The sequence below is a fragment of the Nannobrachium achirus genome (genome assembly GCF_963921795.1).
Source record: "Nannobrachium achirus genome assembly, chromosome: 6".
Classification (NCBI taxonomy): domain Eukaryota; kingdom Metazoa; phylum Chordata; class Actinopteri; order Myctophiformes; family Myctophidae; genus Nannobrachium; species Nannobrachium achirus.
Window position 1 is genome coordinate 19,454,776 of NC_137815.1, and position 72,089 is coordinate 19,526,864.

Below are 72,089 nucleotides of genomic sequence, written 5' to 3' on the forward strand. Positions count from 1 at the left end.
AAAATAGTGGAAATAGCAGACCTAAAAACTCACAACGTGGCGTGATGCGACGCGTTGTGACCTTGTAGATTGTGTATTTCCACTGTCAATGATGTTATTTTTTTAAGTATAAAGTTGTCAAATATGTCAGTCATTTCTTGTATATTTAGGTTATGTGTCATATCTGCCATGTGCAACTTCAAAGCCTACAAACCAAACAGAAATGTAATTGTCAACGACAAAAAACACAATTTAAGAAAAAAATTATTATTGAATGCTTTAACCAGTGAAAAATAGCAGATATACAAGCTCACAGCGCGGCACCGAGTGCCGCGCTGCGAGCTTGTAGATCTGCTATTTTTGAAAAAGTAGTGAAAATATCTGCCATGTGCAACTTCAAAGCCTACAAGCCAAACAGAAATGTAATTGTCACTGACAAAAAACACAATTAAAAACTCATACAGTGCCAAACGACTTTTAGAGCAACTTTCTCACTATGGACTTCCCTGCCAAGCGACTTTGGGCGACTTTTACTTAGAAAAAAAAATTTGATTTTTTTTTTTTTTTTTTTTTGGACCCCATTAAATCTAGTAAACATGATTTCAATCGCGATTTTGCATGTTCCACCCCCCATACAACCCCATCTTTCAAACATGGCAGCCATGTTTGTTTACATCTGAGGAAAACATAATGGCAATTTTTCAAGAATGCCTGAACGGATTTCCAATCTGATTTTTTTGTTTGAAAGCTGTGAACAGCCTGCACAAACATGGTGCATGATCTGTGCATGGGCGTGCATGATCTGTGCACTATAAATTACATGGGAGTCTATGGAGATTTTATGGCAATAATGCCACTCGAGGGCATATTTAATTGGCAGTAACTGAGTTAAAGAAAGAAATAATCGCAATTATTTGAGTGACAATTAATTGTCATTTAAAATGTCATAATCGTGACAGCCCTAGTGACACCAGTGGCAACGAAGTACGAATCCAGTTTTAACCTTAACTGTTTTCTTCTTTTCCCTCCAGACCCAGAGCACAATGTTTACACCAGGTTTATGAAGTCTCATCGATGTTATGACCTGGTACCGACCAGCTCCAAACTGGTGGTGTTTGATACATCGCTTCAGGTAAGACCAGACATTGACACCAAGGCTTGCCCAATTGCTCCCGGCAGGTAAATAAAACTTTCGGGCAGGTGGAGTTTGCTTTCAGGTTGCCCGACCGGGCAAGTTCTAGTTTGAAAGGGGACACAACTATCTAAAAACAGCACGAGATATCTGTCTAAACACCTGAACGTGGCCAAAGCGCTCTGTCTTCTGGTCTTTGGAATGTAAAGTAAAAGCACTGTTTACCTATAATGTGCTGTTTTCAAAAAAATATATCATATTCAATCATAACTATTTAGGTATTTGGATAAAATTTGAGGTATGACATTTTTAAAGAGTTAAATTGAACGGTAATTCAAATTTTACTTATCGTTTTATAATGGGCAATTTACTTTTCGGGCAAGTGGGCATGACCTTTGGGCAAGTAGATAATGACCTGTACTTGCCCGACGGGCAAGTGCCTCTTAGACCTTAGTCTCAACACCTGAAGACAATCACCTCGAATGTCGAAACCTCTTTCTCGCTGAACAGGTATGACTTAACTTATTTGTCTTTGAAACAGGTGAAGAAGGCATTTTTTGCACTAGTTTCCAATGGTGTGAGAGCAGCACCTCTGTGGGACAGTAAATCGCAGTGTTTTGTTGGTAAGGAAGTGCTTTTGGATCTGTTCTGCAATTCGTCTAATTTTAGGCCTAGAATTTTTGAATGCTTTAACCAGTGAAAAATAGCAGATATACAAGCTCACAGAGTGCCGCGCTGCGAGCTTCTCTCAAGAACAGACTAACTGAGCTCCAGTTAAGTGAAAAGGACCTTTTCTTTGACGATGGCTGGCCAGATTGCTGCCATAGAAACATATATATATATATATATATTTTTTAATCTTAGAAGGATTCAAAAGACACTTATAGAATCGGGTCAAAATTCTAATTTTCTATTTTTCAATAGTTAAATCATAAAATAATGATACACAATAATGTGTACCCGTTCTAAATAGCTTAAGAAGTAAAAAAATAAATGTATGTATTAACCCTTTCCAAGCCACGGGGAGCCCCTTAACTCTTCCCACGCTTTGAACGTTAACGTTCGCCCCATTTTTTACAGAACCTCGATGCCAATACGGCGCTCGTTCGGTTCGTTCGTCTGATGACTGTAAGCTGATGAGGGGTCGCGCGGCCGTCTACTGTAAACACATTTTCCGCGGTGATGGTGTAAAAAATCCATTATGCGTTAGATCAACGGAGAACAATTCACTTCCTTGTTGATTTCCTCCGGCTGTAAGGCTCTGTGGCCAGTGACTGGTCTTCTTCTTCTTCAACACATAACAGGCAAATTCACATTCATTCTCGCATGACGCCGCCCTCTGCTGCCTGGCAGACCAAAGTGCACTATTGCACAACCAAAAAAAAAAAAAATAAATAAATAAATGTCTGTCTGTCTATCTACTATAACGTCGCCAAGGTAAGCCGCTTTTTGATGGCGCCAGACCCAATAAATAAATAAATAATCTGGCAGTAGGAGAGTTAATATTAAAACCGGAATATACCGTACATCTGAGCAAGGAGTATCAGCCGCGCCGTCTTTTTCCGGACTAGGTCATTAAAACTGAAATAAATTATTTTTATCCGAAAATCGGCGATCGTCTAACCTTCCCTAGTCACCGCTCGTCCATCGATAGCTCATGGCTGCTCTGAGATGAAGCAGAAGTGACGTCAGCTCCATTCCTTCTTCAGCCTTCCTTGCTGTCGTCCACTTGCTGTTACTTTAGACGATTACATTAGCATAGCAGGAATACTAAAGGCTAAGCTAGCCAAAATGCTCACATCGACCGTTCAGTCATACTTGGACCATATGCTGGGATTATATGCACACGGATCGCGCACGCGATACGCACGGGGAGCAGATGCCTTGGCCAAAACCTCCACTTTATGTCAATGGAGATCCAGACATTCATGGTGAGCAAACGACCGGGGGATTGGAAAAAAAAAAAAAAAGACAACGCTGCGGCCCAAAAAGGAGGGGTGGCGGGCTCATGTTTATAAACATAATATTATGTCTCAGATCATAATACAATAACAGAAATGTCACGGCTAATCTACCAACAACCATTCTATTTTGGCTGGGAAACTGTTAATGTGATTTCACTTAAACGACTATTCTGCAGGTATGCTGACTATCACTGACTTCATCAATATACTGCATCGCTACTACAAGTCTCCTTTGGTAAGAAAAAACATCCACATGAGATAAATCACAAATTTGAGGCACTAGTAATCTTGTAACAACTAGTAAAAATCAGTACTTTGCAAGAATAACTAAAGGCCCATTCCCACTGGGCCAGATAACAGATAAAAAAATCTCTTTCTCCAGATATTTTTCCATTCAAAGTGGATGGTAGATACAGATAAAAAAAAATATCTGCCACAGATAAAATAAATATCTGTGGCAGATATTGTTTTTATCTGTATCTACCATCCACTTTGAATGGAAAAATATCTGGAGAAAGAGATTTTTTTATATGATATCTGGGCCGGTGGGAATGGGCCTACTCTTATTGCTCTCGTTGGCTCTTGTTGTCCTAGTGGTCATGCTCTCCTATTTTTGATATTTTCAGGTCCAGATATACGAGTTGGAAGAACACAAAATAGAGACGTGGAGAGGTAAGGATATCAATCTAAATGTTAATGCCTGTTTGATCATCTACTCTACTCTGGTTCACTTGAACCACAACAACATCTTCTCCTTATTACAGAAGTATACCTTCAAGACTCCTTCAAACCGCTGGTCAGCATATGTCCAAATGCAAGGTAGATTTTGGTTTGTTTTCTCCCAGTTTGTATTTGATTAGACCTCTAGTCCAGGGGTTCCCAAACTTTTTTGTCTCAGGGCACCCCATGAATATTTGTTGTTGTCGGTTGGAAACCTTGTATGTCCAAAACCGTTTGGTATTTATCATCTATAAAATGTAGTAAACTAGTGAAAACAGCAGATCTACAAGCACATGCGAGGCGTTGTGTGCTTGTAGATCGGCTGTTTTCACTAGTTTTGTGCGACGGTCTTGTATGATGAAGCAGGGCTTTGCTTTACCAAAAAGACTGCACATTTGAAACTTGGAGATATGAGGTTTCTGCCCGACAGTGACGATATTTTAGTGATTATGTTGCGAGGAAAACGTTGAGATAATAGCCATTCTGGTTAGAACTGACTGAAAATAACTTTGTACTTCAAGTTTAAAATGATACTAAATATTGTTTTAAGTGTCCAAATAAATTCCAAATATGAATCAAATTATCTCGCGGCACCCCTGGACTGCCGTCACGGCACCCCAGGGTGCCCCGTCACCCACTTTGAAAACCCCTGCTCTAGTCCCTCAATGTTAAAGCTGCTTTACTGCCCAAGCTAGTGTTTATCTCTCTCTGTTCCAGCTTGTATGATGCAGTATCATCCCTGTTGAAAAACAAGATCCACAGACTTCCTGTGATCGACCCGTTGACAGGGAACACGCTCTATATTCTCACACACAAGAGGATCCTCAAGTTCCTTAAGCTTTTTGTGAGTGTTTAGCTTTGTTATTATTAGTAATCTTTAACCCATTTAGGCCTAGAATTATTGAATGCTTTAACCAGTGAAAAATAGCAGATATACAAGCTCACAGCACGGCACTGCTGTGAGCTGCTATTTTTGAAAAAGTAGTGAAAATGTGTGCAAATCTTTGACTATTATGTATTTTCAAAGCCAACGTTTGTAACTGAAATTTTGCTTCTGGGTGGTCCCAGGAACTAAATATTTTGAGATGCAGGTCCGTGGCCAAATAAATATAATTTTGGGGGTCCTTCACATGAAAAGGTTTTGAGAACCACTGACACAGTAGTCTCTCAAGAACAGGCTAACTGAGCTCCTAAGTGAAAAGGACCTTTTCTTTGACGATGGCTGGCCAGATAGCTGACAGAGAAACATAACATAGGTTTTTCAAAAAACCTTAGAAGGATTCAAAAGACACTTATAGAATCGGGTCAAAATTCCAATGTTCACGATTTTTCAAAAATAGCAGCTCTACAAGCTCACAGCGCCGCTGTGAGCTTGTAGAACTGCTATTTTTCAATAGTTAAAGCATAAAATAATGATGCACAATAATGTGTACCCGTTCTGAATGGATTAAAGCCCCCTAGTTTTATTACTTGATATTTCTGTTTATTGTACATCTCACATCTCAATATTTCGAAAGTAACACAAGCGCTGGTCCATTAGCCATAGTTAATATAACAGGCCTGTCTTTGTTTATTGTCTTATACTGACATCTATATCCAATGTGATTTTAAAGCGTGCGTGATCTCTGTTATTGTTTTCAGATATCGGAGATGCCAAAACCTGCTTTCTTAGGTCGCACCCTAGAAGAATTGAGTATTGGAACATTCCAAAACATAGCGGTGGTGCGTGCAGACACACCGCTCTACACGGCACTGGGCATTTTTGTTGAACAGAGAGTGTCGGCCCTTCCTGTCGTGGATGACAATGGTACGTGTTAGCAGAGTACTGTAGATCATTTATCAATGAATGACCAGGGCAGCTTTTGTGATCATTTATATTGATGCACTTTATCTCTTGCAGGTCGATGTGTGGACATTTACTCCAAATTTGATGTCATAGTGAGTATTCTTTTATTGTGCACAATCATTTTTGGCTCCTGAGCAGATCGTGTGTCACATACTGAATGTTTCGTTTAGGTGTACCACTTGACAGTACTATATATAGCAGGGTTCCCCAATTAGTTTTCCCCAAGGGCCGAATTATGTCTAGGGTACCAAGCCGAGGGCAACAACATTGCAGGGGGCGACGGCGGCGTTCCCGCTACTCCAGCGACAGTTCAGATATCGTCTTTGTCGAGTGAAAATCTTGTATGTCCAAAACCATTTGTTTTAGTGATTTAACTAGTGAAAACAGCCGATCTACAAGCACACAACGCCTCGCACCGCGAGGCGTTGTGTGCTTGTAGAAGTGCTGTTTTCACTACTTTTGTGTGACGGCCTTGTATGATTTGCGAAAGAACGTACAAATTTGGAGATACGAGAGGCCTGTCACGATTTACTAAACCCACGATTCGATTCGAATCACGAATCAAGGTTGACGATTCACGATGTCACGATTTTTTCACGATTTTTTCAACAAATTTATTTTCCAGAGAAATTACCCCAAAAAATCCACAATTCTTACAATTCCATTTTTTTTTTTGCTTTTAACAATACTGTTTTCTCTTATGCTCTTTTCAATACAGTAGAACTATCAAATGACAAAAAACAACAATAACATTTCAGTTCACTTTTCTTCTCTTACAAGGAATCCTGTATGTTTTTGATGTTCTCTTATCCTCTATACAGTAGCAAATAGCAAATGACAGATAGTGTAAACTTATCAATTCTTAAATGTCAAATCCTGTTCTTTTTTTAAACAACACTCTTACACTTTTTTCAATACTGTATCAAAGAATGCATTTTTTTTGTGGTACATATCAAGCCAACTGTACTGTAAGCCAGGCACAAACTAAGGCATAATAACAACTCTTACCCTCTTTTCAAAATCAATAATTCATCAAAGTCAAAACCTAGTGTCTCATTGTGGATAGACTGTTCAAAGTCCCTGACTTTCTAACACACCATTCCACCAGCTTATATATTGAATGTGTCAATTCTTGTTTACCATTCCACCGGCTTATATATTGACTGTGTCAATTCTTGTTTTCACTAGAAACGTTGTTTCCACATTGTAACCATTGGCAGAGACATGCATCTGTACGTAGCATTGTTGTTGTTAGCCCTTAGCACTGATCAGTGCTATGCTCTGTAGCAGCAAAGTAATGACACAGCACTCAACTGCTCTCTTTGTCAATCGAAATCGCGGAGCTCTTCTCTGCAGCCCAATGGAGGCACGCTGGCAGCTGTGAGTGGATGAGCCTTCCTACTGTAGCTGCCGCTGCCTGTGTCTGCCTGACGTCAGAGACGTTGAAGACAGAATGGAGATTAAGTCGAGGGCGACCTCTGGTGGTCGAATCGCGATTCGTTTTTAAAAAAATCGATTTTCACCGTCCCCCAATAAAATCGATTTAAATCGATTTTTTCGTAAATCGTGACAGGCCTAATTATTACTGGGGTTGGTGGTGGCCAGACAGTAGCCCCCCACAGGCCGCAAATGGCCCGCGGGCCGCCTATTGGGGAACCCTGATATATAGGCTCTGTGCATAACTTGTTATGTTATATTAATTTCCCAATTGCTTTGTTTGATTGGCTCAGCACTCAGCAGGTTTGAATGGGAAATGTGTTTTCCGGTTCTAACCTGCTTCTGAGCCAATCAAATGAAGCTATGGGAAACGGGCACAGGAAACGGGTATGCCACCTTCTGGAAAGTGGAAACCCTGGACTAGTTATGCACTGTGGGGCCTTTTCCACCAAAAGAACCGTGGTTCCAGAACCAGTGCCGGTTCAACTTTCTTGGAAACTTGGTTCGTTCTTGTGAACCGACTTGCATTTCCACCAGATTGAACCAGAGCCATTGTCCCCCAGTTCAGATGGTGGTTCACTGGAAAAACCAGGGATTTTGTGGTTCCGCTTCCGAACCAACTTTTACGGTTCGGAACCAACTCCGGTTCTCGGTGGAAAAGCACACCTTTGGTTCATCCCATAGGTGGGAGAAAGAACCAGAACCAGTTATTTGCCGGTGGAAAAGGCCCCATTGATTATTGTTGTCAGTGCTGCTCTTTGGCCCATCCAAACTGACTCAGTCATTATCTGCAGCTACCGGTATCTTTACCCTGCTATGACATGTGTGTGTGAAAAAGGGCCATTCCTCTGCTCAGGGACACCATTTATAAAAGGTCCTCTATGTTCCTTTTTGATGAATGCTTGACTTTGCTCCTGTGGGGAGCATAAGGCCATTTACAAATGTCTGTCACTTCACTTTGTTGTTGGCGGTTCTTTTGAGGGCTCCCCAGTTAAGCCCACTCCCAGACATGTCTGCCTGGACACATCTCATCTCCAGCGGTTCCTGAGATGTCCTTTCGTTGTTGTTCGTTGTGGGTTCCATTTCATTTCATTTCTAATATGTCTCCGATCCATACAACATGACCTGTTTCACATAGGAGTTAAATATGCATATCGTCGTTGTCGGGTGAAAACCTTGTATGTCCAAAACCGTTCCTTTTGCATTTATCATTTAAAAAAAGAACGAAACTAGTGAAAACAGCCTGCGAGGCGTTGTGTGCTTGTAGATCAGCTGTTTTCACTACTTTTGTGTGACGGCCTTGTACGATGAAGCAGGGCTTTACTTTGCGAAAGAACGTACACATTTGAAACTTGGAGATACGAGGTTTCCACCCGACAACGACGATAGTTTGGTATTGATTGAGATGTATTTTCTACATTTCCTCCTGAGCATGTTAAATACCACCCTAGCCCCAAGGGCAATATTCTTGTCTGTCTCCTATATTTATATTGGTGTGTGGAAAAGGAGAACTGTTGTCCGGAAAGTTGGAAAAGGTCACACATTTTCCAATGAACCCCATTTCTTTTCCCTTCAGTTGTTTCCCCCCATGAATGATCCAGTCAATTGCCAAGAGGAGCAGGAATGGTGAAAATAGCCTGCTTGATGCCCGTCTTGACATTAAAGCTCGGGGATAGCTGACATGCATGCATGACTTTGCACGACGTCATACAGTATGAGTTCTTAATCGAGTTTAGGATTTTGTCGGGAATTCCACAGTGGTCCATTATATAGGCACCATGGTGTGGTAGTCCACTTGCCAGAATCTGAACCCTGGCATATTGAGTACAATAAGGTTTTATGTTAGAAATGTTGAGTATGGGGTCCCAGCATTTAGAAACTGCCGGATGCTAACTTGCATATGTTGAGCAATTTTCACAATTTGCATAATTCGATTTATTTAGCATAATCCCCCATAATAATGGATAATATGTCAAAAACTGATTGGCTGATTTGAACAATATTGGAGTGGTTTTGGGGGTTATTGAGAATGCTGAATCCATTTCTGACATTTTCTAAATTCAAAATCGCCGTTTTAAACCGGAAATGGCCATATACAACATAAAAAAGTATCAAAATCACCCCACTTTAAGTTGGTATAAGGCCATTTCCGGTTTAAAACGGCCATTTTGAATTTAGAAAATGGATTCAGCATCCTCAATAACCCCCAAAACCACTCCAATATTGTTCAAATCGGCCAATCAGTTTTTGACACATTATCCATTATTGTTTGCCTGTGTCCATTTATGCCCATATATGGAGATATCTGTTATCTGTCTGTCTGTCAGCGTCCATTTTATGTCCATATATGGAGATCACTGCAGATATAGTTCTGGGTCCATTTTATGCCCATATATGCCCATATATGGAGATATCTGTCTATTTGCGTCCATTTCACGCCCATATATGGAGATCTCTGAATCTGTCTGTCTGTGTCCCTTTATGCCCGTATATGGAGATCTTTGTGATTCTGCGTAAATTTTATGCCCATATATGCCATTTGCGTCCATTTTATGCCCATTTATGGAGATCTCTGTATCCGTCTGTCTGTGTGTCTGTCTGTGTCCCTTTATGCCGTATGAGATCTCTGAATCTGTCTGTCTGTGTCCCTTTATCCATTTTATGCCCATATATGGGGGCATTCATTTTATGCCCATATATGGAGAACGCGCGTGCCCGTGGGACGAACGGTTCTCATATGGGGGCATTCATTTTATGCCCATATATGGAGAACGCGCGTGCCCGTGGGACGAACGGTTCTCGAGATACGCGGATTACCTACATACATACACACAGAGATTTTTTGTTGACTCATGTGGCGTACGTCTGCCCATATATGCCCATATATGGAGATATCTGTCTATTTGCGTCCATTTCACGCCCATATATGGAGATCTCTGAATCTGTCTGTCTGTGTCCCTTTATCCATTTTATGCCCATATATGGGGGCATTCATTTTATGCCCATATATGGAGAACGCGCGTGCCCGTGGGACGGAACGCGCGTGCCCGTGGGACGAACGGTTCTCGGAGATCTCTGAATCTGTCTGTCTGTGTCCCTTTATCCATTTTATGCCCATATATGGGGGCATTCATTTTATGCCCATATATGGAGAACGCGCGTGTCCGTGGGACGGAACGCGCGTGCCCGTGGGACGAACGGTTCTCATATGGGGGCATTCATTTTATGCCCATATGGAGAACGCGCGTGCCCGTGGGACGAACGGTTCTCGAGATACGTGGATTACCTACATACATACACACTCACAGAGATTTTTTGTTGACTCATGTGGCGTACGTGATGTCAGAGCCTTTTATGAAGTGATGTCACAATGAGTCAGAGCTTTCGCCAATTTCCTCAGAAACAGCCTGATGTCAACAATCAACCCCGCATAAGGAGATTCCGAACGTTTCGCGCCGGTTTGGGAAAACCGCGCGTCGGGTCGGGTCGAGACCCGGCACTGCACTCCGTGCCGTGGCCATATATGGGGGCATTCATTTTATGCCCATATATGGAGAACGCGCGTGCCCGTGGGACGGAACGCGCGTGCCCGTGGGACGAACGGTTCTCGGAGATCTCTGAATCTGTCTGTCTGTGTCCCTTTATCCATTTTATGCCCATATATGGGGGCATTCATTTTATGCCCATATATGGAGAACGCGCGTGCCCGTGGGACGGAACGCGCGTGCCCGTGGGACGAACGGTTCTCATATGGGGGCATTCATTTTATGCCCATATGGAGAACGCGCGTGCCCGTGGGACGAACGGTTCTCGAGATACGTGGATTACCTACATACATACACACTCACAGAGATTTTTTGTTGACTCATGTGGCGTACGTGATGTCAGAGCCTTTTATGAAGTGATGTCACAATGAGTCAGAGCTTTCGCCGATTTCCTCAGAAACAGCCTGATGTCAACAATCAACCCCGCATAAGGAGATTCCGAACGTTTCGCGCCGGTTTGGGAAAACCGCGCGTCGGGTCGGGTCGGGTCGAGACCCGGCACTGCACTCCGTGCCGCGGCGGGGAACGCGCGTGCCGAATCTGAAGCCGGTGGGACGAACGGTTCTCGAGATACGCGGATTACAAACACACACACACACACACGCAACGCGCGTGCCCGTGGGACGGAACGCGCGTGCCCGTGGGACGAACGGTTCTCGGAGATCTCTGAATCTGTCTGTCTGTGTCCCTTTATCCATTTTATGCCCATATATGGGGGCATTCATTTTATGCCCATATATGGAGAACGCGCGTGCCCGTGGGACGGAACGCGCGTGCCCGTGGGACGAACGGTTCTCATATGGGGGCATTCATTTTATGCCCATATGGAGAACGCGCGTGCCCGTGGGACGAACGGTTCTCGAGATACGTGGATTACCTACATACATACACACTCACAGAGATTTTTTGTTGACTCATGTGGCGTACGTGATGTCAGAGCCTTTTATGAAGTGATGTCACAATGAGTCAGAGCTTTCGCCGATTTCCTCAGAAACAGCCTGATGTCAACAATCAACCCCGCATAAGGAGATTCCGAACGTTTCGCGCCGGTTTGGGAAAACCGCGCGTCGGGTCGGGTCGAGACCCGGCACTGCACTCCGTGCCGCGGCGGGGAACGCGCGTGCCGAATCTGAAGCCGGTGGGACGAACGGTTCTCGAGATACGCGGATTACAAACACACACACACGCAGAGACTTCTCGCATTTATAGATAGATTATGCCAATTAACGCTAATTATGCAAATTATGCAAATTGCTCAACATATACAAGTTAGCATCCGGCAGTTTCTACATGCTGGGGACCCTTACTCAACATTTATAACATAAAACCTTGGTGTACTCAATATGTCCGGGTTCACAATGGGGCTCTATGGGCTGTCAAGTAGACTATGGCCCTTTCTAAGCTGGGAAATAGTTGCCTAATGTTGATCAAGTTGATGTGGGACCTGTTCCATTCCAAGACTGTACTATGATGATGCATAGTGTAGCTATGTGGCCTGTGCATGAGCCATCTTTCCTGAATTGTGCTTGCTGGTCCCTGTACTGAGCTTCTTGTCTACCAGTGTTGTTTTTGACAACAAATTTTGATTTAGTTTTAGTCATAGTCTTTTTGATAAAATGTAATTTAGTTTTAGTCATAATTTAGTCACCTGAAAAGTTTTAGTTTTAGTAAAACTTTAGTCGACTAAATATCATAAGATTTTAGGCGACTAAATCTATGGTTGATTTAGTCAACTGAAATGTATTTTGGCAGGCCCTGATGGCATCGTAAGGACTGATTTTACACTTGGTTTTGTGCAGAAAATAGCAGATCTACAAGCTCACAACGCGTCGCAGCGCGACGCGTTGTGGGCTTGTAGATCGGCTATTTTCTGCACACAACACCTGAGAGCAAACAAACATAAAATGACTCTCTTCTTCTCCACTAGTCCCTTCCTAACGTTTTAGTCTACTTTTTATTTTGTTGACGAAATTGTCAATATATTTAGTCTTAGTTTTAGTCATCACAGCTTAATTTTTATTTCGTTTTCGTCAGTGAAAAAAACGCAGTCGACAAACATTTTTCGTCATAGTTTTAGTCGACAAAATCAACACTGTTGTCTACAGCTTCCTGGAGATGGTTGAGAATTTCTAATGGGTACAGAAAGTACTGTAGGGTGAGCCCAATGTGCACCTTTCTTTGGCAAATTCTCCCAAAGAAGCCTTAGAGCATTTGTTTGTTCATGTGTTGATATGTTTACTTGAAGGGCTTCAGGTGGAATATTGTCTGGGCAAGCAACCGTGCTGGTTGTCTGTTGCTTGATTGCAGCATTTCTGTTTTCGTTGTGCTGTCACACTTGATTTGCTGTGGTATCCTTAGGAACATGTGGCCGTTCTATGCTGGCAACCAAATCCAGGCTGAAGTCATGATTTACAATCTTTTCCAAATTGTTGAATTATATTGTCTTGTCGTATATTTAAGGCATGAATGCTGTTAACCCATTTAGGCCTAGAATTATTGAATGCTTTAACCAGTGAAAAATAGCAGATATACAAGCTCACAGCGCGGCACCAAGTGCCACGCTGCGAGCTTGTAGCGCTGCGAGCTTGTAGATCTGCTATTTTTGAAAGAAGTCATGAAAATGTGTGCAAATATTTGAATATATGTATTTTTAAACCGAACGTTTGTAACTCAAATGTTGCTTCTGGGTGGTCCCTGGAACTAGATATTTTGAGATGGGGGTCCGTGGCCAAATACATATCATTTTGGGGGTCCTTCACATGAAAAGGTTTGAGAACCACTGACATAGTAGTCTCTCAAGAACAGACTAACTGAGCTCCAGTTAAGTGAAAAGGACCTTTTCTTTGACGATGGCTGGCCAGATTGCAGACATAGAAACACAGGTTTTTCAAAGAATCTTAGAAGGATTCAAAAGACACTTATAGAATCGGGTCAAAAATCTAATTTTCACGATTTTTCAAAAATAGCAGATCTACAAGCTTGCAGCGCGGCACTCGGTGCTGCGCTGTGAGCTTGTATATCTGCTATTTTTCAATAGTTAAAGCATAAAATAATGATACACTATACTGTGTGTACCCGTTTTGAATGGGTTAATAATAACGTAATTAAGAAACAAAATCAAGCATAACCAATCCAAGAAAGAAAATTAAGAAATTAACAAGGTCCTGTGTGTGTGTGTGTGCAGAACCTTGCAGCGGAGAAGACCTACAACAACCTGGACATAACGGTGACCAAGGCCCTGCAGCATCGCTCTCAGTACTTTGAAGGGGTGTTGACCTGCTACACACACGAGACCCTGGAGGCCATCATCAACAGACTGGTGGAGGCTGAGGTGAGAGAGGCTGTCGGCAGAAAAACGTTGCATGTACAAAACCGTTAATGTCAGCTTCTCTGTTCACTTCCTGGGGAAAACGGGGCTGCCCCGTTGTAGCACGTTGCGTGTGAAGCATCAGGTTCGACGTTGGTGAACCGTGACCGCCTACTAAATGGGAAATAAGTGCCACGCGTTAGACTACTGTGGCAGAACATTTCACTTGTAGTTTTCTTTCGTGAACCAACACTCTCAGCGCAAGTCAGACAAACTAAAACTGAAAACCGTCTCGTACCTTACACACTTTCAACCTGTCGTTATTGCGACCGTAGGGAGCAGTTGGTATCAAAACCTCCGCCTCATGTCAGTCAGTCACGCTCCATATATGGCTGTCGTTGTCCCTTTTATGCCCAAATATGGAGATCCCTGATGTCATCGATATTAAGCCCATATCTGGGAATGCCCATATACTGTATGGACATATTGTGTCGGTCTCATGTGGTCTCAGCACGACCTTGCCCTTAGGGTGTCTTACTAGTAGGCGAACATTGTCAAAAGATGATCAAAAATAGTGATGATAGTAGATTTACAAGCTCACAATGCATCAAGAAGCATTTTGTGAGCTTGTAGATCGGTTATATTTGCTTGTTTCGTAAACTAAGTACAAGATGCAAGGTTTCTGCCCAACAGCGACAATGTAGAATTTGGCGTAATGCAAAAAACGCATGTGTCTAAAACATACATGGGCAACAGGCGGCCTGGGGGCCACATGCGGCCCCCACCTTCACTTAATGCTGCCCGCAGGTTAATACCGGAATACTGATATATTATTGATGTCAGCTGTTACAATTGCAAACATGACCTGCTTTAATTCCGTCAGTCTATATTAGTAGCTTAATGGCTAGTATAGTAGTATTAAAATGTATTTTTTATGTCCAAGTTATTTGCATTTAGGTTCATAAAGTTAACATGACTATATAACTAAATGTGTTTGAAATTAAATAAAAGTTTTACATTTCAGGATTCCAATTAAAAAATAACAAAGAATTATTCAGGATTCCAATTCAAAAGAAGTAAAAATAGCAGATCTACAAGCTCAAAACGCATCACAGAGCTTGTAGATCTGCTATTTTTACTTCTTTTGTATGAGGTACTAGAATGTAGGATGTAGCAATATGCAATGTGGCCCTCTGGAGTGAAGGTGGAAATATATCAAAGTTGCTCACCCCTGGTCTAAAATATTACATGCCCTGATAACATAACCGTTTGAAAAGTGCTAAAAGGAGGTGTTGGTGGTCCTCTATACCTCTCAGGTGCACAGGCTGGTGGTGGTGGATGAGCAGGAGGTGGTGAAGGGCATTGTTTCCCTCTCAGATATTCTCCAAGCACTGGTGCTCACTAACGGGGTTGAGGGTAAGTGTGAATCTCCAATGCACCTCCACACACATCACTTTTTAGATTTACCCGGCCAGACCAAATGATATAGTACAGTGTTTCTCAAACTTTCAAATGTCAAGGTCTTCCCTTAACTCTGACAAGGAACCTAGAGAATCCCTGAAATTGGATATAGTAGATACAGTATTTGAGTGATAATATTGTAGATATCTTGTGTAAGCTCTGAAATACATTCAGTTCACTTAAAGCTATACTATGTAACTTTTTTAATAAAACAAATCTTGAAATTGTCCTAACTATTAAATCGCTAAAGTTTTAGAACACCCACTCTGTTAATTTCAGCCCCAAAAGCCTTTTCTTTATGTGTTCTACTGCGCCGTGTGGCCGTGATAGGGGCTGTATTTCCAGGAGAAATTACGTCATCTGCATCATCCATATACGTTGTATATACGTTGGCCAATCACAGCGCGGATCATACACTACCGGCCAATCACAGCGCGTCTTGCCGTCTCTTCAGGAAGTAGCTTCCGTCAGCAACAGTTTTTACGTTGGTGAAGGAATCTTGCCTGATACTCCCCCAATTCTGGTCTAAAAATTACGGGAGACGGCTCTATGGATTCGTATCGGCGAGGCGGTCGCGGTGGTTTGCGGCGACTCCGGGCGAAAAACGGACGAAAAAAACAATACCGCTACTGACTAGTAGTTGAGCAACTTACATAGTATAGCTTTAAGTAAACATTAATATATATTTATTTTTATTTTATCACCAGGAACTGCTTGAGTGACCGGATGGATGTGGATTTGAAAAGAAATGAGGCCAGAGGAAATGCAGAACATAGAGGGACATATTGTAAGGGGCTGTGTCCACAGAAGGCATTTATTTTTTGTTTTCGTCATGACAGATTGCTTTGGATATGAGTGTTTATATTATATAAAAAAAAATACACAGAGCATTTCCAAAGGGAGGGAGGAGAATTGGTTTTGTTTGGCAGTTTACTACTGTACTTAGTACTGCCTCTTCTTTGATTTTGATTGGTTGGTTGACAAAAAGTGACATTGACCAGTGTTGTTCTTCTCCAAAAAATTACATAAGTTTTTGGCGCTCTGCCAAAAAACATTGGCTGCTAAGGGAGCGCTGAAACACAGGGTGCAGCTTGAAGAAAGCGCTCCTCATAGCACTAGTGTCTACAGCAGGGGCTTTCAACGTTTTCAGGCCAAGGACCCCTTAGTTGAGAGAGAGATGAAGCAGGGACCCCCACAACCTTTTCATAGATTCCATATAGTTTCATCGTTTGACAGCATTGTATTTTGGATTCATGTCAATTTGTGTTTTCAGATATTTAACCACTTAGTCTCTTTGCCAAAAATAGCCGATCGACAAGCTCTGTAGATCTGCTATTTTTGGCTAAAGTTCTCAGAATATGGGCGCTAGGGTTCAAGTGGTTAATATAAAAAAAAGAGAAAAAAGTTTCTATCACACAAAGGACCCCCTGGAGGACCCCCTGTAGTAACTCTGAGGACCCCCTATGTGTCCCGGACCCCCTGTTGAAGACCCCTTGGTCTACAGTACCATAGAAATGCATGGCAGAAGGCACTGGCGGCTCAAAAACGCTTTCTGTGGACACTGCCCCGGCGACAGCGGTGTATTTACGTATTCCCCTATAAGTGTTTCCCATTACTTCTCACAAATGAAGAATTCTCCTTTTGTTTCATCCAGACGATTTCTGCACTTCAACATTCAATATTAAAACACAGTAATAGGTTATACAGGAGAACCTGTAACTCAAAAATTCCAAACCAGCCAAAAAGAAATTAAAGGACACACAAGACCTCTGAAATGGACCTATCGTTACTCAGGGGGGCCCCAGCACCCCCGCTCTTCTCTTTGGCTGTTACCGTGTTGGGAGGAGGACCATTTTATGTAATTCTTAGGTTATTAGACAACGGAAAGCTGTCGTTTAACCTTAAACTATACTGAAAATGATTAACCAGCATTGCCTTTCATAGGCATATTTGTGTACATGGGCTGAGGTCCAGTAGTACATCTAGTTAATCCTAAGGATAGGGTTATGTTAAGCACAGTGGAACTTGAAATGTCGTCGAGGTGGGCTTTCCATCTACCTGTTTCAATGCAAATTTGGAATATGTGTTATGAGTGGAAATGGCAGGAAAAAATAAACAAAAATGCTACCTGGTAGAAGTGGGAAAGGTGGCATCGAGATACAGTAATGCAGGGTTCCCCAATAGGCGGCCCACGGGCCATAGGCGGCCCGCGGGCCATTTGCGGCCCGCGGGGGGCTACTGTCTGCCCCCCACCAACCCCAGTAATAATGGTGGTATAAGAGCGGCAACAACACTAGTATATCGTCGTTGTCAGGTGGAAACCTTGTCTCCAAATTTGTACGTTCTTTCGCAAAGTAAAGCCCTGCTTCATCATTCAAGGCCGTCGCACAAAAGTAGTGAAAACAGCAGATGTACAAGCACACAACGCCTCGCGGTGCGAGGCGTTGTGTGCTTGTAGATCGGCTGTTTTCACTAGTTTAAATCATTTTTAAAATGATAAATGCAAAACGAACAGTTTTCGACATACAAGATTTTCACCCGACAACGACGATATCTGAACTGTCGCTGGAGTAGCGGGAACGCCGCCGTCGCCCCCTGCAATGTTGTGGCCCTCGGCTTGGTAACCTAGACATAATTCGGCCCTTGGGGAAAACTAATTGGGGAACCCTGCAGTAATGTATCAAAACAAATGTATCGATAGATAGATAAATTATGACCTGCCGCGGACCTTGACTAATGCGCCACGATGAACTCTTTGTCAGCTGCGTGTAATATAGTGATTTATACCTTTTTATAGAGGTATATATTTTTTAAATTATAAACTGTGAAAGATGACGTATTGAAACAGTTTCTAAATTACCATTGAGCAAAATCAGATATTACCTGTAAATGTTCATATTGGCAACATATACTGTATTATGCCAGTAACATATTATATAATAGACCAATATCGGTCTCTTCTGTAAATGCAAACTCTTCATAACTGATGGGGTTTGGCTGGTGCTCAGCTGATTATGTAATCCTGTTGCTTTCTCTATGGAACACATAACTAGTTGATAACATACACTTTATTTTTCTGGAAACTTGCCCAAGATTAGTGCAACATTTGGATGAAAACCTGCTAATTGTAGGGCTGTCACGATTATGACATTTTACATGACGATTATTTGTCACTCAAATAATTGCGATTAACGATTTAAGTGTGTATTTGTCGTTGACAATTACATCTCTGTTTGGCTTTTAGGCTTTGAAGTTGCACATGGCAGATATGACACATAACCTAAATATACAAAGAAATTACTGACATATTTGACAACTTAATGCCTAAAAAAGAACATTGATAGTGGAAATAGCCGATCTACAAGCTCACAACGCGTCGCGATGCGACGCGTTGTGAGCTTGTAGATCTGCTATTTCCACTATTTTTGACTTTTCTTTTTAAATATATGAAAATATTTCAACATGGAAACGATTATGACTATTATGAAAAATAATCACAATTATTTCAAAAAATCACGATTAGACGATTATGTCATAATTGTGACAGCCCCAGCTAATTGGATATACTATTTGAGTTATTCCTGTAAATCTGGCATGTAAGACATTTTGTCTAGTTGTGACGGTCTCTCACACAGTCTTACTGCAAGTTCTCTGCTGGCGACTGAATTCTATTTCATCGTACAACCGCGTCGCTCGCTGAAATGAGCCTGCAAGCTTGGTGATCCGTTATTTTTTATATAGCAACACTGCTGTACGATGGAGTACAGATTAAGCATGACCTGGGATGCCACTTAAAGCTCCTAAGACAATGAATGATGTGCTCCTGGCGAAGTATTGAATGTCTTGTGTACCTGCTGTTATATAGATTACATTATCGTGCTATATTCCATTTTCACAATGCACAACCACTGAATATTTATGAGTTGTTGTGATTTGCTTTTTTTGATGTTTTCCATCATGTAAATCTACTTATATCCAAGTCTTCTTTTTTCAGCTCCACCATTGGTTGTTTCTTGTCTTCAAACATAATTAATAAGAAGGGAATATCTTAAAAAGTCCTGGAATAAATTCCATACCAAAACATTTCTTCACCAATGTGTTTGTAAAGGTGTCTAGTAACACATCCCACAAAGACTGAAATTCAGTTTCCCTAGGAGAATCCGTTACAGCTGATGAATGTTGGAGTCCCATTAAATTAACTATACAGGATAAAACACACCAAAATAAATATGCTTTTTAAGTAGCATGTGAGGGGTCAAACTCTGGGTTTTTAATGATTCTGAATCCATTGCAAGCATTTGTTTTGCACAAAAACATTCCTTGGGGTAAAAACAGCCCCCATACAATTATTGTTTAGTGATGAGTCATCACTTTTCAAAGTTTTGTGGGAGCCGCCTTGACCCCAAGGAATGTATTCCGTGCGAAACAAATGCTTGCAATCATTAAAACCCCTATTAGACCCCTCAATTGCTACTTAAAGCATATTTATTTTGGTGTGTTTTATCCTGTATAGTTAATTTAATGGGACTCCAACTTTCATCAGCTGTAACGGATTCTCCTAGGGAAACTGAATTTCAGTCTTTGTGGGATGTGTTACTAGACACCTTTACAAACACATTGGTGAAGAAATAGTTTGGTAAAGAATTTATTCCAGGATATGACACTATTTCTGAAGATATTCCCTTATAAGGTTCAAGACAGTTGGAGATGGTTCAGGTAGTTAAGAGGCATCTGGGACACATGAAGGATGGAGTAGGCCTTCAGGCCTACTCTTATGTGGAAGTTCAGTGGAAATAAAGGGTATTAGCTGCTTCATTGCTGCACAATCTTGGTTTGTGGACCAGTGAGCCATTCCGTAAAATCGTGGTCAAATTATCAAATGTTATATTGATGTATTGCTACAGTCCCAGATTTTATTTTAGGTCCGTAAAGATGACTGATAAATTGGATGGCATATCACTGAAACAAAAGTCATAGATAGTAACTAGGAAGTTGTTTTTTTTTTTTTTTTTTTTTTTTTTTTTTTTTCAGTTACTTTACATTCATTATGAGAATGTCAAAATCAGTTAAAGTCCTTTCCTCTCAATTTTATCGTTAAACCAATCTTGGAATGGAATTTCCTGTGACTCATCACATTTCCTGTTGACATGGAGTAGAAACTCTGCTACGATATAAAATGTGTACAACTGTATTTAAATGCACAGTTTTCTACTAATCTGATGTGAGATTTTAATTTAAGGGATGAGCAATAAATACTCTTGTGAGACTTTTGTTCAATGGCTTCAATAGTTGAGTATGGGCATCATGTCAGTAATGTTTTTCGACTTGTCAGGTCAGATGTATTTCATTTTTAACCCATTCAGAACGGGTACACTATATTGTGTATCATTATTTTATGCTTTAACTATTGAGAAATAGCAGATATACAAGCTCACAGCACGCTGCGAGCTTGTAGATCTGCCATTTTTGAAAAATCTTGAAAATTTGAATTTTGACCGGATTGTCTTTTGAATCCTTCTAAGGTTTTTTGAAAAACCTATGTTTCTATGTCAGCAATCTGGCCAGCCATCGTCAAAGAAAAGGTCCTTTTCATTTAACTGGAGCTCAGTTGGTCCGTTCTTGAGAGACTACTATGTCAGTGGTTCTCAAACCTTTTCATGTCAAGGACCCCCAAAATGATATTTATTTGGCCACGGACCCCCATTCAACATATTTAGTTCCAGGGACCACCCAGAAGCAAAGTTTGAGTTACAAACGTTCACTTTGAAAATACATATATTCAAAGATTTTCACGACTTTTTCAAAAATAGCAGATCTACAAGCTCACAGCGAGCGCTGCGAGCTTGTATATCTGCTATTTTTCACTGGTTAAAGCATTCAATAATTCTAGGCCTAAATGAACGAAAATAAAAGCCTGCAGGGTGTCGCACCAAATTCTGTGCCCTGGGTACAAGGATTCACTGCGGGCCCCCCATGAATGAATGTTCTTCATAGGGGGAGGGGGTTTAACCCATTTAGACTGGGATTGCATGCATTATTTTGTGCTTTATTGAAAATAAAATAGCAGATATAACAGACCTACTATTTTTGAAAAATCTTGAAAATTTGTTCAAGTCTTTGAATATTTCAAATCCTAAGGTTTTTGAAAGACCTATGTTTCTATGTCAGTGGTGCTCAAACCTTTTCATGTGAAGGACCCCCAAAATGATATGTATTTGGCCACAGAGCCCCATCTCAAAATATTTAGTTCCCCAGAAGCAAAATTTGAGTTACAAATGTTCGCTTAACTCACTTACTGCCAATTAAAAATGCCCTCGAGTGGCATTAGTGCCAGCCCTCTCCATAGACTTCCATGTAATTTGTAGTGCACAGATCATGCACACCCATGCACAGATCATGCACCATGTTTGTGCAGGCTGTTCACAGCTTTCAAACAAAAAAAAAAGATTGGAAATCCGTTAAGGCATTCTTGAGATAATAGCCATTATGTTTTCCTAAAATGTAAACAAAGATGGCTGCCATGTTTGATAGATGGGGTTGCTATGGGGGTTAAACATGCAATTTCGCGATTTCTATCATGCCTACTACATTTTTTGGGGTCCAAAAAATGTTTTTGTTTTTTTTTCTAAGTAAAAGTCGCCCAAAGTCGCTTGGCAGGGAAGCCCATAGTGAGAAAGTTGCTCTAAAAGTCGCCTGGCACTGTATGAGTTAAGAAATACAAATATTCAAAGATTTGCACACATTTTCACGACTATAGCAGATCTACAAGCTTGCACCGAGTGCAGTGCTGTGAGCTTGTATATTTGCTATTTTGCTAAAGTATACAATAATTAAGGCCCCTCCACCTTGGGCCCTGGTAACTCAGTCCCACTTTCCACCCCCTTGTGACACCCCTGCTTTCAGAGCACTCCCTCTACTCTGCCTACTGAAGGTGGACTAGGTCCACGGCCTGAAAACATGGAGAATCTAGAATCTAGATCAGTGGTTCTCAACCTTTTCAGGCCTAGATCAGGGGTTTTCAAAGAGGGTGACCGGGGCACCCTGACGGCAGTCCAGGGGTGCCGCGAGATAATTTGATAATATTTGGAATTTATTTGGACACTTGAAAAGATATTTGGTATCATTTTAAACTTGAAGTAGAACAAAGTTAAAATGGCTATTATCTCAATGTTTTCCTCGCAACATAATCACTAAAATATCGTCACTGTCGGGCAGAAACCTTGTATCTCCAAGTTTCAAATGTGTACGTCTTTTTGGTAAAGCAAAGCCCTGCTCCATCATACAAGACTGTCGCTAGAAACTAGTGAAAACAGGCGATCTACAAGCACACAATGCCTCGCATCGCGAGGCGTTGTGTGCTTGTAGATTTGCTGTTTTCACTAGTTTAGTACATTTTATAGATGATAAATACAAAACGAACGGTTTTGGACATACAAGGTTTCCACCCGACAACGACGATATGCTATAAATATAAGGTGCTGGGAGTGAAAATTATAATGTAGGAGTGCCTCGGATAAAAAAATATTTATGGGGAGCCCTGAGACAAAAAAGTTTGGGAACCCCTGATGTAGATAATCAGGTGTGATAGGAAACACTTAAGGCCACAAGTACCTGCAGAGCAGGGGGTGGTCCACCAAGAATGAAGGAAAATAAACATTCCTTCAGACAAAAAAAAAGACAGTACATAAAAAACAAATATATTTATTACTATAGAAGTTGCGTACACAAATTGAAATAAGTTCTTTTTTTGTTGACATTTTTATATGGATTCATTCAGTCGCCATACGGCTGGCCACAGACCTGGGAATTCTCATCAACACTTCTGAAAACCAGCATCTCTTTGAGTCACAATCCAGAGTTCATATATTAATTCTGTAGTGTACTTGAAAAAAAAAAACACTTGATTAGAAATAAAAATGTTCAGGCTTGTTGTTAAAATGTGTCAATTACTATTATATGAATCTTAGGTATAAATGTCTGTAACATTCACAAACAATCAAAGGGAAGAGAGCTCCCAGGCCCCACTCTAAACAGCTTCAACATAAGCATCAAGTACACTCACCATGTCCTAAGGACATCCCCTTTATAAATTAACAAAACAGCGCAGACAAGCATGATATCGTAAAGTGAAGTAAATACGGAGCAAACACATTTCATGCGAGACAGCATTGAGATGTATCAGTAGTATCGTTTTCACAAATAAGCTTACATTTTGTGCTACAGAAGCGCTTTTTTTTCTCTTTTCGGAATTCTTGAGGCATCATCAGATCCTCTTGCGATCTCCAATCGATGAGTTCCTGCGAACTAAGATTATTTATGCATAATCGTCATGATAAACATTCTCGGTTTTCAGTGATCTGATCTTCAGATAAATATTTTAAACTGCAAGCCAGGGAGAAGAGCAGTTTGGTTCTGGCTCTGAGGTCAGTAGTGCACATCGACGGCCTTTCAGCCTTTCATAGGGACTCACAACACACAGTCATGAACATCAGTAGTAGTACCTCTGAGGGGTGGCCAAAACCACTGGTGGAAAGTTACTAAGTACATTTACATCCGACTTTTACTTTTGGTACTTTAAGTACATTTTGGTGCCAATACTTTCGTACTTTTACTCAAGTACATTTTGAATTCAGGACTTTAACTTGTAAGGCAGTGGCGACTCCAGGGGGGGGGGGGGGGGGGGGCTAGAGGGGTCCTTAGCCCCCCTGATGAAGGCTTAGCACACCCTAAGCCCCCCCACCCCACAAACCCAATACTGATGAAAAATATTTAAGGAATAAATAAATAAAATGTATATGAATATGTGAAATACAATTGACTGACTTCTATGTAAACCATGCTATAAAATCATAATTTTTATGCTGGAAAGCATCTTCAGCCCCACAAAAAACCTATCCGATCAGTCACCTACAATACTCAGATTTGGAGCTGGAAACTGCCAATGATCTGGTCTGTTCAGTTATCCATAACCTAGGTGCGAGTGAATCACGTTTGTCATATTAGTACTATTCATTATTGTTTGTTGCCAAAATGAATTTGCCCCCGCTCTAAAAACAAGCCAGCTCCCCATAGCCCCCCCCAGTCACAATTCTCTGGAGCCGCCGCTGTTGTAAGGTTACAGTCACACCAAAGTATGGTTGCCATAAGTGCCAATGGCTGCCAATGTAATTCAAAGAGAATGGAGCAGAATTTTGGAGAAATCCGCAAATGTCAGATTTCTCAAAAGATCCGCTCCTTTCCCATTGATATGCATTGCCAGAATCCGCTTATATCAGCTGGCAAACATACTTTGGTGTGACCGTAACCTAATTGATAATCTTACTTAAGTAAAAGATCTGAGTGCTTTTTCCACCACTGGAGAGACCACACTAAGAATATTGAACAGAAAGTTGGCTATCTTATGATACGAACAGTTTGCATATTAACTGAGGTATTGTGGTGACTAGAACATGAACATTGACATGAAATGTTGATTAAAAATAGCAATTAAAAACAGCAAAACTCAAATACTGTTCTGTAGCAAATTGCTAAATACTGGAGAAATGAAACGTGAGCCATCCTTGCCTCAGTGATCAGAAAGTACGTTTTGTAAATCATAAGTCATTAAGGACAGCAAAAACAGAAACCGTCCATATTCTATTCCACCAAGAAAGGTTGCTAGTAGAAAAGATTCAATCGTCTAAAACATTATATAAATATCAAACTGAATTCAAACAACAAAAAAAACAATGGAATATATATTTACAGTTTGAGCTTAATAAAAAGTTATTGTTATGTACAGTAGGTATACTTGGCCAGGGAAGACGTGCCCTGAGGGGAAAACATTGTTGATGTGCTGCTGAGACAATAGAAAATAAATAAATAGAAAATGATACCTGCCAACCGTTATTCAGATTCCTGGAGTTAGCATAATGTTTAAAATGGCTATAATCACAATAAACATAATAATCAGGTCTTCGTAGTGTTTGCTCATAATCTGTTTGATAGTTTAGCTGTAGTGTAAATGCCTAATTTGTGCACAACGTCATCATGGGACGAAGTACAAATTTGGCTCAAAGGGGTATTCCACTTTAAACATCTACTCTGAACCAGACAGTTTTTTTTAAGTTGATTGAGTCAATATTTAGATATTTGATCTTTGTTTGATCAAACACTTGTTTAAAACCTTCCTGTACAAACCCATTGTAACTCCATTTTAACCATGTTTAAAGTCATTGAAAACACACACATACCTCATTCTGGCGAGTGGTGATTCTAATGAGTGAGGGGCCATGTTTTTTAAATTACTAGTTTCATTTCATTTACTTTATTTGTATTTTTGTAATTTTTAAAACAAATTATTAAAAAACAAAAGATGTATGCATTTATTTAAACACAGCCCCTGCATTAGAAGGACAATATCAGTCTCCAGAACCAAAGGACGGTTCAAGGTTCAAATTTAGTTTCAAGTTGCAATGGCTTCATATAAATCAGTTAGAATGCATAGGCTAGATCATTTGATATTAAATTAATATCACATTTCTAAATATTGAATAAAGCAAAATTAAACTGTCTGGGGTGCACACAAAGGTTAGAGTAGATATTAAGAATTACCTCCGGAGTGCTTTAAGCGTGAAAGACCCCTTGAAATAGTAGTAGTGGGTATACTGCAGAAGACAAAGAGGTTCTGGCAATCTACCTTGTTGCAAGCTGATCGCACCGTTCACAGTCACAGCGGCGGGCATGCTGTGAACCTCTCCGGGGATTTAATCAAGTACGTGTGAGCTGTCACACTGAACAAGGTATGTGTGCCATTGGCATGCCGTGGAGCAAGCCGCCGCCAGTCTATAATAATAACCTATTGCTATTCCTATTTCTCTATCATAGTAAAACAAAGTGTGTTTTAACTCATTTAGGACCGGGAACCCCTATTTGGGGTTCTTGTTGCCATGTACAGTATATAGCAACGTATCGTCACTGTCAGGCAGAAACCACATATCTCCAAGTTTCAAATTTGCATGATTTTTCATATTAAAACCCTGCTTCATCATACAAGACTATCGCACAGAACTAGTGAAAATGGCCGATCTACAAGCACACGCAAAGCCTCGCAATGCGAGGCCTTGTTTGTCCACCCGACAACAACGATATATATATATCGTTTCATTTGTAATTTTTGAATACGTTTTTCTGAAAACCTAGGTCGGGATTTAGAAGGTTTTTTTTGTTGTTTTAGAATCGGCCTCAGTCCTACATGGGTTAAACGGGTCCTAATTGTAAAGTCGCTAAAGCTTATACATTTTGGTTTGGCTTAAAAAAACGGACCGAGAAATAAGGTTGCAGACCATTAAGCACACTGAAGACCTGAGGTTCAACGACAGCTTATGGAAAAGAGCTCTGAGCACCTTGGGCTGAAAGGCTTACTGTCTGGGCAGGGTGCCTCAATACTCCAGCGACTTTATGACGGGCCTCACTTTGAACGTCCATAAAAGTCTAATAAATACACTTCACTGATACACCTAGGTCAGCGTTTTTACACTGGCTGACCTTATACCGGGTTTGACATGCTTACATGTTAACCAGTATACAATGAAGCATGCTGATGTACAGAGGAACCAGATACGAGATGTATTGAACTTTTCTTTTTTGTTCTCTTTTGAGGGATTTCTCAGCGGTTTCACTGTTGCCGTTGCCTCTGTGCATTAGGGTACAACAAGTGACAACCTCTAGGAAAAAAGGTTATAATATTCACACAAACACCCATATATTATCCCATCTACTCACTGAGAAAAAGAAACAAGTTAGAAATTGTTTCCGGACGACGTTACACCATACACAGACTACTGCTATCGATTACATGTTTATACCTAGCGTCGGTGAGTAAAGGTACCTACAGCAGATTTCTGCAGAAGTAGAGAAAGGTGGTCGTTCGGAGTCTGCAGCCTTGTTAAAGGGTTATTTTATACTTAGATGTGTGCCGAAGACTTGCACCGAAAACCGCTGATCTACAAGCCAGGGTTCCCAAACATTTTTACCAATTCACTTCCAAAACTTTTCCAGAATATTTAACCCGATTTCCAGGACTATATGACAATAATTCAGCTCAATAACGAGTCGCTTACTCCTATGTGCAATGCCCAAAGACAGGTAGTGTATGCCAATGGTTCTCAACCTTTTCAGGCCGTGACCCCCGAAATGATCATATTTGAACTGGGGACCCCGGCACCCTGACGAGCACTAAGAGCAGAGGAATTTTGTATAACACGGTTTTATTGTGAAAATAGCCGATCTACATGCTCACAACGCCTCGCGTTGCATCTGCTATTTTCACAATTTCTGCCTCTAATAGTTGACAATTTGGCCAATGTTGAATTTGTCATTTCAGAGGTATTAACAAAATCAACAACCAAAGACAATGCATAGCTATTTTTTCCAGGACCTCCCAGGACCCTTGATCAATTCCAAAAAGTTTCCAGTACTGGAAAAATATTTCTCTAATTTCAAAATATTTCCAGGAATTTCATGACCGTGGGAACCCTGACAAGCGCACGTCTGCGGAGCAAGACTCTGGCACATAACCGAGTATAACTCGGGGTCTTCGACAGGACGGTGCAGAGCAGAAGGGGATTCTGGGATGGTGCTGTTTGTTTGGGGAGTGTTTGAGGACAAGAAGACTGGAAAGGTTGTTCTCAGTAGTGTTGCTGGGTTAAAAGCGAGGTAGGGTTTGTCGAAACTCCGGAAGCTTCAAAACTGGCAGGAGTGTTTGTGGTTGAGATAGTTTACGGAGATTTTGCTTTCACTTGTCGGTTGGGACTCTTTCTTTGCATCTTTTCATTCTTGTGCGTTCTTCGAAGAGAACCTGTCCCTCTTCTCTCACACAGTCTTAGACAGGGTCCTCCATCGGGGGCTACTGCTCCCTCCCGCTCAGACTTTAATGTCCTCTTCCACGCTGAGTTGAGACAGGGTCTTCTTGATACGTAGGGCAGTCAGGCGGGCCGCTCCGTTGGCGTACCAACACTCCCTCATGATCTTGCCCATGACCCGCAGGGCCTGGGGAGGAGGGGGTTAACAGAAACAGTTTAACAGTGAGAAAAGTGTGATAGGGCTGAGAAATTTGGCCAGTTCAAATGTGTTGCAACTGGCCTTTTAGAACCGTGGTTCCCAAACGTTTTAACTCAGGAACCAAAAGAGAAATTAAGACGTTTGCCCGGGGACCCAAACTAGTGACCCGCTGTGTTGTGAGTTTGTAGATCTGCTATTTTCACTACTTACTTGTTTTATGGAAATTATATGATTTTCTATTTTCTTTTTTTATATATTTTTATCGCACGTTTTTTTGCAACCCATTTTCTCACCCAGTGCCAACTACCTAACCTGTAGTCCTGGTTTCCGCTCTCCCCCTGCCGCACCAGGGGAATTGGGGAGCACCTGGCTGGCTAGGGGGAGGGTAGTATAGAAACCAGGACTACTGCATGTTTTTGTGAGGGCATCTACCCTAGGAGACACGGGGAGAAAATGCAAACTCCACACAGAAAGGCCCTATCGCCAACCCCACCTAGGGTGTGGGCGCTGATGACGCGGAGGGAGGAACGCGCCCCCAGCGCCCACAGCTTCCCCCGGCGGGAATCGAACCCAGGACCTTCTAGCTGTGAGGCGAAGCGCTAACCACTGCTCCACTGTCTGATTTTATTAATGAAATACTTTTGAAAACGTTGGAATTGTTTTTCATCGATAAATACGTTTTCTTTTTAACTCATTCATAGCCAAGCCACAAGTTTCCCGAGTTATTTCAGTACCCCCAGACTGCCACAGCCTGAGTTTCCCGAATTGGCAGCCATTTTTTTTCAAAAGAAAATTCCAAAAATGCCTAAAATGTATTAGGCATGATCGCAATCGCGAAATTGCATGTTTAGCCCCATAACAAACACATCTTTCAAAATGGCAGCCATGTTTGTTTGTTTTGTTTGACTTTGAAGGCTTCTATCTCATGAATGCCTGAACGGATTTCCAAGCGGATTTTTTTGTTTGAAAGCTGTGAAAAAGTACTACACATATGGTGCATGATCTAGGCATGGGCGTGCACGATCCGTGCACTAAAAATTGATCCGTGCACTAGAAATTTAGGAACGTGGCAGTGAGCCATTTTGAAAAAGCAGTGAATGAGTTAAATGCTTTGAAATAAGCTACAGTATTTATATATACAGTATTTTCTGGACTATAAGGCGCACCTGACTATAAGGCGCACTGTCAATGAATGGTCTATTTTCAAACTGTTTTCATATATAAGGCGCACCTGACTATAAGGCGCACATAATAGACGCTACCGTTGCGTTATGCATCCAACAGATGGAGCTGTGCTAAAGGGAATGTCAATGTCAATGAATGATCCATATATAAGGCGCACTGGACTTTAAGGCGCACTGTAGTTTTTTGAGAAAATTAAAGGCTTTTAAGTGCGCCTTATAGTCCGGAAAATACGGTATGTTTTAATTGGAAACAAAAAAGGGAATATTTAGGGAATATCTTGGGAACTCGCGACCCACAAAAATCGGTCCGCAACCCACAAATGGGTCCCGTCCTACTGTTTGGGAAACAGTGATTTGGAACATCTGTACAATTTCATCAATTCCTTCTATTACCTCGTAACTCTGCCACCAGTTGGGGACGTTGGGCCGAAGCTTCTGGTCACACACCACCTTCCTCATCTCCTCGATGGACGGGTCGGAAGGGACCAGGTCATAGTAGGGCAGCTGGTACTCTTCGTGGACACCTGATCGTTTAGGGCAAAGCAGGAGGTCAGGACCAGCGCTGTGCTTTCACAGCCGCTGCCACCAGCAAAAACAAAGCAAGCAAAGGGTGAAACAGAATACCGTCTGACCTCCGCTGTTGCAGCGCCGCGCAATCTCCCAGTACACCAGGCCCAAAGCGTAGATATCAGCACATTTGAACGAGTCAAAGTGTCTCATGTTGATGCTCTCGTCCAGGACCTCGGGAGCCATGTACCTGAGTAAGAGATATTATCCCAGTTTGTTTTTGGATTCAAAATTACATGCCATGTAATTTACATAAAGGGAAAGCTGGACATGTATGACAAAATATAGACTCCTTACATATTCTCAGACAGACTGATATGAGGACAAGGCCCTAGAAAGTGTTCTGTCATAAAGCCTAGCAATGTGTGTTTTCATTTTAATGATTGTTTTTGGTTTATGTTTTTGGTATTAGCCCTATTCACGGCCCACCCACTCAGCAAATTTCTCAGCAACTTCCTGGTGCTGACGTCAGTTTTGAAGGGGAAATTAATACAGAAATAGCTGGACTTAAAGCCAACAAATCATTATTTCGAACGGTAAAGTAAATTATAATGCTTTGTGCCTTTTACTATCTTGTGTTCTTGATCATGCTAGCCGTATTTTATACTTTACTATTCGGAAATTGCATTACATTTGCGATTTTTGTGTTAACTCTATGGGCTTTAGCAGGGTTTTACCCTTCAAAACGTGACTTCAGCACCAGGGGGATGCTGAGTGGGCGGGCCGTGAATAGGGCTAATTATCTGTTATACACTGTACTGTCTCCCACCTTGACACAAAAGATCAAATAAAAAATAAAAAACTATTAAAAGAAATGTATAAATGTGGACAACTGTGCATCTGTGTACTGTACCTCTTGGTGCCCACTCTTTGATTGGGGGCGATGTCAATGGTGTCCGTCATGGACTCGTGGCGGACGGCCAAGCCCAGGTCGGCGATGGCGCAGGTGCAGTTCTTTTTCACCAGGATGTTCTTGGACTTGAGATCTCGGTGGGCGATGCCCGGCTTTCCTGCACGGGGACGGGACACGACACAGCCAGCCTCGCAATCATTTGCTAATTCCAAACGCCATGATTCAGCCGATTAATTATTGACCGTGTGAACCCTGAGCTGTTATTTGTGCAGAACAAGACACTGTAATCAGTAATACAATATTCCATGCGTAAGCACTAAGCAGGTGTAAATGGATAGATCAAATACAAGACAAAGGTTGTTGGAAGCCAGGAAAAGGGTATGCATTAACCACTTGTTGCCCTAGTGATGCTACTCTGGGCATGTCAGAATAGTAGGCAAACGTTCGGTGAAAATAGCAGCTACAAGCTCACAAAACTGTGACGAGCTGTGAGCTTGTAGATCGGCTAATAGATTTGGTGTAAAGGGAAAAAGGAGGGTATCAATAAATTGAGTACCTGAGACGAATAACAGTCTAAGTCCGTATTTTTTTTTTTTGGATAAAGACATTTTTTTGATTTACCAGACTGTAAACCACAAACTAGAAGTTTTTAATTTCTAAAAGTCTTAATGTACTCCCCCCTCATTTTGTTGAGTTAGATTTTTTTACTTAAAGAGGCTGTGCCATAGTATTGTACTTTTTCTAGTTTTCATGTGTCTAGGAGGTTGACAGTACTTCATTAGACCCCCTGGTGTGGTTGATATGAGCAATTATGTATTGCCTTTCTATTTGGGTTTTAGCTGTAGGCTGCCACCTTGTGGGGTCAAACGTGCCGGTCCAAAAACACACATACTTATTACATCACAGAATCAACCCCTCCCCTAATTACCATTCACCCAACATACGTGGGTGTGGCTAACTTCAGCTGGGTCACCACCCACCATGACAACCACGCATACCAATGAACTGGTGGGTGTGGCCACATAAAAACATCATTTTAAGTCTTTCTGTACACTTTTTTGGAAAAAATCTTCCTCCTAGTATAATCATAATAGTAGATAATCATGTTTTATAGGGGGGAAAAATCATGGCACCAGCACTTTAACTCATATATATTGCGAATTATAAGACATAATACTTATGGAAAGTGGAAAAACAGTATATCTCCAGCAGTTTGTGGAACAACAGTCTAAAGGGAGCAGATAACATTAAAACCGACAATTAAACAAAATGAGGGGGGATTGCATTAACAATTTAACAGATTAAAAATGACTACCGGTAGTTTGTGGTTTACAGTCTGGTAAATCCAAAAATATCTATATTAAAAATAAAAAATGAATCTAATATAGACTTATACTGTTATTCGTCTCAGGTACTCAATTATAAACCCCTGGTGGACCCTGGTCAACAAATATATATTTCTTTTGTGGTTAAAGCTAAAATAAAAGGGCATGCAATAAAGCATTCATGTGAGTGAGCACACACACACACACACACACACACACGAGCACACACACACACACACACACACACACACACACACACACACACACACACACACACACACACACACAACCTTGAGTTCCAAGAATTTCCATGTGCAGATGAGCGAGGCCGCTGGCTGCAGACAGAGCCAGTTTGATCATCCCTTCGATGGTGACAGCGTAGCGGTTCAGGTAGTCAAAAAGAGAGCCATGCTCATGGTAGTCTGACACCAGCCACAACTGGGTCCATGTCCCATTGTCTTAGTAACGGACAGAGATTGAGAGACAAAGAGATATAAAAGGATGCAAAGTGGAGAAATTGCTCTTGACATGCAAACTAGCATCTGTAATTATCCACTCAGGTCTTCAGCAGTCGTTTATAAGGAGTAAACAGGTGTTCTTTAGCTTATTGTAACAATGTTTATTTAGGCCTAGAATTATTGAATGCTTTAACCAGTGAAAAATAGCAGATTTTGTTCCTGGGTGGTCCCTGGAACTAAATATTTTGAGATGGGGGCCTGTGGCCAAATAAATATCATTTTGGGGGTCCTTCACATGAAAAGGTTTGAGAACCACTGACATACAGTAGTCTCTCAAGAACAGACTAACTGAGCTCCAGTTGAGTGAAAAGGACCTTTTCTTTGACGATGGCTGGCCAGATTGCTGACATAGAAACATAGGTTTTTCAAAAAAAACCTTAGAAGGATTCAAAAGCCACTTCTAGAATCGGGTCAAAATTCTAAGTTTCCCGATTTTTCAAAAATAGCAGATCTACAAGCTCGCAGCGCGGCACTTGGTGCCGCGCTGTGAGCTTGTATATCTGCTATTTTTCAATAGTTTAAGCACAAAATAATGATACACAATAATGTGTACCCGTTCTAAATGGGTTAAAAAGAGACTGAACCTGGAACCTTCCCAGTATGGGACACAAACCCCCCTTACCGCTGCCCACCCACACTACTGTTGTGACGTCACATCACGTGTGTACATAACAGTACCTTTGTTGTCGGCCGCTATGAAGCCCAGTATGTTGTCGTGGCGGAGCATAATGGTCTGGTAGATCTCCGCCTCGCGGAACCAGGAGCGCTCCTCCCTGGAGGAGAAGATCTTCACCGCCACGTCGCCTCCCCTCCAGCGTCCTCGCCACACCTCGCCGAAACGCCCCTTCCCGATGATCTCCTGCAGGACGATGGTCCGGGCCACGGTCCGCTGGACGAACAGCGGCAGACCTGCCCCCGGAGGAGACAGTATAAGCACAAAGTTCCTCTGTCAAATCAAATCACTTTTGGTGTGAACTGAATAGATCAGCGACACGTTTTTGTGGGTGCCTTCATTTTTTGTTCAGGGTTCCCACACATTTTTACCTATTAATTTCCCAAACTTTTCCCAAACTTTTCCAGAATATTTAACCTTATTTCCAGGAGGACTATATAACAATAATTCAGCTCAATAACAGGTCGCTTACTCCTATGCTCAATGCCCAAAGACAAGTAGTGTATGCCAGTGGTTCTCAACCTTTTCAGGCTGTGACCCCCAAAATAATCATGTTTTAACTGGGGATCCGGCACCCTGACGAGCACTAAGAGTTAAGGAATTTAGCATAACACGGTTCTATTGCGAAAATAGCAGATCTACATGCTCACATCGCCTCGCGTTGCGAGGCTTTGTGAGCATGTAGATCGGCTATTTTCACAATTTCTGCCTCTAATATTTGACAATTTGGCCCATGTTTAATTTGTCCTTTCAGAGGTATTAACCAAAATCAATAACCAAAGACAATGCATAGCTATTTTTTCCATGACCTTCCAGGACCCTTGATAAATTCCAATTTTCCAGTACTGGAATTTTTTTTTCTTCTAATTTCAAAATATTTCCAGGAATTTCATGACCGTGGGAACCCTGTTTGTTTCCTACATTTTGTTTTTAAATGATTAAATTACTGAATTCCCTGGCTGCTGATCCGAGATCCGGTTTGGCTTCTCAAAGTAAGTCAGGAAAGCAGTCAAACTGGGAAACTGACCCCAGATCTGTACTTGGAGGCATTAAAAACACTGGGCGCGTCTTTCAAGTCCAGTATTAGGCTTTTATTTGTGTAAGCTCCAGGACTTTTCCTTCCTCCACGCAGCATATGTGATGCGTTTTTGTCACGTAGGAGTCTCAAACAAGCTTATTTCTTACCCTAAACACAAGTTTTTGTGTGAAATTTTTCAGAAGGGAAGGAAAAGAAATGACGTTTTCTTCCAAATACGATAATTTGAAGCCTCCGGTACGATAATTCAACATCTGGCAACACTGGCTCACAGAGAAGAACCCCACCCTAGGAATGTCATTAGAGGTCAGAGTCTTGAAACAACCATTATTCCTAGTTAACTCTTTTCTTGCCATATGTATGCTAAGCTAGGATAATCTTGCCAGCAAATCACTTGCCTTTGATAATTTATAGAAATATATCCATCCATTATTTCCATCCGCAGTGTTATTTAAAAGACCCCCGCACATTCACCAGCACAAAGCAGAAACAAGTAAACAAAAGTAAACAATCCTGATCTCCTGATTAAGTTAAGTTACGGTTGTCCTGTCCTCGTCGTATATCTTTAGAGCAACCGGCACAAAGGACTTTTGATGGAGACAGCAAGACGCCAAATCAACTGTAAAAATCAAACCTCGGTTCGAAGTGAAGCGATGACATTTTATTCTATGTGTTCTAGAGCTATGAAATCTGTGTTCTAGATCTATACATTCTGTGTTCTAGATCTATACTTGCTATGTGCTTTAGTTCTATATTTTTATGAATTCTGAATGAATGAATGATTTTATCTGGAGGGCCAAATTGTCATGTGAAGCTTGACCAATCCTCAATTCTGCATGCACGGGACATGTACGGGACAGACAAAGCCTGTTCATTCTGGACTGGAATGACCATATATGGACATGTACGGGACACACAAAGCCACTCCTTGGAAGCGGCTTTTACCGCTTAAAAAAACTAGTATGATGGTTCTGACGTGCATTACTGACCAGACCCGGAACCAGAGGTGGACAGGTCATAGATGAGGTCCTGCAGGGTCCTGTCCTTGGCCGGGTAGAGGTGGTCACAGGAGGGGTCCTCCACCTCCAGCCTCTGCCTGTGGCTGTAGGCCCTCTGGTGGTACTGGAACAGGAACACGGCCAGCATCAGCAGCAGGCAGAGCAGGAACACCGGCCCCGCGATGACAGCCACCAGCTCCACGGGACCCCACGTCCCCCCTGCACCCACCAGGCCCGACTGAGATGTCACTGTAAAGGAGCAGAGACACAGAGAAACATCTCTTATACAGGGTTCCCACACATTTTTACAAATTAATTTCCAAAACTTTTCCAGAATATTTAACCCAATTTCCAGGACTATATAACAATAATTCAGCTCAATAATGAGTCGCTTACTCCTATGCGCAATGCCCAAAGACAGGTAGTGTATGCCAGTGGTTCTCAACCTTTTCAGGCCGTGACCCCAAATAATAATATTTTTTTTAACTGGGGACCCCCCACCCTGACGAGCACTAAGTTGAATTTTGTATAACACGTTTCTATTGTGAAAATAGCCGATCTACATGCTCACAACGCCTCGCAACACAATTTCTGCCTCTAATATTTGACAATTTGGCCAATGTTTAATTTGTCATTTCAGAGGTATTAACAAAATCAATAACCAAAGACAATGCATAGCTATTCTTTTCCAGGAACTTCCAGGAACCTTGATCAATTCCCAAACTTTTCCAGTACTGGAAAAATATTTTTCTAATTACAAAATATTTCCAGGAATTTCATGACCGTGGGAACCCTGTATATTATAACAGGCGGCAGCTGCTCAGGGGTAGAGAAACCGTCATTAGAACACGGAGGGTTCCCGAAGGGTTCCCAGTTCGATCAGGGGCTCACCCAGAGTAAGTATCGAAGAGTCCTTGAGCAAGATTGGTGCCTTGCATGGTTTCCTCCGCCATCGGTGTATGAGTGTGTGTGTGTGTGTGTGTGTGTGTGTGTGTGTGTGTGTGTGTGTGTGTGAATGTGTGAATGTGTGAATGTGTGAATGTAATGCACAATCTCTGAAAAGTGCCCTGGTTAAAGGCACTATATAAGTGCAACTACAGCGATTAGGCGTTTGCCCGGGACCCAAACTAGTGAAAATAGCAGATCTACAAGAGCACATGATGTCGCTTTGCGCCATGTTGGGAGCATTAATGGAGCTTAATGGTTATATGTTTTTTTTATTTAAGGAATTTCATAGATTTGTTTGTTTTTAAATTATTTTTTTATACATCATTTTTTTTATGTAGGAAAAATAAATGGGATTTTTACACGAATGTTCGCCCATACAAATCGCTCCATGAACCCTAAACGGGTCCCGACCCACTGTTTGGGAAACAATCAGTGAACTACAACCACTGAAGCTGTATTTATATTGTATTCTAAAACAGTTAGTTCCATTCCTTGATTCTGATTGGCTGGTTGCTGTGGTATATGAGACTATAACCCACACCTTGAATCAGTTTATATCAAACCCAGGTGCGTTATTTCTTTCCACAGTGTTCCACAGTGCACCAATTATCTGCACCTGTGTTGTTTCTGCAGCCTGGCCGAGAACTACTTTCTTGTAGCTGGGGACTACTTTCTTGCAGAGCAGACCTTATTGTGTATTATTAATGAAATAAAACAGTTTTAATTGGTACATGTCTATGATTTTTCATGTTGCCATATTGTAACCATTTTAGAAAAGCAATAAGCCACGTAAGGCTTGTGGTTACCTGTATTTTACACGGGCTGAGAGGGTTGGAGACACTCGGCTGCGCCTCGTGTCTCCCTACGCCTCTCAGCCGGTGTAAAATACCAGGTAACCACTCGCCTCTTGTGGCTTATTGCTTCTTTAACATACTCTACCATACAGATTGGTTAATATAACATTTTATTCCATTAAATGGAATGGATTAAATTACAGATCGCAGCTATACTATTGTGTAGGAGGAGTGACTAAAGATATGTGGACGGCTGGGGGCAACAACATGCAGGCTTTCTATCTCCTCACCGGAGGGTACTTTGAGGTTGAGGCTGTTGCAGTAGTCGGTGTAACAGCAGTGGGTGTTGAGCAGCCCCTCGGCACTGAGGCAGTAGAAGGGCTGGCCGGGGGGGATGAGGTTGTCGAAGGTGATGCAGGCGCGCACGTGCTGCTCCAGGCCCTCGATGAAGGAGGTGGAGGCCATGCACGCCCCGTCCGTCTCACACTGGGAACCACTCTTCTGACACTGGAGAGTGGTGCAGTTACACCACAGGGCTGCGGAGGAACGGGGGCAACGAGAGAGAGGCAACGGAATGAGAAAATGTAATGCATGCAACTTACTTTTAACCGAGTGTACCTATTTTGTGCATGTAATGCAGGGGTTCCCAAACTTTTTTTTCTCAGGGCACCCCATGAATATTTTTTTAATCCGAGGCACCCCTTCATTAAAATTTTCACTCCCAGCACCTTATATTTATAGCATATCGTCGTTGTCGGGTGGAAACCTTGTGTGTCCAAAACCGTTCGTTTTGTATTTATCATCTATAAAAAACAGCAGATCTACAAGCACACAACGCCTCACGATGTGCGTTGTGTGCTTGTAGATCGGCTGTTTTCACTAGATTTGTGCGACGGTCTTGTATGATGAAACATTTTGAAACTTGGAGATACAAGGTTTCTGCCCGACAGTGACGATATTTTAGTGATTATGTTGCAAGGAAAACATTGAGATAATAGCCATTTTGGTTAGAACTGATTGAAAATAACTTTGTACTTATTTTTTCAAGTGTCCAAATAAATTCCAAATATTATCAAATGATCTCGCGGCACCTCTGGACTGCCGTCGCGGCACCCCAGGGTGCCCCGTCACCCACTTTGAAAACCCCTGACCTATTTTGTGCATGTAATGGGGCGAAGTTGGCGAACATCCTTTATTAAAGTCCTAACAAATAACTAAAAATGTGTTCTAATCTAAACCCTAAAGGTTTTCTGAAAAACGTACTCTTCATCTGTGGTGCTCAAAGTTTTTAATGTCAAGGACCCCTAGAATTATATGTATTTGACCGCGGACCCCCGTCTCAAAATATTTTGTTCCAGGGAGCTCCTTGAAGGAAAGATTTGATTAAAAATGTTGGTTGGTCGGACGGTCGGCCGGCCGGCCGTGATTTTGTTTAGCTAATTATGAAATCGTGAAAATTAAATTACAGTGGCAATTACAGTAATTGAAAGGTTTTGGTCAGCTCAGCTGTTGTTGCACCTTGCCCTGGCCTCCTCGGCATTGCACAAGGATTAATAACCAGAACATTGTACAAGCTATCTCACATCCATCAGACTCACAGAGGCAAAGGTATATCTGCGTGGCAACCATAAACACAATGGGCAACAAAGGCATCAAGAAAATGATATAAACGAGCATACTTTTCCAACCCCCCCCCCCCCCCCAAAAAGAAGATTCCACCAAAAATTATCATCATGAGGAAGAGTAATTCATAATCATGATTAAAATATTAAGCAAAAATAATTTCAATAATCATTTTAGCCATAATTGTGCAGCCTTATTTCACAGACAAGTAAGCCAAGTCAGGACTAATCATTCTTGGACCTTTGGCTGCTTCATTTACATAGCAATAAGTATTAACAAAGATGTTATGGAAACAGCCGATCTCATATTAAAGACTTGAACCAGATGAACCATGAACATTAAGTCAGCCAGACAGTAGGACAAATACACAGTAAAGTCCTCAGGGTTAGACCTGGGGTTCATTTGCTTCAATTTGTACACTCTTCAGAGTTAAAGTAAAGAATGTCACCGTGTAGGAATACGTTTAACCCATTTAGGCCTAGAATTATTGAATGCTTTCACCAGTGGCGGTGCCGCGCTGTGAGCTTGTATATCTGCTATTTTTGAAAAAGTCGTGAAAATGTGTGCAAATCTTTGAATATGTATTTTCAAACAACGTTTGTAACTCAAATTTTGCTTCTGGGTGGTCCCTGGAACTAAATATTTTGAGAAACCAAATGGACCCTTACGCTTAGCTAATGGCGCGTGGGAGTAATGGAGTGGAGGGGTCTTTAGAGGAGCTTGGCTTAGAGGAACTGTTTGTCATTAGCCACCAAGCACTTCAAACTTTGTCTGTCGTATATGCACCATGCTGATTGGCTGTATGGTCATGTGACCGCCGTCACTCCTCTTTCTATGTCATGTGACATTTTTACTCCACCTATTTTCTAACCAAGTGTATAGAGCATCGCAGTTGAAGCCCCACCCCGTCCTCACTCTGGTGTCGGAAGTGTTTTCTCCATTCATTTCTTGCATAGACATTTCATAAAGTATTTATTTAAACGTTTTTAAGCCTTGGACAAAGCCACCTCGGCTGGAGAGGAATCATGACAATATTCACATTTTTTTTAATGCAAAGATTAATTCGAAAGCTGAAAAAAATGGCAGGGTACAAGACTGTGTACATCATTATTTTTAAAATTGCGGAAACTACACTCCCAGAATGCTTTGCGAATGTTGTTGTTGTTTCCTGAAATATAGCCGTTAAATCACGCTCAGTTTAGTTATAAAGGCCAGCATATGGCCTGAAATGTAGTGATTGTCATCTCTGTGGACTCTCTTATCGTCATCTTTAACTAGTGCATCATATTTGTAAAAGAACGTATTCGCTCACGGGAGTTCTGCTGACGTGCAATAATCTGCCGGGAAGACAGGGGGCAGTAAGCTACTTCCGCGGTAACCGCAAGATATGTGAAAGAAGAAGAAGCTAGACCAATCACAGACGTCGTTTTTACGTTTAGCAGTATGGGAAATGCAGTTCTTCTCTGTGCGATCTTGATTAAAACGTGTTTTTACTAAAACTAGAGTGATTGCATACATACTCGGGGGTTCTACAGGAGCATATGGAACCATTTTACAACCACCAGCCTAGCGGTAAGTGTACATTGAATTGCTACGACTTTGTGGCTGATAATGAAAAACCCTATGGTAAATATGAATGGCCAGCTTGCTTCCGACACCTCACTGCGATGCTCTATAAAATGTAATGCATTATACTGTTCTGGAGTTCAGTCATCTCACACGCCGGAGGGCTGGCTGATACTCTAGGGATCCCTATTAAATTACTTTGAATGTCTCATCACATCTTGTGCTCTCCTTATATTTTGGTATAAGTATTAGTATTTTATGCCATAACAACCATGCACACCACGGCGTTCAGATGGCCTATTTTTGAAAATTCAAAAAGAATAAATATATTTTTTGAAAATCATTAGTCCCAAAATAGGGACTCCAAGCAGGGTTAATGTGGTTATGGTAGGGATAGACAAAAACATTTTATTTGATCAGTGCACAGAAAACGTATGTGTTTCCCAGAAACTTAGATCTGTTGTACTTATATTTCACTAAGAAAGGGGGAAAAAAACACCTATCTCAAATATCAGGTTTCAGTTTCCATATAAAAACACGTGGGTGGGCAGAATAAAAAATAAACTAAATTAATATTGATGCGGTCTATGACTAACATTCTTGTCGAGCCAGCTCGGATTCGGAACATATCCACACAACAAAAGACCTTATATCCACGACATAACTGGTGATGAGGCAAAGCTTTGCGCAGTTTAACCCATTCAGAACGGGTACTCATTATTGTGTATCGTTATTTTATGCTTTAACTATTGAAAAATAGCAGATATACAAGCTCACAGCGCGGCACCGAGTGCCGCGCTGCGAGCTTGTAGATCTGCTATTTTTGAAAAATCGTGAAAATTAGAATTTTTGACCCGATTCTATAAGTGTCTTTTGAATCCTTCTAAGATTTTTTGAAAAACCCTATGTTTCTATGTCAGCAATCTGGCCGGCCATCGTCAAAGAAAAGGTCCTTTTCACTTAACTGGAGCTCAGTTAGTCTGTTCTTGAGAGACTACTATGTGAATGGTTCTCAAACCTTTTCATGTGAAAATGATATGTATTTGTCCACGGACCCCCATCTCAAAATATTTAGTTCCAGGGACCCCCCAGAGGCAAAATTTGAGTTACAAACGTTCGCTTTGAAAATACATATATTCAAAGATTTGCACACATTTTCACGACTTTTTCAAAAATAGCAGATCTACAAGCTCGCAGCGCGGCGCTGTGAGCTTGTAGATCTGCTATTTTTCACTGGTTAAAGCATTCAATAATTCTAGGCCTAAATGATAATACCTTCAATGACCTCTCAACAACACATTATGCTACACCAAAAGCCTGTAACACAAGTAATTGTAAAGGATATGTTACAGCACTTGTAAGTAATGCAACTCAAAGCAGGTTCAGATGAGGTGAATATGAAATCCAAATGAAAGTGTGCACCGCTTGCTCCTAATCCAGTCGGATCATTACAGTGAATATACCGGTAAGTATTTTCTGTGTCTGAGACAGGAAGGGGTGGGATAGGCTACAGTGGGGGTTCTGTTATTACATAGGCGAGAAAGCTGTTTTTCTGAGCTATGCAAATCTTCTTAGAAAGGTCATTGGTTTTTGGAAAAGGTCTGCACTAAACAAAACTCCCAGGATACTCTACTGCAGTCAGTCAACACAAAGTTCAAATCGATGAAACTCTAAATTATGAGCACTGGGTTGTACAATCCATATCTGAATTTGATAACCACCCTCCCGTGTATATCCCAAAGTCTGATCTATTGCTTTTATTAGTGCAATGTTTTATGGCTTCCATCTAAGTGGGTCACTAGTAAGTAAGTGAGCTTATGTGGGTCACTGTTCTCTTTCTGATATACCCCAAAAGTAGAAGTTTGAGAACAAAAACGAATGTAAACAGCGATACTAGTTTTTGTAAAACTAATGGCAAGATAACACTTTTATATATTATCAGTTATCACACCATAAAACACTGGTTCTTCAACGGTTCGTCTGCGGTTTTCAACCCTGTTTATATCAAGGTCCATTATTTATTCAGCATTTGAGCCACGGACCACCATTTGATGCGATTTTTAGCCTCTCAGACCCAAGACTTGAATGTTTTGTTGTTGTTGGATAAGATTTAGTCCACAATTCCATGCTGTATTGATGATGGTATGTACCATAGGAGAGAGAACAGGACCAAAATAAAAATTCTTCCACTCGAATTGAGTAGACTTGTTGTAAATTAAGTAATGCGGATGTTTAACAATAATTTAACTCTTGAGTGTCTAAAATGAGTTTCATTTCACACTCTGAAGAGTTGAAGATCAATAAGGGTCCATTTGGTTACCGACTCTCCATCATTTAGCTGGGGACCACCTGGAACCCCCCTCAAGGACCACTGGTTGAAAACCACTGCTATAAAGGTACTGCTGCCAAGGAACTTGTTCTTTAAGTTTAAAGGGTCTCTACTTGTTCTTCAGCTTAATTTAAACTCCAATGGTTCTATATACTGTAAAAGGTGCTATACAGGTATACTGTAGTTAGTACCTTTAATAGATAAACCCAGGCATTGACACTGGCTCTATTATGATCCAGGTCTTATGCCTTATGCCTTAACTTCTTTGCCTTTTTTTTTTTTTTACTATATATACATATTTCTTTTAATATTTCAAATAGCTGATCTGCAAGCTCACAACGTGCAGATGTAGATCAGCATTTGAAGTATTTAAAAATGTTTTTCAAAATAGTAAAAAAACAAGAATTGACACACAGTCAATATAAAATCTGTGGATTGGTGTGTTGACGTTAGTGTAAAAAAGTTTGAAAAAAAATTTTTTTTGAAAAAAAAAAAGTTTAGGTCCAAAAATGTGTTAAAAAATCGACCTGATGGTGGCGCTATATGGGACAGATCCATGTCGATGAGATAAGTGTAGACATACTGTGTAGCGATTTGTGTGATTTTAGGGCAAAAACTGTAGGAGCAGTATTCAAAAATGTGTTTTAAAAAATTTGGCGGGGGTCCCTGGAGCTGCGGGGGTCCCTGGAAGGGTGGAGGTTGTGGATTGGCAGACAAGGATTGTGTGTGGAAAATTTCACATGGATAGGGGCAAAAAAGTGTGATGTGACGTGACAGACAGACAGACTGACGGACAGACAGGCGGTGGAGGTTTTCATAGTAACTGCGACCTGACGGTCGCAATTATAATCATTAGTATTGTTTATTTTAATTATTATTATTAAGGAACTCTAGAAATCTCAGTTGGAACTGTTACCCCAGTGACCCGATGCTGGATAAGCGGTTGAAGATGGATGGATGGATGGATGGATTATTTTAGAGTAAGCTACTTTATTTACCATTATTGTGTACTCCGCCACATGGGGAGCAATCTTCAATTCAATCTTCAATTCAAAGAAGCTTTATTGGCATGAGAACACAAACGTTTACACAGTGGTGGAAAAAGTACCTACATTTTTATAATTAAGTAAAAGTATCAATTCTGCAATGTAGAATCACTCTGTTACAAGTAAAAGTCCAGAATTAAAAATGTACTTGAGTAAAAGTACAAAAGTATTGGTATCCAAATGTACTTAAAGTACCAAAAGTAAAAGTACAAAATGTTTGAAAATAGCAGATCTACAAGCTCACAACGCGTCGCACCGCAATGCGTTGTGAGCTTGTAGATCGGCTATTTTCAAAAAGCCTTGGTATAACATAGGGCTAAAGTGGTTTATGTATGTTTTAAACTTTAGTTAAAGTTAGATAAAGTACTATGTTCTATCCGTCTGTCTTTCTTTTCAAATCTTTTTTATTATTAAGCAGGTACACACATAGTGATGGCACCCCAAATCACATTCCAATCACAATAATCATTGGTACAAAATAACACAAGATCTGAGGCGATCACGGTACGTACACATTCAGTTGTAAGGAAGAGAAACCCTGCCCTTAAGAGATAATAAAAGAAAACATTTTTTCCCTCCATATACCCAATTTAGTGTCAAGCCAATTCCCCCATCCCCATACTCTACGTTAAGACCTATCCCTGCTAATCCCCACAGTAGTCATTGGGAGGGTAAAGACAACAACGGGTCTCCTCCGATACCCGATCCGTCATGCCACCATCTTCTTTTCACCTGACATTAAGGAGCTTCACCAGGGGGGCGTAACGCATGTGGAGGTACACGCTATCCTCCCCGGTTCCACCCCTCTCTGAACAGGCGCCCTGACCACTGTGGGAACCGTTAATGCAGAGACAAAATCTGTTCCTCCTCCCCAATCGACTTCCCTCCCACGAACACAGCCAATTGTGCTCGTTGGAGCGCCCGGCCAAGCCGAATGCACCATGAAGGTAGTGCTCCATGGTGGTGGACAGGAAGTTTAACCTGCCCACCCAGACGCCCCAATACTGGACTGCCACCGGGTCCCAAAAGGCAGCCCCCAGACATCAGAAATTTAGAAAAACAAAACAAAAACATAATAGGTTATATAATCCCAGAGGGAAGGTGCTATGTGGCGACATATTTATTTAAAAGGTAAAAAAAGAAAAAAAAAAACTAATGTCCATGAGTCAGTTGTAAAATAAAGTAAGGCCTGCCAGTCGAGAGAGGCTGCTGTTAGAACCAAAAAAGAAAAAGTAACAAAAATAGTAGTGATACCACCTCCCAGCCGGCAGAGGCAGCGTAGAACCATTAATTGTCGAGCGCATAGGTCGAGCGTGGTTCAGAGTTCAGAGTTCACAGTTTGGTCCATCCTGTCAGAGGCACACAATGGCGGCCACCGACCAAAAACAAACAACCAACTCAGGCTATCAGCATATTAGAGCCACATTGTAAGAAGATGAAGTATAAAAACAACGAAAACATGTCGAGAAGTCTCGACTACAATCATGTCATCATAAAGTGCAAAGCATTCGATCGCTCTCTAACACTTAACTAAACCGCCGTAACGTAATCGTCATGTACGGAGAGAAAGAAACAGCGCATATTAGCATACCACAGGCGCAATAGAATTCGCCGTAAACAAAATACCCAATTGAGTAAACAAGTGGTTCGCATTAACCGTTGGAACGGACATGTCTACATACGCCGTTTGATCATATAATATCAGTCAAAAAAGGGTTGCGTATTTTCGTCAGAAAAGGAAATAGGAAAATTAAAGAAAGAAAAAAACCCTGTTAGCATGTACTAGCTAGTTAGCCAACCCCACACACTATCGACCATTCCCGTCTGTCTTTCAATGTTATATGAGATACTTAAAGTGTGGTTCCTGTGGAAATAAGCCTCGGCTTTCTAGGATCTCTAGTTGACCTTGTACCAGTGATTTGTACTGTCATGAAACTGTACTTTTTTCTATTGCAAACTTCTAATAAATTCTTCAATCAATCAATCAGTTATTGCTTTGTAGATTAGCATTATTGGGCTAAATGTAAAGACGCTACGCTGCGCCAACCGTGAATTCAACACAATCTGCTGTTGAGCAGTTTAACAAATTTGCTACGTACGTCTACACAAACGGTCAGATTACAAAGATAAATTGCTTAGTGAAGGCTCACGGATGTCACCATAGGGTACGCTCCAGCAGAATGTCCCGTAATGATCGTATTATTTAAAGAGGAGCATTTTAATCCGATCGGTCGTCGTTTCCTTCAAAAGGTATTAATGTATCTAAGTGCAGTACACCTCGCAACCGATGGGGTCGCATGGCTGAAAAACAACAGAAAATGACGTCTGATCGGATTAAAATGCTGTTTATTAAACAATACGAAAGATACAGGTAATTCTGCTTGAGCGTACCATACTGTGACATCTGTGAGACTTCAGTAAGCACTTTATCTTTGAAATATGAACGTTTTTGTAGACGTACGTAGCAAATAGGTTTAACTGCTCAACACGAGGTTGAAGTGAATTTATTACACACCGTGACTCGTGCGTTAGCCTGCAGCTAGCGCTAGCTAGCGTTAGCCTGCAGCTAGCGCTAGCTAACGTTAGCGTTAGCCGTTAGCCACACTTCCAGAATAGTCTAAGTCAATTTTCCAACGGCGAGTGAACGATTGCATTCCGAGTTGGGTCGCCGTTTTATTCCATGAGTAATTGTGTATAACATGCCTGCGTTAGCCTGCAGCTAGCGCTAGCTAGCGTTAGCCTGCAGCTAGCGCTAGCTAACGTTAGCGTTAGCCGTTAGCCACACATCCAGAATAGTCTAATATATGTCAATTTTCCAACGGCGAGTGAACGATTGCATTCCGTGTCCTTCATGGATTTTTTTTCCCCCTGGCTGTCAATGTTTTTATTGTTCAAAAAGAAAACGTTCTGAACGTTAAAACTAGATAGTTTTACGATCATAACAATGTGACAAACGGAACGGATCCTTTTTTTCCAAACTCGAGAAGACGAACAGCGCAAGGCCGCTCCCAGAGCCCTAGAATGGAGAGTTGCGTGTCCGCGGTGACACCACTCTCTGATTATACTGCTCTGGCCGCTCCCAATCATGAAACTAGCTTGGTTACCATGTGACATGCGACAGCCAATAGGCAAATAGGTCGCCTAGGTCGCCTAGGTCCCCTGAATGTCTCAGCACAATCGCACGTCTTTAATAAAATCTGTTTCACAGATTTAAAAAGGCAAAGAAGTTAAGGCATAAGAAAGACCTGGATCATAATAGAGCCCTAAGGCTTGCTGAATGCTGATTGCTTTCAGGTTGCCCAACCGGGCAAGTGCTCATTTGAGAGGGGACGCAAACCGTCTATAAACACAACACCAGATATCTGTCTACTAAACATCTGAACATAGCCAGAGGGACTGTCTTCTGTCTGTGGAATGTAAAATAAGAGCACTGTTTACCTATAATGTGCATTTTTTTTTTTTTTTTTTTTTTACTGTTTACCGTCTAACTAGATCTACCGTCTAACACAACACTAAACACCTGAACGTGGCCAGAGGGCTGTCTTCTGTCTGTGGTTACACTTAAAAATATAAAATAATAAATAGTGAAACCACAGACATATTCAATCATAGCTATGTAGGTATTTGGTATTTGGATATGGAGGTATTGAGGTATGACAATTCTTTTTTTTATCGCACAGCCCCAGAAAGTAAAGAAATAAGTGTTATATTGAGCGGTAATTAAAATCTTACTTATCATTTTATAATGAACGATTTACTTTTCGGGCAAGTGGGCATGACCTTTGGGCAAGTAGAACATGACCTGTACTTTACTACTTGCCCGATGGGTAAAAACAGCACATTATAGAACTTGAAGTATGAGACCTAATTGTCAACGTCAACCCCTGTAAACCTGTGCAATATAGCACCTTAAGAGGTTCCCCTATGATTATGAGCCAAATAACCATTTCTTTGGTGCTGAAGGAGTAGTTCGCCCCCAAAATGACTTATTTTTTACTCACGCCATGGAGAATTGGAGATCAATTGTTTGTATTTGTCGCATTCCTAAGACAATAATTTGAGTACAATAAATGTACCCCCATTGATACCGGATAGGATGGGATCCCATTGACTTATTTTGCCTTCATGATTTGGTGGGGGGGAGGGGGGGGAATCTACAAGCTTGTGAGCTTATAGATCGGCTATTTTCGACAAAGAGCTTTGGTGTAGAGGGGAAAAAGAGCAGACTAAGTACAGAGAGAAAGGTCAAGTTTATTAAGTATTGACGGTTCAAGTGGTTAAATATCTGAACACACAAATTGACATGAATCCAAAATACACTGATGATTGTGCTGTCAAACGATGAAACTATATGGAATCTATGAAAAGGTGGGGCTCCCTGCTTCATCTCTCTCTCAACTGAGTGAAAACATTGAATACCCCTGGTGTAACATTTTCATATATTTTCAAAATTGTTTGACCAATTATTTAGTTTTTGTTATAATATTGTTCTTAATCATTACTTATAGTTTATAGCCTAATTTAGTTGAAATAAGGAAGACATTCTTGGCAATGTCATTCTAAAATGTTGTACAAGGTTTTCGGACCTGCTTAACAATACATGCTATCATATCATGGTTGATTTATTTAAGGAAGCACATTTCGCATCACTTTAGCAAACAACACATCAAAAAGACCTAGCAGCATATTCTCTAGTAGTTGTTATTAAAAACAGAGATTGCTCCAGTTACAAATCACAACGCTATTATTCTTCCAGATTAGATATAGTCTAAAGCCACAAATCTCCATTAATTATCCAGTTTGGAGTTTGGCCATTTATAAAATCTAGTACACTGATAATGAATGCACTATGGACATACAGTATATACACACACACACACACACACACACACACACACACACACACACACACACACACACACACACACACACACACACACACACACACACACTGTATAGCCTATACACAGACATAGGCACACACACAATCTCGCCATGTTATACAATAAGGCCAAATGAGGACATATGAGGGGGGCAGAGACATAGCGGGGGAGAGGAGAGGAGAGGAGGGGGTTGTTGTGGTGGGCACAGAGTGACAGACTTGCTCTTTATAATAAACGCAGAAGCTTTTTGTTAAATGCCACACAACCATACCGCTGTTCCCTTAAATTAAATTACATTACAATTACATTAAAACGATACCCTCCAAAGAAGCAAACAATGCATTTTCCCTCCACCAACCAAGCAGTTGCAGAAGGAGTGCTGTAGTGTACAGTGACTCTCATTGACGGTAAACAAACCCGGTAAATCCTATGACACATTTATAAAGCCGGGAATTATTGCCATTAATTATTCCCGACGAGCATTTAAATGTATTCCCCATGATGTATGACATAATCAGTAGCACAAGAAGACAGACAAAGACCTCTATGCTTTTCGTTTTCATCGGCGTTTAATAAATGAATAGGCTACTGTCTTGATTCTGCTAAATTATGTCTTATTAACGATCAGCTAGCTACAAATCCGTTTTTAGATAACACCGATTTTTTTCATCTGATTACATTTTGTATTGTTTTAACTCATCTGAACCATTACCATAATGTGTTCCTTTTGTTGCATTATTGTAGTGACTTTATTCAGTCAGAGTGGTTTCTTTGTATAGTTTACGTGTTGACCTGTGAGTGTGATGATGTATAGAGTTGACGTCTGTCTGTTATGTTTACATAAGCTCAGCTGACAGTATAGACAGCTCATATAGACAGCCCGGCGGGCGGCTAACTAACCAACTAACTTCACACACACAACGACGGCCAATGACATTGGCTTTACATGACACAAACAGCCGCATTTCAAACAATAGCCCTTCTTCCATGTGTGAATGAACGCACGATGACCTGATTCCAACGGGGTCAAAGCGACTTGTTTGTCTTCCAGATGGCTAACTAAACCCAGTGCTAATGGTAGCTCGGAATCAGCGGCGTCAGTTCAGCAAAAGCTAAGGTATGGCAACATGACTGGTGTCTTGCGCGCGCTTGCAAGACACCAGTCATGTTGCCATACCTTAGCAAAAGGCACAATCAAAAGTACATTTTTATTATTTCCCCCTGTAAGCCGACTAGCCGAGGTATGGCAGCTGCCATAGCTTGCCATACCCCAATTGACGCCTCTGCTCGGAATCCGTGCGCCATGTTGACAGCTCGCTCTGGCTGCACACCACACGTTTTTTAAATGCAAAACAAAACGTATTTACTACTCACCGTTGCAAGTTGCCTGCAAGGTGGCGTGAAGAGCGATCGCCAGCAAAAGTCTTAGATTATCCATGATCAATGTATTTTCAGCGCATGGCATTGCATTAATGCATTGAACTATTATTATTGTAGGGGAAAGGAAGGCGTGCTGACAGCGGGGCAGCCAGCACAGCCACTCCGCACACTCTACTAACACGCTCTCTCCACCAGCAGGCAGCAGCGACACACACACTCACACACACACGCACACGCACGCACGCGCGCGCACACACACACACACACACACACACACACACACACACACACACACACACACACACACACACACTGAAGTTCATGTAAAGTACAATGTTGCATCAATAAACCTGTAAGACACCTAAGGGCGAAAAGCGACCTTCTCTTGGTCTTGGCCATCTCTCTTGGCCATGTATGGATTCTGTTATGGTGGTTCTCCTAACGGCATTATCTGACTGGGATACTATCCCTTTTATGCCCATATATGGAGATCCCTAACAGAATCCCTTTCATGCCCATATATGGCAATCCCTGCTCTGAGTATCTGACATCACTGTGATGTCACCTGTTTATACCCATGTATGGAGATCCCTGCTCTGAGTATCTGACATCACTGTGATGTCACCTGTAATGTCACAGTGATTTGTCAGGGGAAACACAGTGTCAGGCAAGCGTTACCTAGTGTCCGTCCGTCCGGACGGACGGATACGGACAAACTATGACGGTTAGGATAGTAAACTGCGACCTACGGTCACAATAAATGAATTTCAAATTATTCAAATCTCAGAGGTAGCCAGGATATCATTAGATTTTTAGTGCAATGGCATAGTCAGTATTAGTGCAGATTCTGTGCAGTGCATAGCCAATGTATGACATTGATGTAAGCCAATGTATATTTATTTATTATTCACAATGTCTCACTTTAAAATGAATACAAACGGACATAGCATACACAAAGAACAATAATGATTAAAAAAAGGCTTGTTCAGATCACATCATGGAACTTTATTTCTGAATAATAATAGGATAGCCTAACCTCACTTGTCTTGCTCCTCCACTCCGGGATCAAACCTAATTTAGGCTTTAACCCATTAGGCCTAGAATTATTGACTGCTTTAAGTATTGAAAAATAGCAGATATACAAGCTCACAAGTGCCGCGCTGTGAGCTTGTAGATCTGCTATTTTTGAAAATGTGTGGAAATCTTTGAATATAATGTATTTTTTAAGCGAACGTTTGTAACTCAAATTTTGCTTCTGGGTGGTCCCTGGAACTAAATATTTTGAGATGGGGGTCCGTGGACAAATACATATCATTTTGGGGGTCCTTCACATGAAAAGGTTTGAGAACCACTGATATAGTAGTCTCTCAAGAACAGACTAACTGAGCTCCAGTTAAGTGAAAAGGACCTTTTCTTTGACGATGGCTGGCCAGATTGCTGACATAGAAACATAGGTTTTTCAAAAAACCTTAGAAGGAGTCAAGACACTTATAGAATCGGGTCAAAATTCAAATTTTCACAATTTTTCAAAAATAGCAGATCTACAAGCTCGCAGCTGTGAGCTTGTATATCTGCTATTTTTCAATAGTTAAAGCATAAAATAATGATACACAATACTGTGTACCCGTTCTGAATGGGTTGAATTACAACTTTTGTCTTGATAAAACAATTGTCTTGCTATACTGTCAGCTGAGTGCACTTGTGCTGAACTTAATTGACTCTGCCAGAGATGCATGGCTGCACTCTGCTGGAGGATCTTATATCATATCCTCCAACTGATATTTTATGGAGACATGGAATCCCAGGGGGAAAGCGAAAATAAGACATTCAGCTGAAATGCTCTCCTATAAGCTTCAAGTCCATTGTGGTCAGATCTCATTTCCTCTCACCACCTCTGGCTTCATGTACCATCCCATCTTGTGTCATTCATATAAGCTTATATTATATTAAGGATTATAGTCTTAAATTACGCATGGTTCTCCAGCCTCAACTGCCAGCAGCCTTTATGCACACACAACTGATAGAATAGATGTAGGCTACACAGCCTATCCTTTATGTACGGTGATTTGATTCCAAACAAATATCATATACGTGTATGCTGCTGCCAGGGACATGCTGGGACATGCAGGACATGCAAGTTGGAGAGGCTCTCATTGCGCGCTATAGAGAGAGATCTCTCTAGCGCTGCTGCTACTCAAAGATTTGCCATTTCAGATCATGACAAGTGACAGGCCAGTGGGCCAATTACATGAGTTATATTTCGTCGTTGTCGGGTGGAAACCTTGCATGTCCAAAACCGTTTGTTTTGTATTTATCATTTTAAAAATGATTTAAACTAGTGAAAACAGCCGATCTACAATCACAGCGAGGCGTTGTGTGCTTGTAGATCGGCTGTTTTCACTACTTTTGTGCGACGGCCTTGTATGATGAAGCAGGGCTCTACAAATTTGAAACTTGGAGATACGAGGTTTCTGCCCGACAGTGACGATTTACTTTGTTGGCCACCCAGCCCCCAAAATGGAACGACATTTTATTTGTAATTTTTTCCTAATGGCCGGCCTGGACCGGCCGGGAATGAACCGGCCGTTCGGGAGTTGTCCCGCTTTTCCCAATGGCCAGCACGTCCCTGTATGCTGTGCCTGCATCCATAGAGGTTAACAATTTCAGTACCGATTCAAGAACTAAAAAATGGAAGTCACAATCTCACCAAAGAGTTCTGGTGTAGGACTGTTGCCTAACTAAAGATTTACAATAACAAAGTACAGCACATCTAGAAGAATATCAGAGAAAAAACTATATATTTTATATTTTTACATTTTTAATACAAAGTCTGCTTGTGAGCAGTTTCTTTACAGTACAGTGTGCATGTGGGTTCTTGTTGGCAGTGTCTCACATGAATGACGAGGTAGGTATGATGGGGTAGGGACAGGATCAGCATCACAGCAAAATCATGGCTTTAGAAAAGTCTTTATCGGTCCTTCTATAGCTCCAAATAGAGGGCTACCGCCCCCCAAGTATTTACATAAAAAATATCCTCAAATACTTGATGTTAAATAATTACAGTACATTCAAAACTCGTAATTACATACGTGTATGCTGTGCCAATCGTTTTGTCCTTTTAGACTATATGGACTGTGCCATCATAAGTTCTTTCTTTTTGTGAGGTATTTTGTGCATTTTTAATACTTCTGCTTTGTACATTACTGTTCTTATTTCATCTTTTTTTTGTGGGCGCTTTTATGCCTTTATAGGGCAGTAGACTGACAGGAAATGGGGAGAGAGATGGGGAGTAACACACAGCAAAGGTCATCGATATCGGGACTCGAACCCGAGACACACTGTCAGGCATCAGAGCCTACAATATGTGGTATGCGCCTGGACCAGTAGGCCAGCGGGCGCCCCTGTTCTCATTTAATCTTGAGACAACAGATGTAACCTGATTATGGCAGAACAGCCCTTTAATCCACAAAGCCATTTTGGCATCAGAGATCAGGAGACGCCAACATGTCAGTATTACCCATACAGACATGTTGACGTCTCTCCCTCTTTCCCTATTTCTTCACTTTCTTCTCCCTGTCACTTTTCTCCTGCTCAGCCTTCTTCTTCTTCTCCCTCTTCTTCTCCTCCTTGATCTCCTTGTACCTCCACAGGGGAGGCTCCAGGAAGCCCTTTTGCCTCTTCTGCTTCTTCTTCTTCTCCTTCTTCGGCGTGGCCTCCGCCGACATCATGATGCTGATCTTTGGGATGCAGCCCGAGGGGAACACGCTGTTCCTCCGCGCCCCCACGCTGCGCGGGATGAACGCGGTGAGACCCTTGGTGGAGGCCATGGACAGTATGCTGCCCCGCCGCTCCGTGTCGGCGCAGCAGGCGGCGGCGATGGTTTCGGACGAGTGGATGGAGCCCCGCTTCATGCCCGAGACGGAGCCGTTGCTGTGGCACACGGCGCCCGTCCGCAGCTCCTGGTCCGTGTGCTTCTTGGCCAGCTCCTGCACGGCCAGGCGCCTCTTCCCGACCTCCGGGGGGCTGGTGGGGCAGAGCGGCCGGCATCCGGTCACCACGAGGGGGCTGTGGATGCTGGTGGTCATGCGCACCATGTGGTCCATGACGCCATTGTCCTGGGGGTCACGAGGGATGCTGAAGCCAAAGGTGTTCTTGAGCCTCTGCGTGATCTTTGAACCGGCGCCTCTTTCCGCCGCGGCGGCCTTGGACGCTCTCTCCTTGAGCTCGGGCCACTCGGCGACGTAGCTCTCGCAGAACTGCTCGGCTCTGGGCCGCAGGGCAAGGCGACGGAGGCGGTATAAAGTGTCATAACGTCCCGTCTTCAGTGCCCAGTCCCGAACACATTTGCCACGCGTGGAGTCTACGGCGTGTATGTCAGCTCCTGCACAGAAACAAGGCGCAAAACATCAATACCAGTAAGACGCCCTAAGGGAGAGAAGTCTTAGATGAGACTTGGGTCCCTGATCCGTACTTTTTAAGCAAACTTTGGGTGTGAAAGCGGCCTTAACTGAATGTGTTAACTGCCAAGTAAAATTGACATGTAAACAGAAGAATACAGCCAATCATAAAATCATTTCTTGAGGTTTGATGTTTGTCAGAGAGCAGTGGAAATTGTTCTATTGCCAAAGCTGTGCAAAACGTAATTTTCCCAAATAACATAGAAAACCCAATAAAGACAACAACAACAAAAACAAGTACTTGAAAATAGAACATCTAGCGTTATGAATATGAAATGGAAAACGGGCCTTATTTAATGAGGCAAGGGATGCAATATGTCAAAGAATACTACACTTTTAAAATAATTTGCCCCAGAATGTCAGAAATGGATGTGGCTCCTACATACCAGCCATGACAAGGGCAGACACAATTTCGTTGCGGCCCGTCATTGCAGCTTTGATGAGGGCTGTGAAGCCCCGACAGTCCCTTATTTCTGTGTCAATACCAGGGAAGTAGTTTAGGAGATACATCACTGTGCCGATGTGACCTGGAAAGTGACATAGGAGGTAGTCAACAGCAGCAATGTTTATCATATAACCTTTTTATTTCCTCAGAGATTATCAAACATATAATTTTCCAAATGTCTGTCTGTCTGTCTGAGTGAGTGTCTGGGGGTGGGGGGGGGGGGGGGGGGGGGGGGTGATGTTGTCCAAAAATCATGCAGATCGGTACACAGTATCTCTGTAGCCATTAAACGAAACGGGTATTTCTTACATTGATGCTCCTACATATTATCATGCAAGCACCAGTTAAAGTTACTTTCCATCCCTCATATACTGTGTGCACAGTGCACACCCCATAACCCCATTTCGGAGTTCATATCTTTGAACGGATAAGGGCTAGTTATGTATAATCTAACATTTTTGGCAACTCATTCCTCGATAGTAAAAGGCCTGCCATTCACATGACCTGGAGTAAATAGATATTGCTTGTGTAGCAGGTGTATTAGATATACTGAATGCATTCCACCAAAAGTCCCTCACATTGTTATTATTTGTGACTTTTATTTTGATAGATCGTTTTGGGAGCTTGTCTTTTATTTTAAAGTCCTCACTTCCTGTTTAACGTCATTTACCTGCATGTGCTGCTTTCCCTTCCCCCCTCACTTGTTAAATATGGAACGGAGGTGATCCGAACCTCCCCACCCAGCTTCGAACCCGGATCTCCCGCGTGAAAGTCCAATTTCTTAACCATTACTCCTATGGAATGAGGGCAGATACTAGACTCTTGAGGCTTCAGGCTGGGGCTGCGACTCTCTCCGCCACACTCACCCCCCTTTGACCTCCTCCTACGGGGAAGCCCGGATCCGGGTCACAGCACCAATGTAACGGAGTTGATCCGAACCTCCCCACCCGGTTTCAAACCCGGGTCTCCCGCGTGAAATCGACTCTCTCCGCCACACATAGAGTCATAGACAGAGGAGGAGACTGGTGTGCTGCAGACGACCTATATTAATGCTGGTACATTATGTCTTTGTTTATTTAGTTCAGGAAATAAATATGCCACATGTTTCGGCTAAAGTGAAACACTGAGTCTCCTGGTCATCTAAAGCACAACACAACAAGAGCGATAGCAAGGGTCTGCTGAGAAGTAGGCCCAGACCGGCTACACTTGGTATGAGAAGAAAATATTTGTCATTATAGAAAGCATTTCAACTACTGCATAATAATATGAATCAGTCAAGGAATTGATGAATCAGTCAAGGAACTGCCAGTCAATAAAGCACAGTGTACAGCAGGGGTTTTCAAAGTGGGTGACGGGGCACCCAGGGGTGCCGCGATATAACTTGATAATATTTGGAATTTATTTGGACACTTGAAAACATATTTAGTATAATTTTAAACTTGAAGTACAAAGTTATTTTCAGTCAGTTCTAACCAAAATGGCTATTATCTCAACGTTTTCCTCGCAACATAATCACTAAAATATATATGTCGGGCATAAACCTTGTATCTCCAAGTTTCAAATGTGTACGTCTTATGGTAAAGCAAGGCCCTGCTTCATCATACAAGGCTGTCGCACAAAACGAGTGAAAACAGCCGATCTACAAGCACACAACGCCTCGCGATGTGCTTGTAGATCTGCTGTTTTCACTAGTTTAGTGCATTTTATAGATGATAAATACAAAACGAACGGTTTGGGACATACAAGGTTTCCACCCGACAACGACGATATGCTATAAATATAAGGTGCTGGGAGTGAAAATTATAATGTAGGGGTGCCTCGGATTTAAAAAATATTTATGGGGTGCCCTGAGACAAAAACGTTTGGGAACCCCTGGTGTACAGTACCTCCTTGGGAAGCAATCATCAGTGCAGTGTTGCCTTCATTGTCCTGTAGGTTTACGTCTAGAAAGGGGCAGTTCAGAAGGTTGTACACAACCTCCAAATAACCTTTACAGCAAGCCACCATCAAGCCATTCTGTCGCAAAAAAAAGAATTAAATTACAAAGACAGTTAATCAACACACAGTGAAAGAGACAGAAAGGGGAGTGACACACGCAGCAAAGGTCATCAGGAACGGGAATCGAACCCTCAACGCGCTGTTTTAGTAAATAAATGTGTATTTTAACATTCAGGCCTAGAATTATTGAATGCATTAACCAGTGAAAAATAGCAGATATACAAGCTCACAGCGCGGCACCGAGTGCCGCGCTGCGAGCTTGTAGATCTGCTATTTTTGAAAAAGTCGTGAAAATGTGTGCAAATCTTTGAATATATGTATTTTCAGAGCAAATGTTTGTAACTCAAATGTTGCTTCTGGGTGGTCCCTGGAACTAAATATTTTGAGATGGGGGTCCGTGGCTGGCCAGATTGCTGACACAGAAACACTAAATCTAAATCTAAATCTAGATCTAAAAAAATCTTAGAAGGATTCAAAAGAATCGGGTCAAAATTCTAATTTTCACGATTTTTCAAAAATAGCAGATCTACAAGCTCGAGTGCCGCGCTGCGAGCTTGTATATCTGCTATTTTTCAATAGTTAAAGCATAAAATAATGATACACAATAATGTGTACCCGTTCTAAATGGGTTAACCAATCTGCAAGGCTGAGTATGTTAAAACAATATAACTAACACAGTGGTTGGAAGTGGCCATCTTGCTCTTTTATTCTTAGATCCTGTGACCTGTGGTCAGGTATGGGGCTTTTAAGCCGTGACATCATTTTGTAGGCAGAGGAGAACTCTGCCCCCAGAGCATTTTCTGTCCCTCGCTATTTCAACAGATCCGAGACAAAAATAACGACTGAAGTATAATTCTAACACTTTCCTTTCAACAGCAAAGAGAAGAAAAATGTGTAAATAGTACAAATAGTAAAAAGATTCACGGAAACTGGGGGCAGAAATTCTCCTCCGCCTACAAAATGATGTCATACTTAACAGCCCCATAGGACCACAATAATGGAAATAACCTTCCCAAATATATTCTCTGTTATGGTTCAATAAACTGTCAGTGCTCAGGTTGGAGACCAGGGTGTTGCCATAGTTTTGTACTTTCTTCTGTTCTGTATGTGTCTATGGAGTTAACATCACTCTAATAGACCCCCTGGTGTGGTTATAATATGCAAATATGTCTTCCCTGTGTATACTTGGTTTCTTCTTAAGCTCCCGAAAGCTGAAAGCCTCCGAGTCAAAAGGCCCAATTGAAATACACTGATTTAATGACATCATAAAATCTTCCCCTCCCCCTTTTTACCATACAACAACACTGTGGGTTGTGGCTAACTTCAGCTGGGTCACCACCCACATGACAACCAGTAGTTGCTCTTCTCCCTTAGAGAAGATGGGTTACTTAGTAAGGACTTAGTGCTGCCCAAAGGCTGGTGTAAATATTTAGTAGTTAGTTAAGCCCGTATCATAGTCGGGTCCGCGGTGGAAGGCTTTACACCGCGGTGTAGTCTTTTCGAGTCTTTTTGAGTCATGAAACTACAAAAGTTACATCATTCCTCGCGGTGGAGAGCTTTCCACCGTGAGTCCCGACACATATCTCTGTTTTTACTATCAGACAGGCAGGCTCTACACCCTGTTCACTGATTGGTCGACCTGAACCGGTCTAGACGGGGTAAAGGACTTCACCGTGGGCCGTGACTATGATGGCCTGCACTTATTTTCTGACTTGAGGTGGAAAGCTTTCCTTCTCAAATTTGCGGTGGATAGCTCTCCACCGTACACTCTGATACGGGCTTCTGAGATACGTTAGAGTGGTGCAACAGCTGAAATTTTAGTAATGCGTAAGTCTTGACTTAGTTGCCATTTACGTTACAACTAGGCTACGTTTGAACTTAGTGTGAGGTGGTGCAACCCCACCCTGGCCCCATGAAGTGAACGGGAACGGCGCAACTCTCTCTGAATACAAGGCTCTGAATAATGAACAGGTGGGTGAGGCCACATAAAAAACACATTTTAACACTTTCTGTACACTTTTTGGAAAAAAATCTTCATCCAAGTATAATCATAATACCTGATGATTATATTCTAGGGGGGGGAAATCACAGCACAATGTCTTTAATTCTACTCTGCAACAACCAAGGCCACCAACCAACAAAAGCATCTCAGATGTTTAAGTTTGCACTTATGGAAGAAAAGCGTTTACCCAGCCATGGATGTCCACCTCCATGGCTTCCTCTTTTGTGATTCCCCTCTCCAGAACCTTCCGGAGGGAGTGGGGAGCATTGCGTGCACACGCTGCATACAGTGAGGATGATGGCGTATGGCCATTTGCCGTCTCCCGCTTATAGTCTGGAAGTACGGAGTCATCGGAGAGTACACTTCCCGAATCTGAATCACTGCCTGAGAGGGAGACTTCTGATGCGTCTTCATCAGGACCTATGCCCAAGTGGGGGTCATCAGCCGCAGCAGTAGCCATCTAGCATGCTGCAAGGAAATTAATTATTAAAATTGTAATGTACTGTACTTACTACTTTGTATGCAACAGAGTAGGCAACACGGAACCGACCATGAGAACTATAGCTTATTATTACTTGTTCATGAAACAAACTAAGTTTCAAGTACTGTACTTAAGTACAATTTTGAGGTATTTGTACTTTACTTGCTTATAGGCTGAAGCCACACCAAATTACCTATGGGAGTGGAATCCCCATTCCGCCAATGCATTTCAATGAGAATGGAGCGGTTTCATGTCAGTAGAGGATTTCTGCAAAAAAACGCTCCATTCCGCCATTGAAATACATTGGCGGAATGGGGAATCCACTCTCATAGATACTTTGGTGTGGGTGCAGCCTTAAGCCCGTATCAGAGTCGGGTCCGCGGTTGAAGGCTATCCACCGCGGTGTAGTGCCGTGTAGTCTTTTTGAGTCATAAAACTACAACATTAACGCTCAAAAAAACTACACGGCACTACACCGCGGTGGATAGCCTTCCACCACGGACCCGACTCTGATACAGGCTTTAGGGTGCCCTCTCACCAAAATACCTATGAGAGTGGAATCCGCATTCCGCCAATGCATTTCAATGATAAGGGAGCGTTTTTTGCAGAAATCCTCTGCTGGCATGAAACCGCTTCACTCTCATTGAAATGCATTGGCGGAACGCGGATTCCACTCTCAGGTATTTTGGTGTGAGGGCACCCTTATTTCCAATTTCCAATACTTTTACTTCTACTCCACTATACATCTCAGATCCAAATATTGTACTTTTACTCCACTATTTGACAACTTTAGTTAGTAGTTACTTTGCAGGAATAAATGATATTATAAAACATACATTATACCACTTTAGCCCTATTTTATATCTAGGCTATTTGAAAATGGCCAATCTACAAGCAAGAGTTTGTAGATCTGCAATTTAAAAAAAAAATTGTACTTTTACTTTTGGTACTTTTTTGATGCCAATATACATAGAAACGAATAACAACAACTTAGAAACAATAACAACTATTGTGTCTCAGACGAGGATCCCATGCAGAGGCTGTAATCTCAGTGTTGGTGGAAGGGGCGTGGCTAAGTAAGCTCAGTGTGTGTGCCTTTACTGTTGAGTAACTGGATCAGCATTTAAAAGCCCCGCTACAGTATAGACTGTGCTAAATGAGGAACAACAACTCCCCCCCCCCCCCCCCACCCCCACCCGCCTCACTCCAAGAATAGTCTCAGTTACACGTGGTCTTCATCAGCTCAAGTTTTGACTCTGAAAGAACAACTTGATCTCAGAAACTATTCACTAAAACGTTTGGCTCCAGGATAGCGACTATCGTTTAAATATTTATGAAAGTGTTTCAAGGAAAAAAAACAATAGGTAATCAATACTTATTTAGTAATGTGCCATATCTGATGAAAAGTGGACTTGTCCAGTGGATTTGTTCCGTGCGAATGATGTCATTCGTATAATTTACCAAAATAGAAACATTATTAATCATGTTTATGACGGAACTAGCAGCCTAAAGACAAAACAAGGAACACCCCATTGAAACGGGGTAGGCAAAATAACCTTTAGCTTCAGCCTACACCTTTTCGGAGCATTTTAAGGTGCTTTACCGATATATATTGTGCTATACTTGTTTTTCTAAAAAACTACCAAAATAATGACAATAAACAGGCAATAAACAGTTAATAGAATTCATCACTGTGTGGTAGGGCATTCACGAATAGTGATTTTTAGTATTCGAATTATTCAACCTCAAAGTATTCGAATAGTCGAATATTCGACAGGACTTGCCAAACTGTCAAATATTAAGTAAGCAAGAGGTGAACATTGTGAAAATAGCAGATCTACATGCTCACAACGCCTCGCGTTGCGAGGCGTTGTGAGCATGTAGATCAGCTATTTTCACAATATTTATCTGCTGAACCGAGTCACATTAAATGTAATACCTACAATTCCAAGTGCTTGTCAGGGTGGGGGTCCCCAGTTCATATATGTTTATTTTGGGGGTCATGGCCTAAAAAGGTTTGAGAACCCCTGGTATAGAGCATTAACAAATTCATCCACCAGGGGCATTGACAACTCATTCTTATGACTTCCTATCTAGCCAAACTTTATAAACTATACTGTATATTTTTTTAAAGAGGAAAAAAGAAAAAGAAAAAAAAAAGCGAATATTCGACTTCAGTGAACAATGTCGAATAGTGACTTTGATATTCGAATATTCAAATATTTGGTGAATGCCCTATACTGTGTGGCCAGTGATAGAGGCCTCGCATTAAATGTTTGCATAGTTATCTTTCTTCCAGCATGGCTGACTGTAATTGGTAAAAACTTTCAAAAGAAAATGCCAATGTGCAGCAGTGGCAGAATAGGTGAAACATTGGAAAAGCATGACATTGCTGTTCCACTGTATCTTGTTTACAAAATCCTGTAATCAGACACCAGAATATTATTACATGTATAATGACATATATCATAATGTCAACACCGCAATTGTTGTCCTGTACATAGCAACCACTGTTTCTTTCAATGTGGAGGATCTATGGGAATTCTAAGCATTCTGTGAAAGACCTTTACTGCATTAGATATATGTTTCTAGTTCTACCAATCAAAAGTCAACAGTAAAACCATCGTACACAATACACACACAACACAGAATATACTTACCATAAATTGGAACAACAGGAAACAGTTACCACTGTGGAAATGTAGATTGTATCCAGAGAGGTGAATATTAAATATCACAACGCCATGAAGACCCAGCTTCCCCCCCCCTCTAGCCTCTGCAACGTCTATCTTCAGAAAAGCTTAGACGTGAGTTGAGGATATCTCGCCATGGCCGGTCTATCCACGTGCTCTAAACATCTCCAGCCCACACAACCGCCACAAAGCTGAGTCTTTACATAGACGCTATGGATCCTAGTCACCGTGCGCCGTCATCTCATCCCACTTATAAAAGCTTTAGGCAGAGGATTACTACTACGGCCCTTTTCATCTTTCTACAGGCCCACCAACAGGGCTGACGTTACCTGTTATTTCCACAGGCTATTTACAGTTGGGATGTATGAGTGTAGGGAACAAACCGTGATGATATACAACTAGGCATAAATGCCATACCGTGATGATTATCATGTGTTTTCAAAGACCAATAACCAAGGGGCACTAGCCACTATAAGGGAAGTTGTCTTTTGGAAACTTAATGACAAATTAAGAGGAGCTTATGCGTGAGAGTATCAAAAGGGGAACAAGGCTGAATGAATAATGATTCACTTCAAGAGTTAATTTAAGTAAATTTAACTATTAAAAAATCACACCCAATGTGAAGTAAGCGGTGGTCGTGCTTGCATAACGTCTTCAGACTAGGATTTGAGTCTAGGATGTACAGGCTATGCTACACACACACGTTTTGCTATGGCAAAAACGCTGGGGAAAAAGGCTACAGACACACGCACAGCCACTCTATGTACAGGCTATGCTACACACACACGTTTTGCTATGGCAAAACGCTGAGGAAAAAGGCTACAGACACACGTACAGCCACTCTATGGAGCGGTTTACCACCGCTCAAAAATCCCACCGGTGTTCAGTGAGAAGTGCTCATTTCGCACTATATATAGTGATATCCTGTGACGTCATGTCATGTCATGTGTAGTTACAGTATAACGCCATGTCAAGCTTACGTCAAACATAATGTACGTTATCCAATGGGAAAACTCTTGGAAAATCACATGGTGAAAAACACAAAGGAAAGAGTTTAAAATGGGAAAAACATACTCTCCCCCAAGCCTTCGGCTGGTGGAGACAATCATGTGGATCTCAGTGTGGGAACGGCGTGGCTCCAATGTGGATCTTGGACTACATGCAGCCAGCCTGTGACATCAGTTGTCTATGATGTCAATCACCTACTGCAGGGGTGGGCAACTTTGATGATGTAGAGGGCCACTATATTTTCACCTTCACTCCAGAGGGCCACAATGCATATTGCTACGTTCTACTTTGTCATTCTACTATCTCATAGAAAAATTTAAAAGAAGCAAAAATAGCAGATCTACAAGCTCAAAACGCATCGCGCTGCGATGCGTTCTGAGCTTGTAGATCGGCTATTTTTGCTTCTTTTGAATTGGAATCCTGATTTTTATTTTTGGTTATTTTTAATTGGAATCCGTGATATTTGCCCAATCCTTTAGCATAACATTGGAATTGGATATTATACTTTATCTCTGTAAAATGCTAGCCTGGTATAACCAGCCTAGATACTAATGCATCTAGCTAACTAAATGCAGTATCCCTCCTTGTTTTAACGTGGGTGGATGATGGTATAGCTGCAGCTAGGCTAGTAAAATGCTACCTGAAATGGCAGCATTTTACTAGCCTAGCTGCAGCTATACCATCATCGAGCTATACCATCATCGAAATGTGACATTTTGATTTAATTTCAAACACATTTAGTATACTCATGTTAACTTTATGAACTTGAATATAAATATATTGGACATAAAAAAAATAAATGTAATACTACTATACTATACTATATATGAAGGAATTAAAGCAGGTTATGTTTGGAATTGTAACAGCTGAAATCAATAATATATCAGTATTCCGGTATTAACCCACGGGCCGCATTAAGTGAAGGTGGGGGCCGCATGTGGCCCCCGGGCCGCCAGTTGCCCATGTATGACCTACTGTATGACATATCTATAGTAAAAGCACAAGACAGTAACAGTTCAAATACAAGGTCTACAAATAGGATTTAAACCTAAGAAAGCAAATATGGCTTGTTTACATTGGGGTCCTTTGTACTAATTTCATTGAGAGCCCAATTGACTTCCATCCATTATAAGAACCAGACCGACATCCTTTGGGCGCTGACCTACTCAGGGCCATGCAAATCACATTTTGCTTCGCATCACCATTTTTGTTTTCGCATTCTTGTTCCATTGCATTTCGCTGCCACTTATTGTCGACGGGCACAAACAGAGCGAAGCTCAGCCAATCAGTTAAGCTGACAGTCGGGTTGGCCAATCGAGAACTTCAATTGGCTAAGCGGCACAATCGTGACCCGAAGCTTCACCAATCTGTGAAGCTGACGTTTTTAGGACAGACAATTTTTACTGCCACCGAACGCAAGACCCCACCCACTCAATAATCTGATCAATGAATCTGGACAGCAACATTCGCAGCTAGCAGCTCAGAAACATGTGTAAAATATCGTCACTGTCGGGCAGAAACCTTGTATCTCCAAGTTTCAAATTTGTAATTTTTTTCGCGAAGTAAAGCACTCCTTCATCATATGGCCATCGCACAAAAGTATAGTGAAAACAGCTGATCTACAAGCACCCAACGCCTCGCAGTTTAAATCATTTTAAAAATGATAAATACAAAACAAACTGTTCTGGACATACAAGGTTTCCAACCGACAACGACGATATGCTGTGTTCAGAATTAGTTTGTTGTTCATTTGTAGAATCAAAAGAACAATCTCTTGTGTTCGTTGACAATGTTTTAGAGAAATTCTACTTACGGTCGGTTCAGCATTCATAAACCATTGTCTTAGTCCTGCCACTTGTGGTATATCAGGATTTATGTAAATTAAAGAGCTAGGTGTTGGGGGCGCGGGCCTACCGGTCAGAGAAGAGGATGAGGTGAGAGGGAGTATGCATGTACTGTATACAAACATACACACATATATACAGTACATGCATACATGTATACATGTATACATATATACATTTTGTAGAATCACCTAACCTGTCCCAATAAAGGCCGGACATCGGATAGAGCATTTAGGCTCCTTTATGGGCGGCACACAAACACACACACACACACACACACACACACACACACACACACACACACACACACACACACACACACACACACACACACACACACACACACACACACACACACGTACAAGTTTGATAGATAGTAGATAGATAGATAGATAGATAGATAGATAGATAGATAGATAGATAGATAGATAGATAGATAGATAGATAGATTTTCTTTTTGTGGAGGTACTTCTGTGGCCTATACTGGCAGGGTATGCCATAAATGTGGCTCTGATAGTTAGGCCCTAATTAAGTTGTTTGCGAGATTAGCTTTGGATGGGCGCCCACACACGCACGCGCATGCACACACACACACACACACACACACACACACACACACACACACACACACACACACACACACACACACACACACACACACACACACACACACCTCTATAGACAGTTAGCCTCCTGCAGAGCGCCCTCCTCGTAAAAAGGGCAATGAATGGGATAAGTGTAGCTGAATATGGGCAGCAAAAATGCTGTAAAACAACTAAAAGAAGATGACTGTATGATAACAGCAAAATATATCATTTCTTTACTTGTACATTGTACCTAACTGACTTTTGACTTTCAGTTCCAACAATAAAGATAATTATATTCTTTTTATCTTATGTGAAAACGCGAGGACTCTGAAACAACAACAACAACAACAACAAAAGTCTTTGAAGTGTTTACGAACCGAGCCTAATGTGTTTGGGGGCAAGACGGGACCTGCCAGGGGACTGACTGACCCCCTCTTGACCAGAGGGCCCTAAGGAGGGCTCCCACTGTGACTGAAACAGCTGTTCTAGTCCTGCCCAGAGGACACAATGGAGACAAAGCATGCATGTACCACCAGTTAACTCCAGCACAACAGCACGTGTGCACTGCTCCTCCGCTGCTGAAACCTCAGAACTTGTTGTTCTCTTTCTGAAGAAAGAAGAGCAAATTATTGCTGTATGTGACAAAGACAAGACGAGGATGCATTACTGAGTCGAGGGAAAACAAGACACTTTATAGAGAGTGTGAGGAGGACAAGGAGATATACCACAGACAGAATGAAGACAGAGGGAAAGGTGCAAGGAGAGAAGATTCTGGACTCCACCGCTGATAGGATGACATTCTTTGGTTCTAAATCTCGAAGCCAACGCTGGGTAAGTGAAGTGATAGTCACTGTCATGTCATGTTGAAACAGTCTCCCAAACCTGGTTCTTGCTTTAATGGTTGCAATAAATAAATAAGAGGCAGTTAAGCAAAGTGAAAATGTGTGAAAGTGTGAATGCTGTGATGATATCTACTTTATAAACGTATTGTGGACTCATTTAACCTAGTGCAAATAGGCTATTTAGATGTGGAAAGTCATCATTTTCATTGCTCATTGTGCTCATCTCATCTGTGCCACAACTTTGGTCAATTGAAATGTACTGGCCTCTGTGATTTTACTGTGCCTGATGGTTGTGGGGATGGGTTGTAGCCTACATGTTAATTCCTGTGCAATGCCACATGGTGAGGAAATGGGGTAAGGTAGTAAACCAACTGACCAAATGTATCAGCCTATACAAGTATGAAACACTAAATAATGATGTCAATTACTTTAAATAAATTCTGCTGTGCTTTCCTGTTATGCTTCATTTACACTAAAATGTATGGATTGTGAAAGCAAGGTGAAACTGGAATGAACAGCTTTAATATATATATATATTTTACATTATTAGCCATGTAACCTGGAAAACATGCACTATTGCTGTATACGTTTAGTTACTTTTCCAATAAATTTAGTATAACGTATAATAATAAAAGGCTACAGTTCAAATGGAAACATGGAAATTACTGGGAAACCAAACCGGCAAACCCCACATTTTCAGTTTCCACTGAAATGAACCCAAAACCAACAATGACAACCAGAATAATATTTTGTAACTGTTAATACTAGCAACCTAGATGAGGTTCACAGCTTTTCTAGCTTCTGCCAACTTTAAACAGCTTTTAACATCTATAGCTACAGTAGGAACTCCAACTTCTAGCTCTTCTGCCTGGCTAGCACACCATTTTATGGTTGCTCTGTTGTTTGTTTATCCACTCAGAGACATTCCACAGATAAGATAAGAAACTACTTGAGGCAAAAAAAAGAAAAGGGTAAAAAAGATAAGTGGAGAGATAGTTTGAGCATTGAAAGTGGTATAATGACTGAGTAGCCTAAATAAATAGTAGGCTACTTCCTCTATTTTAATGTTAGTTAGCAATTGGGGGCACAGATTTATCCCATCATGAAACACTATTTAGCTACTATAGCCTACATAATTGGTTCTCAAAGTGGGGTCCGGTGACCCCCAGGGATTCTTGAGGAAGTTCCAGAGGTCTCCAGCTAGATAGATAGTTAGGAACTTTCAGAGTTGAATTAACACAGATTTTACAATATAAATTGGGGTCCCAGAGATAGAAATGCCATTAAATGGGGGTCTGTAGCCTAATGCATGTCAAACTGTCCTAAATGCATATCAAATTGTTCTCTGCACTAATTAATGTCTTCGCCAAAATCAGCCATTATACAACAGAGGCGTCAATTGGGTGTGGCAAGCTATGGTAGCTGCCATACCTTGGCTTACAGGAGGAAATAATAAAATGTACTTTTGATTGTGCCTTTTGCTAAGGTATGGCAACATGACTGGTGTCTTGCACGCGCGCGAGGGCGCGCGTGCAAGACACCAATCATGTTGCCATACCTTAGCTTTTGCCACTGTTCTACAAGCCCAAAATGCATCACGGTGCAACAAGTTTGGGTCGCAAGCGGGCGCAAGAGACTTGAGATTGATTTGAGAATCACTGCTAGTCTAGAGGCTGTGGAATCCCTGACACATCTTTTGAAATGGGGGTCCTCGGGCTAATACGTGTCAATGTGGGGGTCCTTGACATGAAAAGGTTTGAGAACTGGTCTACATGCAAGGATAACTGTCTCGTCTGTCTGTTACCTGTACTACACCGGCGATTTGTCACTCACTCACGTGTCTGTCTGTCTTTCTGTGTGTCCTGAAGAGTTCACAGACCAGCAGGAGTGAGCTGCTGCAGGATGGCTGGATTGCTGAGATGAGGCTGAAGTGGACGAGGAGGCCCAGCAATGTGACAGCACCACGTTATGGTAATGCACTGAGAAATACTACTTCTCTTTTATCTGGGCAAAAGTCAATGAAGTGTAGCATCTACACAAAGCAATGCACAGACAGGAGGTGCACTACTTAATTCGTCCACTGTGAGGCGCCAGCGCCACCTGAAAGAAGTCATTTTGATTGATTGATTGATTGAAGACTTTATTAGAAGTTTGCATAGGAAAAGGTACAGTTTCTTGACGGTACAGTTCACTGGTACAAGGTCTACTAAAAGGAGATCCATGAAAAGACTAAGCTTATTTCCACAGGAAACCATTTAAGTGTCTCATATAAATTATTATTATTATTATATTATTATATTAGGCAGACTAGACCATATGATCAGGGGTCTTCAACAGGGGGTCTGCGACCCCTAGGGGGTCCGCGGGGATACTGAAGGGGGTCCCCGAAATTGTTGGGAAAAAATATATATATTTAAAAAGAGAAAGAATAAAATGTAATTTGTCTTAAAAACACAATTTTATAAATAAATAGGCCTATACAATATATGTTGTTGCCCCACCTCCATCTTGGGGGTCCCTGGCCTGAAAACGTTGAAGACCCCTGGACTAGACGGTAGACGCTTGTCATTTTTATATATAACTCCTTAGCCTACTTAAGTACACTTTTGAGGTATTTGTACTTTACTGAATTTCCAAGTTTCAATACGTTTAGTTCACAGGCTACATCTCAGAGGCAAATATTGTAATTGTACTCCTGTAGACAATTATTTTAAAACTTCAGTTACTAGTTACTTTGTAGATTTTGAATATTATTACAAAACATCCATTAAGCACTTCAGCCCTAGGCCTACATTTTGGCCATTTGAAAATAGCAGATCTACAAGCTCACAATGCATCGCGATGAGACCCATTTTGAGCTTGTAGATTGCTAATTTCAAAAGATTTGTATACATTTTATAAATTTGAAAACTTTCTGCATAACGAGTAAGCCTACTTTTAATTTTGGTACTTTAAGTAGCATACATTTTCATATAGGCCTAATTGGTCCTCACTAATGTTCATGATATAGCATAATTTCGATCGATGGGGAATCCAAGCTAATTAAATAGAAAATGCAGGCTTTCTATTCCTGAGAAGTTGCAATGTTAGAGTGGAAGCCATTGTTCTCGCGATAATAAAAATCTAAATATGTCATTGAACACTAAAGAACATTAGTGAGGACCTATTATATGAAGATAAGTGGTAAAGTCGTCCTTTAAGCACATTTTTCATTCCAGACTTTAACTTGTCTGGAATAACAGGTAGGCCCGTTTAAATGGAAAAGATAGACATGGATTGGATGATGGTACTAAATTGCTTTGAATAATTAATTATCATTGACAAATAAATACAATTAATTAATTAATTAAGCATTTTGTCATCGGCACTGCCAGAGGTTAGCCGCAAATTGCAACACTAGATTTTGTTATAATCTGATGAATCTAGGGTTGCAACACCTCCCATAGGCAGCCAATGCATCAAAACAGTTTTTTGCTATCTGATTGTATTAAACGACGTCAAACTCACCAATATTGCGGCTCTATGGAAAGCTTGGAATTTACTCTTTCTATCTGCAAAGTGTTTGTTTCAGAAAGATCCACCATAGACATGTTATGAGCCAGTTTCTATCAAGAAATTTGGTTCAGGTGATTATTATTATTAAGTCCTGGAGTTTGGAAGCGCTTGTGGAAAATCGCTCAGCGGTCCTGTGACCAACTGGTTCTAAATGTCACATAATGCAGGATGCAGCGGGACGTTGCGTTATAGAAGACGAGTGCTTCCGAAGTTCAAAATAAACCATGTCTGCTCGGATTTCTTGACAGAAAATAAATCATAACATGTTTACGGTGGATTTTTCTGAAACAAACACTTTGCAGATAGAAAGAGGATTATGCAAGCTTTCCATAGAGCCGCAATATTGGTGAGTTTGACGTCGTTTAATACAATCAGATAGCAAAAAAATGTTTTGATGCATTGGCTGCCTATGGGAGGTGTTGCAACCCTAGATTCATCCAATTATAAATAAATCTAGTGTTGCAATTTGCGGCTAGCCAGAGGTTATCCAACCGAGAGTGATGAATGCTAGGTGATCATTTGTTTATCACATACCCATTATGCCTTGCAGTACTCACAAAGACAACTAGACATTTTAATTTGAGCCACACTCATGCAATAAATAGATAAACACTGCTGCTGACAATTGTCACGGGGAGGGACAGGTGTCCTCTGTTAGCTGAACAAAGTGTGGGAAAGGGTGTCGTCCTTCAATGAACCCCTGGGGGTATGCTGCCCCAGGGGTCTGTACTGGGTCCCCTCGTGTTTGACCTGGTCCTCTGCTTGACCTGGTCCTCTGCACTAAATGTCTTTACCCAAAATCAGGTTCGATTCCCGCCAGGGGACGCTGTGGGTTCTGTGTGTTTCTCCCTCCGCGTCATCAGCGCCCACACCCTAGGTGGGGTCGGCGATAGGGCCTTTCTGTGTGGAGTTTGCATGTTCTCCCCGTGTCTCCTAGGGTTGATACCCTCACAAAAACATGCAGTAATCCCCCCTGTCAGGTGAAAAGAAACAACTTGGACTACTCATGCATAGAAGGAAGCATGAGGTCAGTCCGTTGTCTCCCCAGGCGCAGCAGGGGGAGAGCAGAGCCCAGGATTACATCATAGGCAATTGGCACTGGGTGAAAATGGTTTGCAAAATCGTGGGATAAAAAATAATAAAACATTTAAAAAAAAACAGCCAATCTACAAGCCCACAATCACCATGGTGCAATATGGTCGGGTCTTGTAGATCTGATGTTTTTGCAGAAGGCTCACCTATGTTGACATGGAGTATAGGTTTGCTAGGGTTCAACATGTCCTTGAATGCCTTTTAGGGTGAACTCCAGCCTGCCGTCGCGGGTGAACGCTAACCTGCCGACACTGGTGAACGCTAACCTGCCGACACAGGTGAATGCTAACCTGGTGAATACGTCTAAACCTTAACCCTAAACCTAACCCTAATCATTAGTTTGACAGAGCATGCTGGCATGACCAGCAAGGAGGGAGTTACAATAGTCAAGCCTGGAGATGAGTGAGGCTTGGATAAGGAACTGGGCATACAGGATTGAGTGGTCGCTGCAAGTACAGCTGACTGTCCAGGACAAGAACTGGGTATAGGGAGGATGAAACAAACCTTTCCTTGAAATCTGGAGTGCTGTTCCAGTGATGGCAAGGTCAGAATCAAAAACTGTGACCATGCAGGGTTAGCTGTTGGTTGACAGTGTCAAACGCTGCACATAGGTCAAAGATGGATGAGGACTGAGGAGTGACAGCAGTCTGTGACTGAGAGAAGTGGAGTTGGCCGACTTGAATGTATGCTGTTTTGGGATCCAACAGGTTGTTCTGTGATTGCTGGAGAGAGAGGGAGATGGTTTAGAAACAATTCATTCAAGACTCAAGAGTTTTGGAAAGACAGGGAGGGAGTGATACCAGTCTGTTGTAGGGCATTCACCAAATATTCGAATATTCGAACATTCGAATATCAAAGTCACTATTCGACTATTCTACCCATTTCAAACATATTTGAACTGGGGATCCCCACCCTGACAAGCACTTGGAA

General features: G+C 41.6%; 3 protein-coding genes across 4 annotated transcripts; 1 reads left to right on the forward strand and 2 right to left on the reverse strand.

Annotated features, from left to right (window-relative positions):
* Positions 1–1,015: 1,015 nt before the first annotated feature.
* LOC308287286 (5'-AMP-activated protein kinase subunit gamma-1) lies at positions 1,016–17,784 on the forward strand. Its single transcript, XM_080728406.1, has 11 exons — positions 1,016–1,111; positions 1,653–1,734; positions 3,252–3,310; positions 3,702–3,747; positions 3,840–3,894; positions 4,513–4,639; positions 5,437–5,602; positions 5,696–5,733; positions 13,808–13,954; positions 15,247–15,346; positions 16,099–17,784. The coding sequence occupies exons 1-11, from the start codon at positions 1,040–1,042 to the stop codon at positions 16,107–16,109; spliced, it is 903 nt and encodes a 300-aa protein (XP_080584532.1). The 5' UTR covers positions 1,016–1,039; the 3' UTR covers positions 16,110–17,784.
* Positions 17,785–23,175: 5,391 nt separating this feature from the next.
* LOC308287869 (activin receptor type-1B-like) lies at positions 23,176–50,292 on the reverse strand. 2 transcript variants are annotated; one of them, XR_013962162.1, is made up of 10 exons: positions 50,150–50,292; positions 37,619–37,864; positions 35,578–35,835; positions 33,558–33,788; positions 32,652–32,819; positions 31,037–31,193; positions 30,249–30,373; positions 30,010–30,140; positions 27,725–28,420; positions 23,176–27,659 (listed from the first exon to the last, which is right to left on the reverse strand). XR_013962162.1 is itself a non-coding variant. In XM_080729188.1 (9 exons), exons 1-9 carry the CDS (start codon positions 50,238–50,240, stop codon positions 28,295–28,297), a joined length of 1,533 nt encoding a protein of 510 aa, XP_080585314.1. In that variant the 5' UTR covers positions 50,241–50,292; the 3' UTR covers positions 23,176–28,294. The 2 variants fall into 2 exon arrangements, 1 of the variants encoding a protein (XP_080585314.1); XM_080729188.1 differs by having other exon boundaries at positions 23,176–28,420.
* A 3,414-nt stretch (positions 50,293–53,706) lies between these two features.
* ankrd33ab (ankyrin repeat domain 33Ab) lies at positions 53,707–59,517 on the reverse strand (the record flags this gene model as incomplete). The annotated part of the gene is made up of 4 exons (XM_080728007.1): positions 53,707–54,536; positions 54,999–55,139; positions 56,944–57,073; positions 59,245–59,517. The coding sequence occupies 4 exons, from the start codon at positions 59,515–59,517 to the stop codon at positions 53,707–53,709; spliced, it is 1,374 nt and encodes a 457-aa protein (XP_080584133.1).
* Positions 59,518–72,089: the final 12,572 nt, after the last annotated feature.

Coding starts and splice junctions, on each gene's coding strand:
- LOC308287286 (XM_080728406.1), top strand. CDS start 1,040: ATGAAGTCTCATCGATGTTATGACCTGGTACCGACCAGCTCCAAACTG. Junction 3,895..4,512: donor AGCATATGTCCAAATGCAAG/GTAGATTTTGGT, acceptor TCTCTGTTCCAG/CTTGTATGATGCAGTATCAT. Junction 4,640..5,436: donor TCAAGTTCCTTAAGCTTTTT/GTGAGTGTTTAG, acceptor TATTGTTTTCAG/ATATCGGAGATGCCAAAACC.
- LOC308287869 (XM_080729188.1), bottom strand. CDS start 50,240: ATGCCATGCGCTGAAAATACATTGATCATGGATAATCTAAGACTTTTG. Junction 30,374..31,036: donor CAAAGAGTGGGCACCAAGAG/GTACAGTACACA, acceptor TCTCTTACTCAG/GTACATGGCTCCCGAGGTCC. Junction 28,421..30,009: donor ACTGGTGGCAGAGTTACGAG/GTAATAGAAGGA, acceptor CCTCCTCCCCAG/GCCCTGCGGGTCATGGGCAA.